Source organism: Eretmochelys imbricata, chromosome 11 (assembly GCF_965152235.1).
Source record: "Eretmochelys imbricata isolate rEreImb1 chromosome 11, rEreImb1.hap1, whole genome shotgun sequence".
NCBI classification, from domain to species: Eukaryota; Metazoa; Chordata; order Testudines; family Cheloniidae; genus Eretmochelys; species Eretmochelys imbricata.
This window is the reverse complement of record NC_135582.1, coordinates 68,921,974-68,991,707: the sequence shown is the minus strand read 5'-3', so window position 1 is coordinate 68,991,707 and position 69,734 is coordinate 68,921,974. Positions and strand designations below refer to the sequence as shown.

General features: G+C 45.6%; 5 protein-coding genes across 5 annotated transcripts; all 5 read right to left on the bottom strand.

The window, feature by feature from the left end:
* Positions 1-12,115: 12,115 nt before the first annotated feature.
* On the bottom strand, positions 12,116-20,974 carry LOC144271869 (interferon lambda-3-like). Its single transcript, XM_077829478.1, has 7 exons — positions 20,849-20,974; positions 18,381-18,669; positions 16,695-16,855; positions 15,549-15,626; positions 14,389-14,532; positions 13,361-13,441; positions 12,116-12,214 (listed from the first exon to the last, which is right to left on the bottom strand). The coding sequence occupies exons 1-7, from the start codon at positions 20,972-20,974 to the stop codon at positions 12,116-12,118; spliced, it is 978 nt and encodes a 325-aa protein (XP_077685604.1).
* Positions 20,975-22,263: 1,289 nt separating this feature from the next.
* Positions 22,264-24,459, bottom strand: LOC144271952 (interferon lambda-3-like). The gene is made up of 5 exons (XM_077829627.1): positions 24,298-24,459; positions 23,778-23,855; positions 23,164-23,307; positions 22,782-22,859; positions 22,264-22,362 (listed from the first exon to the last, which is right to left on the bottom strand). The coding sequence occupies exons 1-5, from the start codon at positions 24,457-24,459 to the stop codon at positions 22,264-22,266; spliced, it is 561 nt and encodes a 186-aa protein (XP_077685753.1).
* Positions 24,460-37,113: 12,654 nt separating this feature from the next.
* LOC144271868 (interferon lambda-3-like) lies at positions 37,114-43,695 on the bottom strand. The gene is made up of 6 exons (XM_077829477.1): positions 43,662-43,695; positions 40,978-41,138; positions 39,846-39,923; positions 39,201-39,344; positions 38,342-38,422; positions 37,114-37,212 (listed from the first exon to the last, which is right to left on the bottom strand). The coding sequence occupies exons 1-6, from the start codon at positions 43,693-43,695 to the stop codon at positions 37,114-37,116; spliced, it is 597 nt and encodes a 198-aa protein (XP_077685603.1).
* A 2,835-nt stretch (positions 43,696-46,530) lies between these two features.
* Positions 46,531-48,727, bottom strand: LOC144271953 (interferon lambda-3-like). The gene is made up of 5 exons (XM_077829628.1): positions 48,566-48,727; positions 48,045-48,122; positions 47,431-47,574; positions 47,049-47,126; positions 46,531-46,629 (listed from the first exon to the last, which is right to left on the bottom strand). Exons 1-5 carry the CDS (start codon positions 48,725-48,727, stop codon positions 46,531-46,533), a joined length of 561 nt encoding a protein of 186 aa, XP_077685754.1.
* Positions 48,728-61,387: 12,660 nt separating this feature from the next.
* Positions 61,388-67,985, bottom strand: LOC144271867 (interferon lambda-3-like). Its single transcript, XM_077829475.1, has 6 exons — positions 67,952-67,985; positions 65,268-65,428; positions 64,136-64,213; positions 63,491-63,634; positions 62,632-62,712; positions 61,388-61,486 (listed from the first exon to the last, which is right to left on the bottom strand). The coding sequence occupies exons 1-6, from the start codon at positions 67,983-67,985 to the stop codon at positions 61,388-61,390; spliced, it is 597 nt and encodes a 198-aa protein (XP_077685601.1).
* Between the last annotated feature and the right edge of the window lie 1,749 nt (positions 67,986-69,734).

Sequence of the window (69,734 nt, the reverse complement as noted above, 5' to 3'; positions counted from 1 at the left end):
TTTGTGAGACAATAATTGTTGTTACTAATTATGGTAGTGCAGGCTCTGTGCCTAGCACTTCCCAAACACTGAAGGACAGTCCCAGCTTTAGAGGCTCACAGACACATACACAGAGGCTAAGGGAAAGGAGAGAATGACAATATGCAAAATGATTTACAATTTGCATTCGGGTCAGCTCAATTCCCTGTAAGCAGCACAGCAGAAGTAGGTCTTTGAATGTAGACTGACTAGGAGCTTTGCAGATAAGCTGAAGGAGGTTGTGCCTAGAGCGGGGTGAAGTTTTTCAGCTGATTAGTTTATTCAATGAAAAATGTAGCTTCAGTCAACCTGACGTTAGTCAGAACAGTTTCGGCCACGCAGAAAACGGAGGCGGAAGATGTCGTTGGGGTGCTCCCACTGCCCCGCCCAGTCACCTTTAGCCAGTCGTTAGGGCATTGACTCCTGGTGTGGGATCCTCACTTTTGAATCCCTGCTCTAGAACAGACATTTTTAAATTCACACACACACACAAAACAGATCTGGTTTGACTTTAGCCAAATATTTTTTTCCTGATTGTTTGGAAGTGCCACTGAACAAAAGTGAGTTATTCACCCAGCTCTAGTCCTACCATGCATAGTGGCTCAACCCAGGAAGGCCCAGAGGTGATTGTGTGAGAAACAGACAATCAGGCAGACAAAGCTGGGAGCTCTGGCAGAACAGAAGGTTTTGGGGGGTGGGGGAGTAAAGCAAAGATCAACAAGGGAGAATATGTAGGAAGAGGCAGAGTTACATGGAGCGTTGATAACGGTGACAAGAAGCTTACAATTTTATGCTATGGTGGATGGGGAGTTGATGCCATAGCCAATGGAGGGATGCAGAGGGGAGTTACATGATCAGATCAACAGGCAAGGAAACTGGCTTTAGTGGCTAAATTTTGTAGGGACTGAAAGACAGTGATGCGATAATCAAATTCCTGAGTGGACAAATTGCAAGGCCAAACTTTAGCGCAGAAGGACTTTGATGTTTGTCCTAGAAAACAGGAACGGCAATGACAGTATTGCTATTATAATACACATTAGGGCTTGTCTACACTTAACCGTACAGCCGCTGCACTGGTGCAGCTGAGGCGCTTAGCGAAGACGCTACCTACACCAACGGGAGACCTTCTTCCATTGGCGTAGGTATTCCGCCCCTCTGAGAGGCAGTGACTACACCAACGGGAGACCTTCTTCCATTGGCGTAGGTATTCCGCCCCTCTGAGAGGCAGTGACTACACCAACGGGAGACCTTCTTCCATTGGTGTAGGTATTCCGCCCCTCTGAGAGGCAGTGACTACACCAACGGGAGACCTTCTTCCATTGGCGTAGGTATTCCGCCCCTCTGAGAGGCAGTGACTACACCAACGGGAGACCTTCTTCCATTGGCGTAGGTATTCCGCCCCTCTGAGAGGCAGTGACTACACCAACGGGAGACCTTCTTCCATTGGCGTAGGTATTCCGCCCCTCTGAGAGGCAGTGACTACACCAACGGGAGACCTTCTTCCATTGGCGTAGGTATTCCGCCCCTCTGAGAGGCAGTGACTACACCAACGGGAGACCTTCTTCCATTGGCGTAGGTATTCCGCCCCTCTGAGAGGCAGTGACTACACCAACGGGAGACCTTCTTCCATTGGCGTAGGTATTCCGCCCCTCTGAGAGGCAGTGACTACATCAACAGGAGAAGCTGTCTTGTCGACATAGCTCTGTCTACACCGGGAGTTCGGTTGGTATAACTGTCGCTCAAGAGTGTGGATTTTCACAGCCCTGAGCAACGTAGTTATACCAACTTAAGATTGTAGTGCAGACCACGGCTTAGTAAGCATTGTTTGTTCTGAACTGTAAAGGCTCAAATCTAGACCAGGCCTGTTCTAACCAACAAGCCCATGAGGTCTAGGCTCAGGGCACAGTGATTTGGGAGGCCATAAGATTTTATTTATTATTGGAAAATAAATGAAAAATGGTAGATAAGAATCCTATGAAAATGCAAACCAATCTCAGACAGACATCAGCAGAGTTATCGGCCCACCACTGCCTGTACGTTGTCTCAGCTTTATGCTGTGCTTTAAGAACATAAAGGATGGAGACCAATTATATTTGAGGGCCTGAGGGGTGCTTTAACTCTGCTCCTGATCTTCCACTGTTATCTGTCCACCCATCAGTCACAACATCCCCAACCAGGTTCCTTTTTCTTATACTTGCCTGCCAGTGGGCTCTTGGCTCTTCTGCTGATCACTTCCTCAAGTCATATAGATCTTCTGTGTCCCTGGGGCCACATCTGCATCTCCATTCTATACTTTTTTACAGTCACTGTTTACTGCTTGAAATGTGAACCTCCCCCCCCCCCCACCTGCTCTCATAAAAGTAGGATCCTGGAGTTAGAACTATGGGATATCGGTGTGTTGCTATGGTCACCTGGGAGAGGGTCAGGAGACTGGTTTTTCCTCCCCATCCACACTAATTTCTGTGGAGGACAGGAAGGGAAGTATCTATAGCCTCCATTTTGAGTTGGTAAGTGTAGCAGTTCAGGCCATCTGGAATTTTCCAGAGCTTGCAGACCTGGCACCACTCAGTCTATTGTGCTAAGTGTCATTTTATCCCAGGAGAAACTGACAGTTACTTTGCATCCAAAAGTATGAAAAGGGCCCATTTGTACTATCATATACCTTTATCAATTTGAGAATATATGCCATTAAAATCCTACTGCTATTTAGGCTTCCTTTGACCTCCTGCAATGTACATTATGCACAAACCATTTGTAGTTATTCCGATAACAGTAAAGACATTTTAAAAGTAATGGTGTCATGTCCATCCAGTCATACTGCTTGAATGGCTCAACATTCCAAGCCCACTAATCGAGAGCTGATGGTGCTTTGTGCAACGGAATGTTAAACCACAATAACGATTTATTCAGAGCCATAGGAAGAGACAGGAAGATGGTCTGCTAGCCAGTCACCTAAAGGCTCTAACCGCACTTCACTGTGGGTTATTCATTATTTATAGAATACACCTTAGAGACGTTAATGGAACACTTTTCTAGAATTTTCTGGTTTTGTCTTGCCCACCAGATACAAATCAAAATTATTCGGATAAATAGGAAATCCTTGACAACAGGAAAAATATCTAACAGCCATGACTCTTATGAAGGCGAACATACCTCTTACTACTCAGGCTGTGGATATTATTAAAGATCTGCAAGGAAAGGAATGTGGATAGCTTTGCTCTTCATTGTGTTGCCTCCATTCACTTTCACGTGCCTTCTTCTGCTTCAATGAAAATTCTCTCTCATCAGGACCTGAAGATTATGCCAAGTGAGGTCAAGAACTTGTAGATCCATGACCCATATAGTACTGTCTTGTAATTCACAATGAAATACAAAAATGCCTTTGAAGATTTAGGCCCACATGTTTGCGATCCAGGAAGTATCATGAACACCTGTGGTCTCAGGGTGCAAGACAGGAAAGTTGAGTGGTTCTTTCATAGACTGACTATGAATGGGATACTCTACAGCTAAACTATTAAAATATTTACTAAATTATTTAAATAAAATATTTTCTATTTAAAATATATATATAAAAGTTGAACAATCTATTATCTCTAAAGCATGAAGCTGGCCTCTTCTATAGACAGAAAAGCATTAGAAATTTACACCAAGATCCAGCCACTGACGGCCAGTTTAGTCAGTGCTATATTAGAAAGTGTTATAATCGGTGCTGTATTATAAAGTACTTTGCTCTCATCTGATGGTCAGATAAGATTCAATATTAGAATTTAACCCTTAAATCTGATCCAAAGTCCAATGAAATCAATTGGAGTCTTCCATTCACTTCATTGTACTTTGGGTCAGGACCTAAGGCAGTTTTGAGGTGAGCAGGGATCACCGCAATAGTTAAACAATATGCTTTTGGGAGGGTACCATTACACTATCATGATGCCCTGATGAGCCGTGTTTGAGCACTTCAGAAGGCTAAGAGTTAGTAGTCACCCTCTGACCAGATACTGTCCATGTGGGCATAGTATGTGCTTGGCTGTTACGATCAAAGAGAGAGAAGAAAATTACACCTCACAGTTTAATATTTCCACTTTTCTTTCTGGAAGACTGCAGGAGTGGGGTGGGTGGGAAGAGAGAGACATTCTTCTTGGCAGGCCAGGAGAGGCCTGAAAGATAGCATGTGATACCAGAGATACCCAACTCATATAATCAATTTGTCCTCCTAATAACCTGCAAGGCCCCTTATATTGACTAACTGCTCAGGCCAAAGCAGCAACAACACGAAAGACTACATAGCATGTAAAATATGAGCAGTTTCATTTCACTGGCTGTACAGCAAGCTCCTGCCTTTTGACAGCTCTCTACCTGCCACGTTTGCCTAAAGACACATTGATACTTCCCTAAAACCTGATATTTCAAAGTATTCAACACTCTTTATGAACTGCTTTGAAACACGTGTCTGCTTGCTGACTTCACTGATCTCTAGATCAGGTTCTAAATGCATTAAAGCAAGGAAAGTCTTAGCTAAGGCTTTCACAATACCTCACTTCCAGCATCGCTTCGTCGGTGTATTTCAGTACATTAAGCATGATTCACCTGCTGGCTGCCTGATGGAAAATAAGAGACTGTGTGTTCTGCAGTGCTAAGCACAACGGTATTTCAAGAGCGGGGACTCTTATTTTCACTGGCCTTTGCCTACCAAGAAGCAACGAGGCAAAGAGTTCTATGAGTTCTGGAGCATAAATAACAGAAAGCTGCCCTGTTGGATTGAGTCACAAACTTTCTGAGCTTAAAATGCAAGCAGAAATTGGGACTGTAAAGAAATAAAATCCAAAGTCCAACCTATTCAGACTCCTCAGAGGGGAAGGAGGGGAAGTAAGATAAGTTGCAACACAGAGATTTAATTCTCCTTAGTAGAATGCCCTCCCTTCCTCATTCCACAAAGCCCTCCCAGGGTGCAAAAGTAACAAGCAGTTTCCAACATGTGGCAGACTTACTTTTTACAGGACAGTCTGTAGGACCCTACAGCCAAACCCAGGGTCTGCCAGTGTAATCAGCTGGTAGTGATGAATAACTGAGTAGACCAGGCAGTTACTGAATTACACAATTCAGTAACCAATGCCCTAGCCCAGGAGTGGCCAACCTGAGCCTGAGAAGGAGCCAGAATTTACCAATGTACATGCCAAAGAGCCACAGTAATAGGTCAGCAGCCTCCCATCTGCTCCTTTGCCCCCAGCACCTCCCACTCACCTGATCAGCCCTTCCCCTCCCTCCCTGGACCGCCTGATCAGCTGTTCCCTGGCATGCAGGAGGCTCTGGAGGGGAGGTGGAGGAGCGAGGGCATGGCAGGCTCAGGGGAGGGGGCAGGAAGGGGTGGAGTGGAGGCAGGGCTTGTGGCAGAGCCAGGGGTTGAGCAGTGAGCACCCCTCAGCACACTGGAAAGTTGGCCCCTGTAGCTCCAGCCCTGGAGTCGGTGCCTATGCAAGGAGCTGCATATTAACTTCTGAAGAGCCGCGTGTGGCTCCGGAGCCATGGGTTGGGCACCCCTGAGCTAGCCAGAAACCAGTGAAGAGCAACCAGCTCACTCATACCATATGCCATATCAATGAAATTAGTGAACAGATGGGGAAAGAGAAAGTGTTAGAGATGCTGAGAATGTGTGAAAGCAGAGGCTGGTTTCATACATCTAGGAAGAGGTGCAAAGCGGAGTAGCTGCAAACGGGGCATACCTTGTACCTTGAATACTACTTGTGACTCCAAATCTTCTCTCTTCCCCCCCACGCCTCCCGCTTTCTGGTGGTGTAGGGGGAGCCCTATGCATTCTGTGGGGGCAAAATCTATGCATTGAAAAAAGAAAACAAAAATGTAGTTTGTTCTAAGATGGTGGGGGCTTATTAACCTCCTCCGTCTTTCCCTGACTGCGGGGGGACCAGCTCTCACAGCTGCTGTACCTCAAAGAGGATCCATTTCCATTTTTCTCATGGCAACAACAGACAGGGATGGCCACGTGCTCAGAGTTCAGCTGATTGCCATATTTGGGGTTGGGAAGGAATTTTCCTCCAGGGCAGATTGGAAGAGGCCCTGGGATTTTTTCGCCTTCCTTTTTAGCATGGGGCATGGGTCACTTGCTGGAGGATCCTCTGCACCTTGAAGTCTTTAAACCACGATTTGAGGACTTCAATAGCTCAGACATAGATGAGAGGTTTATGCAGGAGTGGGTGGGTGAGATTCTGTGGCCTGCATTGTGCAGGAGGTCAGACTAGAAGATAATAATGGTCCCTTCTGACCTTAATGTCTATGAGTCTATGAGGAATTACATGGCTGTACAGGCTGCTACAAGACACTGAACAGGGTGGACAAACCCACCAGGAACTTATGCCCTCCCAAAGACTGGCACCAACTGGGGACAATAGGGCAAACACCCAGGAATCTTCTCTCCAGAGACAGCAATTAAACAGGGATGAATTTGTACTCATCCCCCTCCCACAAGAAATGCAGAGACAGGTGGGGACCAAGCTCAGATCCATCTGTCTGACAGGTGGTCTGTGGAGGAGGGGAGAAAAGGGGGGAGTGAATCTGGGAAGAGCCATGCAGTGTGAGACCACTGATCTTGCTCCTAATCCTCATTACTCAGTCACACAGCTGCCTTTGTACTCCTCATTAAGGCAACCCTTTGATCTGCCATTGGAAGGGGAAAGGGAGGTGGCGATATAAAAGAAGGAAACATATTAAGAGAAAAACAAACTCTCTCAATGTTTAGAGGATGGTGGTAACAAGAGCAAATGAGGCCATGCATCTTTCTTTTGGGCAGAAGTCAAGGATTAGCAAATGTAGCAGGTGCAATAACAGATCTTGATTTTAGTATCTGACGCAACTGTTCACAAATATGTATTTTGCAAAGTTAATTCCGGATGGATCTGATACATGCACTGCCATGTAGATTGTAAACTAGCCAATGGCCATAAAGATAAACGGTAGTGCCTCCATTTAGGAGAAATCGTCTCATGGGGTGTCTTAAGACACTGTCTTAAGCCAGTGCATTGGGGGCACCAAGCAGGAATATTCCCTCCCTCCAACATATTCTAATAATTCAGCAGTTCTCAAACTTCATTGCACCATGACCCCCTTCTGATAAAAAAAATTACTACACAACCTCGGGATGGGGAGTGGGGGAGGAACTGAAGACAGAGCCCGCCCGAGCCTTGCCACCCCGGGCAGGGGGCGGGGAGGTGTCAAAGCTGAAGCCCAAGGGCTTCTGCTCTGGGCAGGGGAACCTGTAACCTTAAACCTGGCCAGTGGGGCTTGGGCTTCAGCCCTGGGTGGTGGGGCTTGGGCTTCGGCCCTGGGCCCCAGCAAGTCTAACACCAGCCTTGGGAGTCCTGACCCACAGTTTGAGAACCCCTGTAATAATTAGTAGGGGTCCCCCTTGAGTTGCTCAGGGCCCTAAGCAATTGCTCAGTCTGCTTATGCCTAGCGTCAGCTCTGTCTTAAGAATCAGTGGAAGATTGAAACCTTGTTTAACATCTTCATTATTGATAGAGAAAAAGGGAGGAAGTAGTATATTAACAAAATCTGCAGCTATTAAACAAAGAAGAGCTGTGAAAACTAGTGAGGACAAAGACATAATACAAATGGCCCTAGAGAGAATAGAGATTTGAGTAGGAAGTAAACTGGGATTCAATTTTTTGAAATGCAAGCTATACACATCTAGGGACAACTCGAGTGAAATACTAATATTCAACTGGAAAAGAGAGACTTGGAAAGAAGCAATCTGAAAAGTGACCCAAGGGTGATAGCAGGCAGCAAACTGGATTCAAGTCTGCAATGCGGTACAGCAGTGAAAGAGAGGCCAATCTGAGTTTGTCCTATTTATATCAAGGTATTACATCACTGAGCAGAGTTGATCACTGGTGAGACTTAACCTGGATTACTGCATTCACTTCCAGGAACCCTGTGGCCAGAAAGGTTGTAGACAAAGGGATGAATGAACACAGAAGAGCAATGAATATTAGTAAGGACCTAAAGGAGACTGATTGACAATCTACCATTAAGAGTTAGAAACATACAGCTTAGCTAAGCAACAGCTTGGGGGAGATATGACAGCCATCTACAAATATATGGAGGCTATAAACCTCCAAGGATGGAGAGGAATTACTGAGCATCATGCAAGTGTGTATGACTGAGCGTTAAGTACCAAGAGGAAATTTAGAAGAGGAATATTTAGGCTAAATATATAGGAAAATATCTGAAAATCAGATGAAATGGAAGCCCCAATCCAAAAGACGTTCAGCTGGTCTGGTTTAAGACCAGAAGATATATTTTAGGATACGGATAGGGAGATGTATTAAGGGGCTGATCCTGCACCCTCTGAAGGCTTTTCTATTTGTAAACTATGAGCTATTTTGTGCTCATGAGATTGCGGGACAAATAGCACTGATAGGGTCAGGCAAAGTTGAGACCTGAGCTGTGCCAGTTACACACAGCTGTGGCAATAAATCTGCATTTGGATCTGTAAACATGTCTGATTTTCCAGTTTTGGGCCTGTCCGAATATGAGACTGACGATTCTGTCATGGTTTGTAACACAAACTTTCTCGTCTGACTAAAATGAGACCACCTTTGCAAACTCATTTGCAGGTACAATCTAGTCAGGCCTGTCAAAAGTGGAAGTTTAGAGCAGTAGACCTTTTTGGTCCTATAATTATATGCAGTAGATATATTTTTGAAGATTCCAGTCTTGAATACTCTCATGGTCCGAGAAGTACACAATTGCCAGAGTTTTTCCCGTGTGTGCAATAAGTCTGCTCCACTTGCCCAAACTTTTCAAGACGCTTCTCCAGGATATTCTTCCTGTTCAGGTTGGTGGGAACATTTTTGCATTTGACCATTGTGATTTTTTCTGCAGATAAGCACCAGGCACTCAGGCCCGATTCAGCAAAGAACGTAGCATGTACTTAAATTCATGGGCTACCCTCAAAAAGGAGGTGGAAAAAACAAAACAAGCAGAGCCATGGTTCTACCCCTAAATGCAGGATATGTTGTATCCCCTTAAGAGGGCTGTAGCAAATTACTTCTTCACCACCTCCCCACATAACCAGCAAAATCCAGGAGAAAATGTGCTTCTTGCAAACCAAATGCCTTTTGACGCCTCCCCTTTAGGGCAAAGTTACTCAGCACGGCCACTAATGCAGGGCTGTGGCTAAATGCCACCGTTTAACTTAATATGCACAGTGGATATGAATTTCCATTATGCTGATGCAATATTGTGATATATTACATCAAAGACGAGTATTGATTATTTTTAAGTCCAGACCCCACTTTTTACATGGCCTTCGAAGACATTTTAATTGTGTGTGTGTGCATGCATGTGGGTGTCTTTCCTAGAGAGAGAGAGAACTGATTTACATAGCGTGTGTCTTTTAGGCTGCACATGGCTATGAATTACAGGATGTTCCTGGGCGATACACAGATTTAATGAATATTATGCTCCAAATTCATAGTGAATCTAGGAAGCTTTAAGGGAATCTAAGCTGGGATGATGTGTGTCCTCCTCTGGCCCCCTCAGTATACAAGATACAGACGAAGCTTAGGGCTTGGCTACACTTGCAAGTTAGAGCGCATTAAAGCAGCCCCAGGCACCCTAACTCACGACCTGTCCACACTGGCAAGGCACTTAGAGTGCCTGGACTCTGCGGCTGGAGCGCTCCTGGTACTCCACCTCCATGAGAAGCATAACGCTTGCTGCACCTTGGCTGAAATGTCCCGGCGTCAGTGTGAACGAGGTGTTGCATGACTGCGCTGTGATCGGCCTGCGGAAACGTCCCATAATCCCCTTAAATCAAGTGGTCACTCTTGTCCTTGTTTTGAACTCAGCTGTAGGAATGTGGCTATGCCCTTTCAAAGCGCCGTTTCTTATCTGCTCCGGGACAAAGCAACGATTCGTGTGGAATGTTGCTGCTGGGAGTGTGCGAGAAAGAGAGGCAGTGGGGAGGGGGAGTCTGCTGCTGTTTGAACTTACAAGACAGCATGCTGACATGTTCTCAGTCCCCCAAAACCCCACTCTCTCTCCCCCCACATACACACAACACACTCCCTGTCACTCCCCACCATTTGAAAAGCACGTTGCAGCCACTTGCATGCTGGGATAGTGACCACAATGCACTGCTCTCTGGGGCGTTGCAAGAGCTGCTCATGTGGCCACGCCAGTGCGTTTGTTCCTGTCAGTGTGGACAGACTGCAGCGCTTTCCCTACTGCGCTCTCCGAGGGCTGGTTTAACTCCCAGTGCTCTACATCTGCAAGTGTAGCCATGCCCTTAGACTCAGACTCCCTGAGACCCAGCTGGATTCACAGTTGGCTAGAAATGTGTAATTTGCATTCCCTTACATATCACCTTGAATTTGGACCACTGTCTCCAGATGGCTCAAAGAGAGTCTATAGCCCAGTCACCATTGCCCTGCACCTTCTGTTGTCATTTACACCAGTGCAACACTACCATTATGATTTGGTAGCATTTACACCCACTTTGCGCAGGTGTAGATCTCTACTCAAGGTATAGGGCAACAGAGTTCAGAGCAGGCGCTGGTATAACACACATGACAAGGGGCCCACAGAGAGTCCATTTATATAATATAATATAAATTTATATAATAGTGTATATAATAATATTAATAATACCCTGCTCTTACATAGTGTTTTTTACTGGTAGTTCTCAAAGCACTTTACAAAGGAATTCGGTATCAGTATTCCCATTTTACAGATGGTACAGAGCAGAGACGTGACTTGCCCAACGTCATCCACCACTCCAGCAGGTCAGTGGCAGAGCTGGGAATAGAATCCAGGTTTCCCGAGTGCCAATCCCCAGTATCTATCCCCCTCAGACAAAAACAGGGCAAATTGCAGCCACGATGTACTCTGCAAGAGCAATTGAATAGTTTGCCCAGACCTGTGTCTTCACACGGATATCAATGCGTACAAATAAAAAGGAAGCAAAAAGCAATACATGTTACAATCAGGCTCCAGTTAAAACAGCAGCAGTTTACTCTAGAAGAGTGTGTCACATATATTGTGATAAGTATAGGATAGTAATTATAGTCCGTGCTTTTTGCCCAATTTAAAGGCCCCATAATATTCAGCCCTGCCACCAAAGGTTCCTGGGATTTGCTATCGTGGGAAGATACCTATAACTTTAGACTTTTCATTATTTTAAGTATCTCTGTTATGTCCCCTCTCACCATCCAGCTAATCAATTTCTCCTCATCGGGAAGTACTTCCCTGCCTTTAATGACTTTTGCTATTTTCTATTTTTTGGAGGTGATGAGATCAGAACATAATGCAGTCAGTAAGTAGAGGGTCAATCATCAATTTATATCATTTCAGTTTTAATTTTACATCTTCCATTTTTACATTAAATATTACAAAAATAGCCCATTTGATAAATATGCACATAAAAATGATAGATACAATAAATAACTTAAATACAAATCAGATTTGTTTAAATAAGGATCGCATCAGATGGCTTAACATTATGTCAGCCAGTAAAACAAAAATAGATTCTCGGAATCTGTCTAATACAGCAACACCTTCCATGCATCAACATTATTGCATTTTCCAGCATCTTTCTAAGACAATAATGAAATAGTCACTAGTCTGTAAATCAAACAAACGGTGGGAAAAACTAGTCCTTTAAATTAAAATAAATAACAGCAACACAACATACTATTGGCAAATATTTTTGCGTAGCAATCAACCAATACAATAAATAATACTATCCTCTAGGGCCAAATTTTAATCCCACTGAAATCAATGGCCAATCTCCCATTGATTTCTGTGGGAACAGGCCATACACTTTAGCTGCACTTAAGGAATTGCCTACAACCAATCAGGTACTGGCAATTGGAGTCGGAGAGATCTCTTCCTGAAGATCAGCTGTATCGGAATCTTTTGTTCAGAGATCATGGGTGATGGGTATCCGTGGTAAGATGCCAAGTCAGAAAGAACATCATGCCTGGTTAAAATACAGTGTCCTGGAGGAAGGATTCAGGGTTCCCATTCGCTGGGTCTCCAGTGTCTGATTAGACGCATGAGGTGAGACAGTGTAAAGACTTTGCGTTTAGGTGCAGAACTCCATGTAGGCTGCGCACTTCAAGTCTTCGTTCAGAAGTCGGAAGAGATTGAAGATCACAGATGCTTCCAGGCACCCCGGAGTTTCCTGGGACAGGAGAGAGGGAGTGAACACATTGTAACAGAGAATGGCTGGCTCACACTGGGCGAGGGAAAGCTACTGCACAAAGGCCTGATGGAAGGGCGTATATATAGATAGGGAGCACAGAGCATGCAGAAAAAGGGTGAACAGAGCAGTGTCTACACAGGGACATCCAGGAAAGCTAATCTGAACAAACTGTGTGAATTTGAAGTGGGTTAGTTAATGGCATTAGATCCCTGTGTGAACACCCTCATTCAAAATTAAAGTGGTCTTAATTTGGTTACTTTACTTCACTTCCAGAGATCGCTTTAACTCTGAATAACAGCATCCATACAGGGATTTAATGCAGTTTAACTAATCCTCTTCAAACTCACATCTTTAGTTAATTCAGATTAGTTTTCCTGGATGTCCCTGCTTAGACAAGACCTTACAAACACTCGAACCTAAGTAAATACTCATTTACACGGTGCTCTAATGTTCTGTAATTCTAAATATTTAACAATGTGTGCTGTAGTCTATTACATTAAGCAGTGAGTCTGAATGAAACAAAAGGCACAAAGATCTGGGGTAACAGTCAACTTGATGGGTATTATCTTTGTCTAGATCCGATTCCTAAGAAGGCCTGGGCATTGGCAGATCTGTAGGAATGAATGATCTCTGGGCCTCTTTTCCCATTGCCCAGCCCAGCATCTCCACCTCTTCAAAGCGAACAGGAAGTTGGTGTAAAGCTCTGCCAGCAGTGTGAGGGAGGGGGGATTTCAGAGTCAGCAGCATTTTGCACAAATATAAATGATTCCACAAGGTACAAGGTAGAGAGCAATGGAGGATCAGATGCCACATGTTTATTCTGCTATTTGCATCCTATGGGAGGACCCAAACTAGGCCACAAGGTAAAGGGTGTTTTCTGGATGCCTGGTCTGTTACTGTCTGACAGCAGATGTAACAACCCTTCCTGATGTGAGAGATTTATCAGCTTTTTTCTGAACTAATTCAGTCTCAGGACACCTAGACAGCAGAAGGCCCTGGACAATATACAGGACACCATCCTGCACTGGCCCCATGGGAACGGAATGGAGCTGGTGATCCTGTATGGATTTGTTCCCACTAACATGTGATGGAAGTTCGTCTTGTGTGTTTGCCAAAGGTATTCACCATTTTCTTGGCGGCATGGAATTTTAGGAGCCAGCTAGTCAGCATCTGGGAGTGTTGATGGCCGTGAGGCTGATGTCTGGCCTGAAAAGAAAATCAATCCATGAAGCAGACTGGCACATGAGTCGAGATTTCAAGAACAGTGGCTGAGCCTCCTTTCTCTCGGTACAAGCCCAAGGCAGATCTTGGTTTGATTGAGTTTATCTAGTTCTCTACACTTGTAGATTCCATGTTAACCTTCCATGTTCTATTAATAATACCAAGCATTTGTATGATATTGTTCTACTTCAGAAGTGTTGGAAGCATTAACTCAGTGGTTTACTGACACTGTGGGAATGGCTCTGTGTAGGGGGAGGTATGCCTTGTGCTCCCCAGAGGAGCTCTGGGAGGAACTCCACCTAATAGAAACTGAATATGCTCTGGAGCTGAGCAGGAGTGCAGCATACTCCCCCAGTGTATGCAGCCATCCATGGGTCTGCCTCCTCCCAGTTCCTCCCCACCTCCACTGCGATGTTCTGGGGGGCACATGGAAACAACAGTAGCTGTGCGAAAGAGAGCACAGTGTCTGTAGTGGAACCAAACTATAGCCCAGGAGCCGACGGTGGGGACATAGCTGCTTGCACAGTAGAGAGCAGCCAGGCATCATCTGTCCCTAACTAGTTAATCAAGATAATTAGCTAATTAGATCATATATATGAGCAAGGCATACAGCAACTAAGTAATCCGGACACTTTCGTTGTTATAAATGGTGGTGGAAACCAAAGTCCACAATTACTGGCAAACAGGACCGGCTCTAGGCACCAGCAAAGCAAGCATGTGCTTGGGGCGGCATTCCAGCCACCCCCTTTTTTTTTTTTTTTTGCTTGGCCAGTTGCGCTCTCGGAACTTGGGGCAGCAAAAAACCTGGAGCTGGCCTGCTGGCTCAAGGATTCCTAGATCCTGGATCCACGTAAGAAATTAGTGCTGTTTGGAGTTCAATACACAACTCCCAGACACACTGTGTCAAGAGACATTTGCAATCCAGTACTCACACAGCTCTTCAAGTCCTCTCTGATGTGCCTCAGGATTTCTAATGGCTTCACAAGCTGCTCAGACAGACTGGGATCCCCAAAGTTCTCCAGCACGTCAATAACAAGGTGCAGCTCCGTCTCTACCAGGATCACTCTGTCGTGCACCTAGGGAGAGAATGTGGAGGTAAAACAGTGTGTCCAGGGGAGTTGCAGACAGGGAGATAAGGAATGTCTGTGTTAGCAGCAGGTAGGAGTAGCCTGCTTCAGGAGACTTTCCAAAGGCGTGGCCATTGGGAAGAGACCTAAGACGCAGGGGAGGTGTGAATCCACTCTGTACACAGAGCCTGCTAATCACGAACCTTTGGACTCTGTTGCTTACACCTTCCTTCCTTGGAATCCAACAACATTTTGTGCTTCAGATCAGTCTCAAACCTTTTTTACGTTACTACAATCTGAAGACATAGTCGGGCAGTGCAAGTATTTTTTCATTTTTATTTTTGCTGGTGATTTGGGGAACGTTTTCTGGATCTTCAGACTGGCTGTACATTGATGTGGATATGGTTTTAGAGAACTAAAACCAAGATACAGAAACTAAGGATTTCCTGCCACATGACCTGGAGCTGCGTATGTGAAGGAGGTTAACCAAGTTCAGTCTGGAAATAATTGGTAAAGACAGGTGTGGATGAGTTGGCGGTGACAAAGCCTTTGGTTTTTGAGCACTGAGGATAAGGTTAGTATCATGCCTTGTATTAACAGGGAACAGTGATTTCAATTTGTCAGGGCTAAACTAGAGATGCTGAGATGTAAATTGTTCCCTGGCTCAATTATTTGATGCCATCTGAAGCCAGGCAATATATTGTTCTGTCTCCTACCCCTGTTTTTCAGTGGCTTGCCTTACCATGTGCTAAATATTCTGCTGCAATATTTAAATTGATCCACAGTCTCAACATTTGTCTGGCTTCCCAGCCCTAAGGATGTACAAAATATAGATATAGAAAAAGGGCCAGATTCCAACCTCAGATGATACCTGTGTCATTTGGGAATAAATTCCCTCTCCATGTTACTCTACAAAAGGATCACGTGAAATCAGCATCCAGCTTAGAAAGAGACAGTACTGCAACTTTGGAAAGAAGCAAGTGCTGTTTTGTAACTTTGTCTCTCTTGGCAGAGGTCTTTCTTACCGACAGCTCTTTGACTTTCCAGTTCCGGTGGAAAATCTTGGTGTTGCATTTTCGGTCTGACAACAGCATGATGGCCTCCTGGAGGCACAAAATAAGAACACAGGGAAATGTGTAAAGGAAACAAAGCAGGGGAGAAAGTGCCAAATTCAGCCCTCAGTTACATCATATAACCCCATTCAGCCATGCAAAGGTACAAAATCCTGGCACAATTTGACTCAACACCTCGATCCCCTAAGAATGCTGCTGTACTAGAGTCCTCGCTCTTCCCGAGAAGGTGCCAAATATGGCACAGAAGTCAACAACACGCGCTTGTCATATTGCTTTGCTGGTTTCAGGTTGTGAACTGCATTTGTGCAGGAGTTTAACTGAGAAGTGGCATCCTTTAACTCTTGACCACTCATCTGAGTGGTGCACTTCCTCTGCTTCAGCATTGATTAGCGTGGAATGTTTGCACGACTGAAAAATGAATGACTTGATCTCTCTAATGCTGCTTGATGGCATGAGATGAATTTGGGTTCCTCAGATTGTCTGTTTAAGGGACTAGACTCAGTTTTGTTTGGAAGGGAAAGATTGCCTATAGTTAAAAACTGGGTCTCATTCTCTAGGTTTGATTGTAACTCAGGACAGAGTTTGAACCCCTTTCACAACTTTCTGAGATTTAAGATTAAGGACGGTTGACTCTGTAAGAAATCCGAGCTGGCCAGGTCCAAGCCTCCTTAGACTGACTCAAATCAGGAACACCCACTTAGACAGGTTGCCCCTTCTTTCTCTCCTAGCTCCTTTCTAATAGTAAGAATGCCATTCTTCCCTTGCTATTGTCTAATCTGTGATTCTGCTTTAGATCAGTTCCCACCTTCCTGCCCTGTCCATGACTCTGCCTCTCTTTGACTCTTGCCGGAGCTGAACATTCTGAGCTTTGCCCTTTCTTAACTAAGACTGGGTGGGGGATCACCAACAAAGAAGATCCAGACAGAGAGACTTCTCTCTATTTTGTCTGCAACCCTACACCCCAAACTTACTGAAACATATTCCTCCCATCTTATTTCATCTGCCCACAGTAATATGCCGAGAAAGCTGCGGTTGAAACTACAGCCTAGCACCCACATTGCCATTATTGCCCTACTTATGTGTCTTCTTTGCACTTACAAATCTGTCCTTGACATTCTTGAAGGTCTCCAGTTCCCGGGGTGGCAGGGACTTGTATTTTGAGAGGTGGCACGTCTTCCTCTGAGCCCCTTTGGGAAAGGCCTCCGTAGACATTGTCCATAGGGTCAGGACGAGGAGCAGTTTGCAAGCCACCATTTTTCCTAATTGAATCAGAAAGGGGAAGTACACACATCACTCCATTTCCAGGTTACAAGGATTATAAACTGTATTTTTGACAGTCTGACAAGGCGGGAAAAGAAGGGGTGCAGGAAAATGAGGGCTACTATACATTGGTGGCTTGACCCCAAAGATCACAGCTGAGTAAACTCAACTCTTCTTTTCACAAATGTTTTCAGATCAGGCCTCTTAATTTACCACCCCCAGCACTAATAATAAAAAATAAACTGGTAAGAGACTTAGAGGGACGGATAATGTTTGATCCTTACTCTTTAGAGTAGATCACAGCAGATCAGACTAGTAAGCCCATGTGCTAGACAGACGCCCCAGACCTCGTGGCACATACCTTGGAGCATGTTTGCTGGGAAATGGCTTTAGTCTCTTCTTCTTCCTCAGGGTTGCTTGGCCTCCCTCTGGTCTGTGAATGTAGCCTCTCTTTTCCATTGCTCTTGCTTTTATACTCTTTAGGAAAAAATAAAATGAAATCTTGTTTTCCTTTTGTCGAAGGAGAAAAACCCACGCTCTAATGCGGCTGGAATCAATGGAAACCGGAAAGTGAAAGTACGGCAGGTGCATCTAGCTCATAACCCTCTGCCCTCCTGAGCTGCGTGTGCCACTACCAGGGATTCCCAGGTGAGGGAAATTCTGCAGGACATCATGACAAAATGATGCAAGGTTTCCCTGCCTAGAGTAGGCGAGTTCTGTTTCTAATCTTAGCATTGCCCAGTTTCCGGATTTGCTGTGTTACCGTAATGATCCACCGAGCAGCCCTTTCATTCATTTTTTCCCCCGCCCTCAGGAGTGACTCTGCGAGTCATCACTGATGAGCGAAGGGCGAAAGGACAGTGGTCTCAGTACTCTCACAATGGGCAGAGAGGGACTGTTCCCAGAAGGGAGCCTTCCCTCACAGTCTTGATAACATCCAGGTTAAGGATCCATGTTTGTGATTTACCTGGGAAGCAAGGGCTGGGGGAAGGAAAATCTGAGAAACACTTTTGGCGATGGTCCAGGGGGGAAGAGCCAGCCACAGGCTGTCTGAGCGCTGGGCCAGGCTGAATGGGAGTGTGGCAGGGGAGCAGGCTGGGGCTGGCAGGAGGTGAGCGGAAGCTGCAGAAATAGTGCGATACAGCCTGGGGGGAACAGCAGAGACTGGAGGGGGGAGGCACGGAGGTAGCAGCCTTCCAAGGTACTCCAGACCCAGGGCACTGGTCTAGAGAAGGACTCCTTTTCGCCACTGGGGAGGGGCTGTGTGCTCTCAGAGGCACCGACATAAATAAGGACCGTGTGTCAAGAGGGGTTTGTAAGCAGGTAGCTTGCAACAGAGGCTCCGACAGGTGGCCAATAGGAAGACAACTCACAGAGCCTCCCAGTTAAAGCACCAGCAACAAGCCTGAACTGTGGCCAGTGGGACTGGGACCTAGAAGCCAATATTAATTTCCCTCCAAAAAGGGATGGCTTACCAAGGGCAGGCCAAGGCCTCGGCCTGACTCGCTCCTAGGGCAAGGATACTCTGGCATTCAGCATGAGGAGTGGCTATAGTTGCAGAGTTAGGAACTAGCACATGTATCTTTGGTTGTAACCGTTCAAACCACTGTGGTGAGGGAACTCGCACCCTTTCCTTCGTCCAGACCTCGTAAGGAATCGTTGCAGCTGAGCTGTGAGTGCTTGGGCCTGTTCGGTAGAGAAGCTGGTTGACGAAGACTCTGCAGAATTCTTCTCTCTTCCGCCTTACAGCCTCTTCTGTTGTTCTTTCATACCAGTCACATCTCTGACTGTTTCTGGCTGCATCTAGTTGGGGCTGTAGATGAAATGGATCAAAGAGAAATCTAGGAGGCCATCAGATCTGATAACTGGAACGGAGGTTAACAATGAGGTGGGCCTGAGATCAACCCTGATGCAACCTACGCTTTGATGGCATATGAGCTCTGAATCCAAGACTCTGTGTGAACATGGGGCTGGTGGAAGAGTTAGTGATCTTTCCTCCTTTTCTGCCTTTGACTTTTTTGTTGTTTTACTAACTCTCCAGCTGTCTCTGCTGCTCAGGTAGGTGACCAGCTGTCCCAGTTCTGAGGGCCAGGCTGAGCTGATTCAACTAATACCAGAATTTATGCTGCTGTGACTAGAACCAGCTCGGCCATCTTGTTAGCTTTTTGCTGCTGTCAGTTCCAGCTGGGCCGGTGGGCATGGGCTCTCCTGGCTGCTTCATGGAACCAGGCCTGTATAAGAGAGTGACTTGCTGGTAGGGTTGCCAACTTTGACTGGACATATTCCTGGAGGATTCATCAGATGACATCATGGTTAATTAAAGATTAATCTTTAATTCCTGGAGACTCCAGGAAAATCCTGGAGGGTTGGCAAAGCTACTTCCTGGCCAGTGCACCCCCCAACACATTAGGCATAGCACAGCAAGCTCACCTTGTGGTCTGCTGCTTCCTGTGACATGGCCTCTGCCCGAGTAACATAGAGCCCCACCCCTTCTGACATAAACCAACGGTCAAACAAACACTTCCCTGTCACCCTTACCTTGGGCCTTCGATCCGACGCCAGACTCGTCCATTCCACCTTCCTGAGAGGGCTGCTAGGGGGGCACAGGCCTTCCCTCGCCCTGGGTTCTGCTATCCCTGGATAGGCAGCCAAGGCCTGACTGCGCAGACTCCTTGTGACCTCCCTGGACCGCTTCCTACCTGGCCCTGTCGTGGGCCTTTGACTCAGCCTCTTGCCAGGCTCCCAGTGTCTCAGCTCTGCTCTCTCTAAGCCTCTTCCCTGGGCTCACTGCAGAGCTTCTAAGCACTTCCTGCCACCCGGCTGGTTCTGCTGCAAGGGAATTTTCTCTGTGCCCCTGGCAGGGCAGTCCCTGACCCAGCTGAGTCTTCCTACCCCTGAACCCCTCCACCAGCATAGAGAATCATGGGTGCACTCACTTCCCCCAGATTTCCTTCACTACTGCCTTGGGTTATCAAATCCTTCATTGAGTTCTTCTACTTTTCTTCACTAGGCCCACATGGCTGCCATGCTGTGGCTGAGGAGGTTACTGGTCTTTGATCCTTTGATCACATGGACTGTGAATGCATAGTTTTGGTCTTTGTAAGTTATTTCTGTGGCGAACTGGCCCATCCAGTTCTGAATACCTCCAGGGCTAGTTGAGAGCTGTGTCTGGTGACTTTAACTACGTGAGGGGTTGAAGGTGCTTGTAGGTCCCCTCTGAGATGATTGCAATGTCAGTTCCTGAGTTAATTTTAAAGTCAACAGTCTTGCCATAAATATTCACTTTCACTGTCCAAGCAGGCTCTATATCATCACAAGTGATAGATCGCAGAAAGAATGGCTCTTAATTGTCTGTAATATTAGTCAGCTCCCTGACTGCTTTGGTGCAGCAAACAGGTGCAAAATGTCTATATTTTGTGCATTTAGTACACCGTGTATCTCTGGTTGGACATGCATCATCTCTTGGACTATGACTTTTTCCACACCTTGTTGACGTAGGCTGAATCTGTCCCTCTTACTCAGGAAGCTCTTTGGGAATAACTTTTAATACTCATGCTGCATCTGTTAACAGCTTCTAAGCTAGTTTTTGGTTTTCAAGTTCGGAGAGTTGCTCTAGGTTTTCCTGTCTCACCAGCTCTGATGGCTTTGTTACTTGAATAGCTGTGGCTAAAATTCAATCTTTCAATGGTAGCTGCTGCGAAAGCTTTTTAATCAGTTACCGCAATAACTAGCCTGTCTATTTTCATGTTTTGCATTCCCATAATCATCGTTTTCAGCCAGAGTATGCAGAACTCTTATGAAACAGTCAACATTTTCCCATGGCTCTTGAATTCTCTAGTTTTCATAAACCACTTATCTCTGATGTATAAAGAATGTATCAAAGCTAGCTAGAACGCTTGCATAGTCATGTTTGTGACTGTCTTCAATAAAAATGAAAAGGATTTAGAGATATGCTCTGCCTGTGTCTCCACAGCATAAATGAAAGAAGATACCTGCTTGTCTCCAGTTTCTTTGTGGACCTTGGTAGCAATGTGAAATCTTGCAAAATATTGTTTCCAGCCTGTCCATTGTGAAGGTTTGTTAAAGTGGATGTTCTCTGGGGCATTGAAGAGTGACATGTTGATGAGATCCTGCAACCTTTCTTGCTGTGTTCCTTCTGTCTGCAACCTTTCTTGCTGTTTTCCTTCTGTTTCTGTTCTTAGTTTACTCCTGACAACAAGTCATGTTCTCCTGTACCAGCTATGTGGTCAGGACTCCCCAGGGAACATTTGTCTAGCTCTAATGGTAATGCCAAAAGGAAGGAGAAAGACAAGATTCACAGCTCTCTTTGGCCTTTAGTTGCCCATTTGGAAATGCAGTGAGGGTGATCCAAAAGCAAGCAGCTTTGCAATGCAAGAGGGAGGCAGTGTGGCCTAGAGGCTAGAGTGTAAGACCGGCTCTCAACATCCTTGGCTCTGCCACTGGCCTCCTGAGTGATCTGGACAAGTCACTTTGCCTCTCTGTGCCTTAGTTCCCCATCTGTAAAATCAGGAATAATGAGAAGGACTTCCTTTGTAAAGCACTGTGGGATCTACTGCTGCACAGCACTCTGCAGGAGCTGGGTATTATTACTACAGTGCACCCAATTTTCTGTTAACAAAATGCTTTTAATTGAAAGACAGGAATGCGAAGGCCTGGGAAAACAATTTTATTGGTTCACAATTATAAATAAAATGGCATAATCTTAGTAATAGATAAATACATAAATAATAAATGGCTGATCCATAATAAAGAACACTTTGGTTCAAGTCTGGAAGTTATACAAATCAATTACCCTTCTTAGTCAGGTTATAATACATAAAGAAGCAGCAAGATAAAAATATACTCTGTATAAATACATCTGCCGAGGATATTTACAGTAAGAATGCATTTCCTGAGGTTGTTTCTAAGAGATCTGAAGCTGTGACTAGTGTGTAAATCCTAGAACTGGAGTGCATTGTTTTGTTGTTTTAAATTAAAGCTTATGAAATGTTTCCAATATTTTTGGATCTGTTCCCTTGGCTAAAATGCATTCATATAGTGACAATACAATTACATTCAATAAATAATATCCCCAGAGGCCAAATCCTATTGAAATCCTAAATTCCAACTGTGATGAAAAATGGTCCTACAATTAATCTTCTGTAAGGAGTCTAGAGTGCTGCACCAGCTGGAAGTTGGAGCAACCTGGAGGCCAACTGTTGTGTAATTCTTTGGTATAAAAGGATGGAATCAGTTTGCTTGGGGATCTATGATCAGAAGCCAGAGGGAGAAGATGAATGTTCCTGGTTGACACATGTCTTCTCCCAATATGTATGCAGTGCTCTCAGGCTAGGGACTCTCCGGTCTCTAAGTAGATGTGGACACGGGCACTGCAGAGACCAGATGGCTACACACAGAGCTCCCTGTAGGCTGCGCATCTCAAGTCTTCGTTCAGCAGTCGGAAGAGATTGAGGATCACAGATGCTTCCAGGCAGCCAGGTGTTTCCTGGGAAATGAGAGACTATTTACAACAGGAAGTGTGAATGGGGCTAAATTAAAGCCACCATTCTTAAAAACGAAGAGATAATAAGGATAGAAATCTCCCTGCTTCACCCCTCCTCCCGCATTTCCTAAAAAGCCTGATTTATTGCAGAGGGTCAATATCCCTGGTGATATAATCTTCTTACAGGCGGTGCTCGGAAGAGACAGTCACTGTAGCAGCAGACACAACAGGGTTTTTTTATTGAGATCTGCTAGATTTGTGCACAGCTACAGTTCTGGGATTATTGAAACAGGCTGGACAAGGCACCAGAGAATAGATTGTAGAAATCCGCCCTGGCCTCTGGGATGGGAACCTAGTAGGCTTGTTCCTTCTCTAATTTGTATGGAAGTTCCCTTTCCTCATTGTCTCGACTGACTACTCACCGTCTCTTTGCTCTCATGGAAATTTTGGAGCCAATTGTTCAGCCTCCTGGAGTGTCGATGAGAATGAGTTTCTCTGGTCTGAAGACAAAATTGATACAGACTGGTTGGTGCCCAGAGATTTCAGCCGACAGTGGACCAAAGCCCTTTCTCTCCAGGCGCAGAGCAGTTGTTGCCCTGACATAGTCTAGGCGGCTACTCTTGTGCATATCATATCAACTACCCTCGCTTTCAATGTCCTATGTAAGGATGGGCCCAAAGCAAGGGCCACATGCGAGTATTTGTGGGTACAAGGTAAAGCAACCCATTTGGGAAATTCCTAAGGGTTCTCCTTGAAGAGATTCACATCTGGCACTGAAAGAGAAATCTGTCACTGAATACTCACGCAGCCCCTCAGGTCCCCTCTGATTTGCGTCAGGATTTCTAGAGGCCTTGAGAGCAGCTTGGACAGACTGGTGTCCTCAATGTTCTCCAGCACGTTAATGGTAAAGTCCAGCTCCTTCTCTACCAGGATGACTCTATCGTGCTCCTGGGGAGAGAAACTTGTAGGTAAGACAGTGTCTGTGGGAGAAATATACACAGCTGTGCAGATACAGGACTAGAAATTCTCATGCGTAGGGGTGGTTAGACTAGGTTGAAACAGGAGATTTTCCGAAGCCACTCAGGGCTTTATTGATTTGTCAGTAAATGAAATATTGAAATCACTCTAGACTGCAAACAGCTTCATCTCCACACGCCTTTCTTGACACCAGTTTATAGCCAGTGAGAAGGCACCTGAACTGAAGGTGAGGGGTGACCCTTATTTACACTGAGAAAGAGCCACAGTCAGATCGGACATGCTCCTGACTCAATCAGTGACTTCCAAGTCAGTGGTCAGAGTGCCACGTGTCAGATTAGCATAGGGCTAAGTGAGATCAGATTCAGAGGGGGCACATGTGAGGAGAGAAGCATCTGCTAGCATGTGACCTTCTTGTACCCCTTGACTGAGATTTTTCGTACCGACAGCTCTTGGACTTCCCAGTTCCGGTGGAATATCCTGGTGCTGCATTTTCGGTCTGACAACAGCATCATGTCCTCCTGGAGGCAGAAGGAAAGAACAGAGACCCATATGTATGTAGGAGCAGGAACAAACCTGTACTAGTTCTTCCCTCAGTTCTATCCATGCAATCCCAGTGGTGATGCAGGGAGAAGAGATGCTGGTATCAGATGTCTCCCTTGTATCTCTCGGGCTGGTATCCTCAAGGGATATGACAGAGATACTTATGACGAACTTTAAACTGTGTTTTGTCGTCCTACTCCAGTGAGGAGAGGACCTGGGTTCAGCAGGCGCTGTGCTAGAGCCCTGGAGCTTGCCAGCAGGGTGCTAGAGCTGGGAGAAATGTAAAACCAAATCCTTCTTGATAATTGGTTTTGAGCTTCTTCCCTGAGTCCAAAGGGACATGCAGAGAGGGCTGCTCTTCAGATTACAGCCCAGGGCTCACAGTGCTGTTATTGCCCAGGGTGTGTTCTTCACACTTACAAATTTGTCCTTGGCTTTCTTGAAGGCCTCCAGTTCCCGAGGTGGCAGGGACTTGTATTTTGTGAGGTGGCATTTTGTCCTCTCAGCGCCTTTGGGAAAGGCCTCTGTAGTCATCGTCCAGATGGCCAGAGCAAAGAGAACTTTGTAGCCTACGTTCACCATTTTCCCTAACGGAGACAGAACGGGAGAGATACATGACTGACATGCCAGGTTGCATGGCTTACCAGCCAGCGGGTTGGATGGTGTCTCATAAGCTAGGCCTGCACTGGAGACAAACCTAGCTCTAAATTATCTTTTTACTGTTTCTTAAAACATTGTTAAAGCTACTGCAGGAGGCAGCTGGGGACACATCAGAATCAGTGAAATGCCCAGCTGAGTTCTGTGGCTTCCTATAGGGGACTGGGAAGTAAAAGAATTGTTACCATTTCTCATGTCTTCCTCAAGCCAACCAGTTCATTTGATTGGCTGTTAAATTAAACAGCTGACAGACGTGACAGTTTTCAGAAAAAGAAGAAAACAATGTATTGAGATTCAGCAGAGTTATCAGTTCTTTTCAGACCACCCTTCAGACGTCAGCTGTTGTAAATACTTGCACATTGTGTAGTCAAACAATGAAGGAGCTAGTTGGTGGAGCAGGATACGTCATCCGATAACATTTGTTACAAATTGATCCTACTTCTTTTAGTACAGCAAAGTGTGAGCTAATCCTAATTTTATGCAAATATATATCTGCCACTTGCCAAATAGTTCTGATCAATAATTTTCAGGCTACTGACCGTTTTTTGTCTTTTTGCAATTTGATAGTCATTGTATATTTTGTTGCTGAGCTCCTAAATCCCATGATATTGTTTCTGTTCCATAATTTGATGACTGAACTATTTTTAATCCATGCACATTTTTGTATGAAATGTCATTTGTCAAAGTTTTGGCGGTAGGCAAACACTTTTCACAAGTACCCAACAATTCTCCAGACACAAAACGAAAACATGCTACAAATCATAGCAACTTGAACTCCCATTTTCTCCAGGAAACTATTCATGAATCAGAGCGGTTTTTGTTTAAATATTCAGCCATTAATAATACATTACAGGTGTAACGCACTTTGCTTGTACAACATTCATTCCTTGCTGTCTACCATAGAGCACAACAGAAGCCCTCAATAAAGAGAAATTGTGTCGTAAGGAGAGGCGGCAGGCGAGTCACCCTTACCTTGCCGTGTATTTGCTGGGACGTTGCTTTAGTTGCCTCTTGTGTCTCCGGGCTGCTTTGCCTCTCTCTTGGCTCTGAATGTGGTTTTTCTTCTCCATTGCTCTTGCTTTTATACCAAAAGGCTCTTTCTGGTTAAGAAAAATTACATGAAACCTCATTTTGCTTTAGTCTAGGGCAGAAAAACCCAGCTCTGCTGTCACCCAGCAAAGAGCAGCTAAGTGTTTGGAAAGGGAAAGCAAAAGTGAGGCAGTTATTACAGGTGAGCTCGAGTACTGAGGGATTTCCAGGTGAAGAAAACACTGTGACGTCACAAGTGAACTATGCAGGAGTTCCCTGCCTAGAGTAGGTGTGTATGTAGACTTGGCCTTTGCTGAATTGCAAAGCCCTTTGGGGTCCAGCGTAGAGAAGAATCTCAGCCCCTTTTGTTTTTAAAGTCCTCTTCCTTGCAGATATAGCCTCGAAAATGTAAAGTGAGCAGGTGGGTTGGAACCTGCTCACCAATCTCCTGCAGATCCTGGTTACTCACAGCAAACCAGGACTGGCCTTTAATGTCTAGACACATCACAGATGTGCACTGAGGACTACAGTAAAGGCCGACATGCAGTAATTTCGGGCTGGGTGGGTATTCGTTTATCCATCCCATCTGTTTTACTTTTCACCACAAAAGCCAAGAACATACCGTCTCTGTGGAGGTCTTCTGTACTCTAGCATTACCAGTTAGCTGCAGTAGCATTTATTCCACTCGTGCACAGAGGCCGCAGTCAGGATCAGGGCCTTTGTACACAAAATAAAGGCAGTCCCCTCGATAAGTTTACAGTCTAAATGGAGCCTTGGCACAATGGGATTGTTGAACACACATGAGGGGGAGAGACAAGGATGGCAGTAATAGGAGCAAAGCTTTGCTTGGATTAATGAAGAGTACATGTTTGAGTGTCTCCTTTCCTAGGCGCAGCTCTTTGCAGTCCTCCGCTTCCCCCACCTGCCATCCCTAGACCTCACGCTGTTCTCGTATGTGTGTTATGATCTGTTTCCAGCCTTTTGTTCTGATCTTTCTGCTGTAGAAAATGCCTGTATTCTACTGTCGTTTCCTTGCCTCGGTCAAGGCTGATCTCCATTATTCAGACATAGTCTGAGGAATAGAGCCAGACAACTTTTAAAGTAACAGATCTCATGCTCCCTTGCCTCATTTAAATGTGACCCAAACATGTCTCTGAAATACAAAGCTACACCACATAAAATAAATATATTTTAAATGTTGTTTCCCCTTTGCTTACCTGCCAGTACATAGAATGGTATGATTTTCAAGTGTTGCCCAGGCCCGACTCTGATGTTTTTAATTGATACAAAAAGAAAAGGAGTACTAGTGGCACCTTATTGATACCATTATACCAGTTCAACAAAGTGTGGGTGCAGTTATGGCAGCATAACAGTGCCTGATACCGGAATAGTTATGTCTCTCCCTGAACAGGCAGAGCTATTGGCGGTATAAGACATCTGCATTCCTTTTAACCATACCTGTATACCACAATAGTCAAAGGAGTACAATGTACTAGTTGTGAAAAGACTTTGATATCAGGGGCTTGCATTTGAGTAGATCAAAGAGCTCTAGTAACACAGGAAGCAGCTCACTCCTTTCTAGGAAACAGACTCTTGAATGACTACACTCAGGTTTTGGAAGGTAGAAAAACCCTTTGATTCACCTTTAAAGGGCCCTGTCTGCCACTACTTACTCAGACAAAACACCCGTTGACTTCAGTGGTATTCAGGCTATGAAAGCACTGCAGACCCAAAGCTAACCAGCTCCACCATGCCTAAGTCTCTGTATACTCTGTCAACTTCCTTTTATTAGCCCTGATTCCTGTTTATCTTTTATGCATTATTCTCTCTCTCTCTCTCTTCTGAGAGAATAAGTGTTAAGCATAACCAGGTAACTGGCAGGCATAGTTATCAGTTATGTCAACACAGGTGTTTAAATTCCTGTTGCTACCTGTGCCATTGTAGGATGTGCATGATCTGCACACAAAGTTTCTAATGAATAAAAGGAAACCGGTGTGTATTTGTGCTGCTTGCCATGTATTAGATCAGGGCTTCTTATTCAGAGTAACAGGAAAATCCACAACTATATGGAAACAATTCTTAGCCCAAATAATTCAAAGATAACTGGGTTCTGCCAGTGGCACCCTTTGAGGTAGCTGACAAAAGAGAAATGTTTCCTGATGTTTGAAAAGCAGCTTTCTGACACCGACGAAAGTAAACTGCATTGGACACTATTAGCAGACCAAACAATACACTGCATCCAGTTCGACTGCATGTATCAACACAGGACTCTGACGTATGCTTTGCCACCATCAGGTTAGGAGCTAATGAAGCAAAAATGAAACTGGTTGAGTTACATCAACATATTGCTTCTGAAGTCCAGCTACGCAGGCAACCTATTCAAGAAGGAGAAATGGATTAATGGTATTCAAGAAGTGAAATGTTCAAAAGAAATTTTCAACCCCTTTGTGTGCAGCTATTATTTCACAAGACATTTTAAAGAACTTTTTGGGGGTGTTGTTTAATAACTCAGGATTGTTAATTGCCTATTGTGGCTATGATAGCTTTAGAAGCAACTAGCAATAATAGTACCTAGCTCTTACCTAGCACTTTAATCTTTGGATCTCAAAGCGCTAGACAGAGGAGGTCAGGATCATCTCTATGTTACAGATGGGGAAACTGAGGCATGGTGAGGGAATTGATGTGGCTAAGGTCACCCAGCAACCCACTGGTGGAGCTGGGAATTAACCCAAACCTCCTGCGTTCTAGTTCAGTTCCCAAGCCAGTAGGTGACACAAAGCAGACGCGTGCAGCTGTATAGCAAAGGAGTGGGGGTGGGAGAAGAACACTTCCATTTTAAGGCCACTATAGAACGCTAATACTTTCCATTAAGGGAAAAATTCTGCTCCTCTTATGCAAGTCACATCAAAGTCTAGTTGCATGAGTCAGGCGAACAGGATCTGAACCTAAGTCTGGAAAGCATGTTTGCGAGAGAGCCTGTCAAGGTTCCCCCCCCAACTCTGAACTCTGGGGTACAGTTGTGGGGACCTGCATGAAAGACCCCCTAAGATTATATTTTACCAGCTTAGGTTAAAACTTCCCCCCAGGTACAAATTCCTTTCCTTGTCCTTGGACAGTACTGCTGCCTCCACCAAGTGATTTACACAAAAATTCAGGGAAGGGTCACTTGGAATCCTTATCCCCCCAAAATATCCCCCCAATTCCCTTCACCCCCTTTCCTGGGGAAGCTTGAGACTAACATACCAACCAATTGCCTTAGCAATGGAAGCACAGACCACACCCTTTGTCTTCAGGAAACTGAAATCATTCAGGTTCTTAAAAGAAGCACTTTATTTATAAAGAAAAAGTAAAAGAATCACACGTGCAAAATCAGGATGGAAGGTAAGTTTACAGGGTGATAAAAAGATTTAAAACACAGAGGATTCCCCCTAATTTCCCCTGCTTTCTCCTCAGCTCGGCCCCACTCTGTCTGACTCAGGCAATTCCAGCTCACACGGAGGATGGGACCTCCCTGGTCTTCTGACTCCCTGATTAGCCTGCTCGCCCTGTCATTCAGGCTGACCTGGAGCATGGGCCTCTCCCCATTGTTTCTGGGGGCTGTCAGTCTCAGGGTCCTGATTCCCCATCGACCCTTCCCCCTTTTAGTACTGGGAGCTAGCAACTAAAACACCCCCACTGAATGTTAGTAAGGGGGCAACAGTCCCCTTATACTAGGATGGATAATTGCTATGGCTGACAGGAAGGGTTACATTAATAGTAGGTGACACACATGTTTTTTGGCTTTAAGATATCTGAAAAGCGGTAACGCTGCCTTAGCCAATGCCATGAGTGGAGCTGATTCTGGAGTGGTGCTTTTTACACATTCCTACTTTCCCTTCAAAAGGGATACAGTGAAGCGCTTTTCATAGTGTTGCAACCCCAGGTGTTTATAAATTATGAGTCAAGCCTTGGAAAATCACCCGATTGTCTTAAAAATCGTGAGATTAAATGTTGGGTTCTTTGTAGTTGCCTTGAAGAATTGGAGCATTTGGGATTCTCAGTTCCATTTCAGCGGCTTTACCTACTTTGGCAGCACAAAGCTTGCTGCAAAGCTGTCATAACTGCTAACCTGGAATTTCCCTAACAGCTTTGGAGGGGGTGCAGATGCGGTAGCGGCTCTGAGTCTCTCTCCTACTTGTTTTGGCCCCTGGTATAGGAAGTATGGCTAGGAGAGAAGAGGCTTTGGAACAGGGCTCATGGGTCTTTGGGGTTTTTTTTGGAGGGGGTGTGTGGGAGGAGCTACTGACAAGGTTACTTAGTGATGTCATTATTAGAAGAAACGTCCTCCAGAGGAAAACAGTAAAAGCCCTTAATTGTTTGCAATGATCTAACACATTGTGGAACAGATCCTGATTTTGCTTCTACCGATGTAAATGAGATCACGATCCATCCCAGTTTCTGTGTTATTAGAGTAGAGAAGAAGTATGGGACTCTCCGATACTGCTGCTTCCACGGACTCAGGGTGAGTTCACTGAGCTGCAGGAGTGGAGAGTATCTTTGGCTGGTTCTGGTGCAGTTAAAGTCTTCGTGAGCCCCAGGCTGCTCAGAGACTAAGCAGAGCCCAGCAGGTTTGTCAGGCTTCTCTAAAGACTCTGGGCCAAATCTAGACCTGAGTTCAAATTCTGCTCCCGGTCACAGATATCCAACGCCATTGACTGCAGAAGGGCTGCCTGGGTGTAAGGGAGCAGAATTTGGCTCTGAGGCGCTATTTCACTGATTCACACCTTGTCTGAATGAAAAAGTTGTCCTGGCTTAGTTTAGCCAGTGATTTTTAAACCCAAGTGGTGAAGTCAGTGCAGAAGGCTACGTAGACACGTGTAGTTTGTTTAAAGCGGGCCTCGTGCAGTTTAGCTTATGGCAATGGGCAAGGCCTTGGAGCAAACAGGCGCGCTCTGGGGAAGTCGGCGAGGTAGAGAGGGAGGGAATCCCTTCCCCGCTGACCCGCGGCTGTGGAACGGCATCATTGCTGCTCCGACTCCTGCCACTGCAACCAGCCACCCAGCCAGCAGAGTCCCTGTGCCCGGCCCTAGCAGCCATAGTCCAGTGTCTTCAGACTCTTGAGAGCTGAGCCCCTCTTCAGACAAATGCAACCTGCTGATGCTCCTTTTAACCCTGTCACATGCTATTGAAGGACCATCTTAATGCATACACCTTCCAGGCCCCTCTATGTCAGGAAAGGCGGTACTAGTGGATCCCCCAGCCATTCCCCTGCTCTGCTGGGCCTCCAACCTTTCTGTGTGACCACCAACCCCATGCCCGGGCCCAGCTGAATAAGAACCATTCCGATCCAAGAGGACTCTCTGCACCTGCGGAGGTGGCCTAAGTTATACCCCAAACCTGGCAATGGAATTGTAAATTGGAGTCTCTATCTGTTTACTCTCACCGAAGTTAGGTATATTCAGAAGAATTCCACATTTAGCAGATAGTTTAAGACTGAGTCTTTGGTTCCCAGCAACGGGAGACCTGGCTGGTGGGAAAGAAACCACAAAAGGTGTAGCTTGGTCATGCCCATATACGCAGGTGTATCTGTATATACATCTGAATACGCAGATGATTGCTCAAAGGTACTGTGCTGGCCAAATCCCCAGCTTTGCCATGCTCCTAACGACTGGGTAAAGCTGGATGACTGTGCAAACTCTGGGTTCTGTGCTGATCTTCCACAGCTCTGTCCAAAGAGGGATTGCTGACAATTTATATGACTTCTGAGCCTGAAACCTTTCTGCAGAATTGCTGCAAAGGATTCTGTCCTTGGAAAGCATTGTTGGGATATATTATCTGAACCAACCATTTATGCACAATGGGTGTCAGCAATGGAAGAGTTGCGCTGACTTTCGAATGATCTGCAGCAATAATATTCATTGTGATTTCTACTCTAAGTTTACAGTAGAGGGTTAGAAATGGTCAGTCAACCAATTTAAAATGGCTGGACACTACTAATTGCTTTATCATTTAAAATAACTCATTCTACTAAAGTGGAGGTGAATATGGGCTCACAGCAACAAGACACATCCCAATATACAGTTAAAACCAATAAAGAGTCAATATTTGCACTCACCAGTCCCTGGACCATTGCTGCTTCTCACCACACTTGGCTGGGGAGGTGGAGTCCATGCACGGAGATCACGTTCCGTACCCATTGCTCTGACCACAACCACCCCTTCATTGAGACCTTCAGCTTGCTTCTCTTCATCAAATATTAAATATCAGCTGTGCTTCGGCCGGTCCACTTCTAAGTATTTCAAGGTATGAGACTTCCACTGCTTCCCTTTCAGATTACATCCTAGTATTATAGATCCCACTGTCTAGATCTGACTCTCCTTTTCTTAATTTTGTCCTTCTGCTCCTAGTTTTGCGGAGTTGTACAATACAAAACAATACGCTTCAACATTCTCTAGAACTATGTCTCCATCACCTAAATTATACACATTTAGCTCTCAGTTGTACTCCTGAGTCAGTCTGTCCGACCCTATAACTGTGCAAGTTGTTTTTTCACACTTTATCTTTCAGTTCTGAGCATGTGAGGTCCAGTCTAGCTCTCATTAAAGTCAATGGAAGGACACCCACTGTTAGAACAGAAATCAATTTTTAAAATGCCAATCAAAACAGCCATTGTGCAAATGCGTTTACACTGGCTGTGTTCACACTCCTGTTGTGTTTGCTTTCCACAAACACTGGTGTAATTGAGAATTAATAGCATAAATGATCAGAGAAAGCAAATGTTAAGCAGGCACACTTGCAGGTATTTGTAATGAGTGAACATTAAATTTACTTTCTGAGAGTGTTTGCAGATGATAGCTGGTTGATGATGTGGGAGGGATAGCTCTGTGGTTTCAGCATTGGCCTACTAAACCCAGGGTTGTGAGCTCAATCCTTGAGGGGGCCATTTAGGGATCTGGGGCAAAAATTGGGGATTGGTCCTGCTTTGAGCAGGGGGTTGGACTAGATGACCTCCTGAGGTTCCTTCCAACCCTGATATTCTAGGATTCATAAATTACACTCATCTACTCAGGGACAGAAGCTATATCATATCATATGACTTATGGCCTGCTGGGTGACCTTGGGCAAGTCACGTCACTGCTCTGTGCCTCAGTTTCCCCATCTGTAAAAAGTGGATAATGATAGTGCTGTCCTTTGTAAAGCATGTTAAGCTTTACTGATGAAAAACACTATAGAACAGTTAGGTATTATTATTAAGAAGCCACTCAGTTTTAGGTCGCATGGCTCAAACGTGATGTTTTGTTGACTAACAAGCCATAGGGTGAACAAAATGATGTTGAATGTTTTCCAGTCACAACGTTCTCAAGTGTCAGAGTAACAGCCGTATTAGTCTGTATTCGCAAAAAGAAAAGGAACCTCATGCTCAAATAAATTGGTTAGTCTCTAAGGTGCCACAAGTACTCCTGTTCTCAAGTGTGTTTGTTATTGGTTTGCAGGAATTTTACGAACAGAAATAGAGGCAAAATTCCCTGGCTGTGATCTAATCACTCAGCTGTAATAGTCAAGAGAAAAAAAAAATCACATTTGTAAACATTGGCTGCTAAAGACTCTGGATGGGGTTTTCACTCCAAAGACCAAAGGAATGTGTTCAGATGCTTTTGATTTCCTCCAACCAGGAGACAGAGGGGGCAGGCTTGTGAGCTACCTACCAATGACCCAGTTCCATAATTCTCCGAATCGTGGTCCCTTTACCATATGCATAGTAGTACTAGGCCTAGAATGCACGGTATTGGATATGGCTCAGCATAAATTCTTATAGCAGAAGGGATGTAAGCCATGCCCCTGCGAGTACAATGCACCTGTGGCCAATGTCGGGGGGGGCCTCCCTGCTCCCAGGGGATCGAGCTGAATTGCAACAAGGAGCTGGTGGGTTGTGCTGGGGCCAGAGCAAGTTTGGGCAGGCCCAGTCAGCTCCAAGGACCACACTCTCAGCCCATCTAGGCTGATGTGGCTTCATCCCAGCAGCAGGATACGCATGTTTTGGGGAGTGGGTGTGGGGGCATTCCTCTCCCAAATCCTCAGCACTTGATGCAGCAGCTTCCTCCACTGCACTCAGGAGTCCCCTGCCTTACAGCCCAGCTCCCTTCCCTACCCCAGAGCCAGACTTCACCCCTCTTCCCTGCTCCCTTTAACATCCTGAGTCCCTCTCCCATCCCCCTCAACTTAGCTTCTCATAAGCCAAGATGGCCACCATTTTCAAGCTCCACATTCCCTTCCAGGCTCCAGAACCTGCCTCTGTGACCCACCCCCCACTCCCGGCTCCACCCCCACTGCCCCCGGGGCCCCATACCATTGCCTCTGTGACCCCCCCCCCCGGCTCTACCCCCACACTGCCCCCAGGACCCCACACCCCCTGCCTCTGTGACACTCTCATTTCCAACTCCCTTCCCCCCAGGGCCCCACTTCCTTTCTTCAACCCCCATACTGCCCCCAGGGCCTCACACAGCCTGCCACTGTGATTACCCCCTCCGCCAACTCTCACAGATCCTTCACCAGGTTGCCATTTATCACCCCTAAGGAAAAGTGCATCAACCAATTCCTTACGTGAAGTCTCCCGATCTGTTCCCTGCTGGCCTGTAGGCTGTTTATGTTCAGCAAATAGCTCGCCCCAGCCAGGGGACCAGGGCCTCTCCCGTCCCTCCTCATCCAGCCCCATGGCAAAGCCATTCTCTGCACCTACCTCCTTTGTCTCCTGGGCTGCTGTTGCCAACTGGGTCTTACTCCTCCCGGCCTGGGAGATGCTTGTACGAATCACCCGTGAAACATGGGACTATCCCGGGAAAAAAGCAGGATGTCTTGCAGTCTTTTCTGAATTTTGTCATATTTGGTGTTATTCTTAAAACCACAGCTCCTGGAGTCAAGTCATTCTGTGTGACTCTTAGCTTTGATTTAAAATATAAAAGTACATTTCTAGGCCTCATGATTGGGGGAAAAGGTTTATAAATGTGACTCCCCAAAGTCTCAATAACCTCAGGCAATTACAAAAGAACCCATAATATATTATTTTAAAAACAATCTCATGACTTTAAAGGCAATCTTGTGATTTGGTGGCAACCTGACTCATGATTTTTGAATTCTTGTCATTGGCAATAGTGTCACTTTAAATCAAATTGGGAATATGTACTTCAGAGCCAAAATACTTTTTGCTTTTAATTCCAGAACTTCACCCTAGTGGGGAAGATGATGATACTTCACCAACATTTAAAGAGTCCAGGCTTGATTCTTTGCTTTCCTGAACCATTTATAAATATAGTCATTTGCACATATGAAAAGTGATGCAGAATAGGTATAAAAAGTGATCACTGTTGATTTGGTACCATTTTGCAGTAGTGTAAATGACAAATCCAAGTGCAAGGTTGCAATATTGCCCATCCCCAAAGATCCACAAATCATGTCAAAATCTAAATCTCATGCAATAAGACAAACAATCATGAGATTTTATTAATAAAGATTCTCCTGTAGTTTTTTGGGTTGGTCTTTTGGATTCCCCTGTCCCCCCCAGTGCGTTTGTGAGATAGTGTTGCTAACACTTCCATATTTATTCTGTAAGGTGATTGTGCCCCTCCACTGCCCATCCCGTACCCAGCAAGTCATTCGGCACCCTCTCCCCAACTCAATCCTCTCTCCACATCAACTCTGCTCGTCCCCCTGTGTCCCCATCATTTCTGCCCCTCCTTCCTTCACCGCAGCTCCTCCTGAAGCTGCTGTGTCCCTTCCCCGGCCCTCTCCCAGGGATGGGTGTTGCAGGGAGTGGAGGAGGGAGTGGAGCCTCTCTGAGCTCCTCTCTCCTCCACTCCTGTGACAATGGTGTTGGCACCTAAGGGGCAGAGACCTCTGACTGCTTCCTGCAGCAGCCTTGATTGGCTGCTCTTCCCCACGACCGGAGACAGTGGGAAAGACAGCCAATCAGAAGCCAGGCTGCAATTCCCAAGAGGGTTGGAGATTCTCACATCATCACCAGACAGACTCCAGCCCTGGCTAAAATCCTGCAACCTGTGAAAAAGTCACGAGCGGTAACAGCACTGGGGCAGCGGAGAATCAGGCTTTTTATATAGTGCATATAATAATATGAAAAATACCCAGCTCTTATAGAGTGTTTTTACGGGAAGATCTCAAAGCACTTTACCAAGGAATTCGGTATCAGTATTCCCATTTTACAGATGGTACAGAGCAGAGACGTGACTTGCCCAACGTCATCCACCACTCCAGCAGGTCAGTGGCAGAGCTGGGAATAGAATCCAGGTTTCCCGAGTGCCAGTCCCCAGTATCTATCCCCCCCAGACAAAAACAGGGCAAATTGCAGCCACGATGTACTCTGCAAGAGCAGTTGAATAGTTTGCCCAGACCTGTGTCTTCACACGGATATCAATGCGTACAAATAAAAAGGAAGCAAAAAGCAATACATGTTACAATCAGGCTCCAGTTAAAACAGCAGCAGTTTACTCTAGAAGAGTGTGTCACATATATTGTGATAAGTATAGGATAGTAATTATAGTCCGTGCTTTTTGCCCAATTTAAAGGCCCCATAATATTCAGCCCTGCCACCAAAGGTTCCTGGGATTTGCTATCGTGGGAAGATACCTATAACTTTAGACTTTTCATTATTTTAAGTATCTCTGTTATGTCCCCTCTCACCATCCAGCTAATCAATTTCTCCTCATCGGGAAGTACTTCCCTGCCTTTAATGACTTTTGCTATTTTCTATTTTTTGGAGGTGATGAGATCAGAACATAATGCAGTCAGTAAGTAGAGGGTCAATCATCAATTTATATCATTTCAGTTTTAATTTTACATCTTCCATTTTTACATTAAATATTACAAAAATAGCCCATTTGATAAATATGCACATAAAAATGATAGATACAATAAATAACTTAAATACAAATCAGATTTGTTTAAATAAGGATCGCATCAGATGGCTTAACATTATGTCAGCCAGTAAAACAAAAATAGATTCTCGGAATCTGTCTAATACAGCAACACCTTCCATGCATCAACATTATTGCATTTTCCAGCATCTTTCTAAGACAATAATGAAATAGTCACTAGTCTGTAAATCAAACAAACGGTGGGAAAAACTAGTCCTTTAAATTAAAATAAATAACAGCAACACAACATACTATTGGCAAATATTTTTGCGTAGCAATCAACCAATACAATAAATAATACTATCCTTTAGGGCCAAATTTTAATCCCACTGAAATCAATGGCCAATCTCCCATTGATTTCTGTGGGAACAGGCCTTACACTTTAGCTGCACTTAAGGAATTGCCTACAACCAATCAGCTACTGGCAATTGGAGTCGGAGAGATCTCTTCCTGAAGATCAGCTGTATCGGAATCTTTTGTTCAGAGATCATGGGTGATGGGTATCCGTGGTAAGATGCCAAGTCAGAAAGAACATCATGCCTGGTTAAAATACAGTGTCCTGGAGGAAGGATTCAGGGTTCCCGTTCGCTGGGCTCTCCAGTGTCTGATTAGACGCATGAGGTGAGACAGTGTAAAGACTTTGCGTTTAGGTGCAGAACTCCATGTAGGCTGCGCACTTCAAGTCTTCGTTCAGGAGTCGGAAGAGATTGAAGATCACAGATGCTTCCAGGCACCCCGGAGTTTCCTGGGACAGGAGAGAGGGAGTGAACACATTGTAACAGAGAATGGCTGGCTCACACTGGGCGAGGGAAAGCTACTGCACAAAGGCCTGATGGAAGGGGGTGTATATAGATAGGGAGCACAGAGCATGCAGAAAAAGGGTGAACAGAGCAGTGTCTACACAGGGACATCCAGGAAAGCTAATCTGAACAAACTGTGTGAATTTGAAGTGGGTTAGTTAATGGCATTAGATCCCTGTGTGAACACCCTCATTCAAAATTAAAGTGGTCTTAATTGGGTTACTTCACTTCCAGAGATCGCTTTAACTCTGAATAACAGCATCCATACAGGGATTTAATGCAGTTTAACTAATCCCCTTCAAACTCACATCTTTAGTTAATTCGGATTAGTTTTCCTGGATGTCCCTGCGTAGACAAGACCTTACAAACACTCGAACCTAAGTAAATACTCATTTACACGGTGCTCTAATGTTCTGTAATTCTAAATATATAACAATGTGTGCTGTAGTCTATTACATTAAGCAGTGAGTCTGAATGAAGCAAAAGGCACAAAGATCTGGGGTAACAGTCAACTTGATGGGTATTATCTTTGTCTCGATCCGATTCCTAAGAAGGCCTGGGCATTGGCAGATCTGTACGAATGAATGATCTCTGGGCCTCTTTTCCCATTGCCCAGCCCAGCATCTCCACCTCTTTAAAGCGAATAGCAAGTTGGTGTAAAGCTCTGCCAGCAGTGTGAGGGAGGGGGGATTTCAGAGTCAGCAGCATTTTGCACAAATATAAATGATTCCACAAGGTACAGAGCAATGGAGGATCAGATGCCTCGTGTTTATCTGAAATTCTGCTATTTGCATCCTATGGGAGGACCCAAACTAGGCCACAAGGTATAGGGTGTTTTCTGGATGCCTGGTCTGTTACAGTCTGACAGCAGATGTGCGAGATGCGAGAGATTTACCAGCTTTCTGAACTAATTCAGTCTCACGACACCTAGACCGCTGAAGGTCCTGGACAATATACAGGGCACCATCCTGCACTGGCCCCATGGGAACGGAATGGAGCTGATGATCCTGTATGGATTTGTTCCCACTAACATGTGATGGAAGTTCGTCTTGTGTGTTTGCCAAATGTACTCACCATTTTCTTGGCAGCATGGAATTTTAGGAGCCAGTTAGTCAGTGTCCGGGAGCGTTGATGGCCGTGAGGCTGATGTCTGGCCTGAAAAGAAAATCAATCCATGAAGGAGACTGGCACATGAGTCGAGATTTCAGGAACAGTGGCTGAGCCTCCTTCCTCTTGGTACAAGCCCAAGGCAGATCTTGGTTTGATTAAGTTTATCTAGTTCTTTAGACGTGTGGATTCCATGTTAACCTTCCATGTTCTATTAATAATACCAAGCATTTGTATTACATTGTTCAACTTCAGAAGTGTTTGAAGCATTAACTCAGGGCTTTACCGAGGCCTGTGGGAATGGCCCTGTGCAGGGGGAGGTATGCCTTGTGCTCCCCAGAGGAGCTCTGGGAGGAACTCCACCTAGTAGAAACGGAATATGCCCTGGAGCTGAGCAGGAGTGCAGCATACTCCCTCAGTGTATGCAGCCATCCATGGGTCTGCCTCCTCCCAGTTCCTCCCCACCTCCACTGCGATGTTCTGGGGGGCACATGGAAACAACAGTAGCTGTGCGAAAGAGATCACAATGTCTACAGTGGAACCAAACTACAGCCCAGAAGCCGACGATGGGGACATAGCTGCTTGCACAGTAGCAGAGCAGCCAAGCATCATCTGTCCCTAACTAGTTAATCAAGTTAATTAGCTAATTAGATGATGTATCTGAGCAAGGCATACAGCAACTATGTTATGTGCAAACCAAAGTCCACGATTACTGGCACAAGGATAAGTAGATTCTGGATCCACTTAAGGAATTAGTGCTGTTCGGAGTTCAATACACAATTCCCAGACCCACTGTGGCACGAAACATTTGCAATCCAATACTCACCCAGCTCTTCAAGTCCTCTCTGATGTGCCTCAGGATTTCTAATGGCCTCACGAGCTGCTTGGACAAACTGGAATCCCCAAAGTTCTCCAGCACGTCAATAACGAGGTGCAGCTCCGTCTCTACCAGGATCACTCTGTCGTGCACCTAGGGAGAGAATGTGCAGGTAAAACAGTGTGTCCAGGGGACTTGCAGACAGGGAGATAAGGAATGTTTGTGTTAGCAGCAGGTAGGAGTGGCCTGCTTAAGGAGACTTTCCAAAGCCGTGGCCAATGGGAAACGACCTATGACGCAAGGGAGGTGTGAATCCACTCAGTACACAGAGCCTGCTAGTCATGACCCTTTGGACTCTGTTGCTTACACCTTCCTTCCTTGGAATCCAACAACATTTTGTGCTTCAGATCAATCTCAATCTCAATATCTGACTTCCCAGCCCTAAGGGTATACAATATATAGATACAGAAAAAGGGCCGGATTCCAACCTCAGATGACGCCTGTGTCATCTGGGAATAAATTCCTTCTCCATGTTACTCTACAAAAGGATCACGTGAAATCAGCATCCAGCTTAGAAAGAGACAGTATTGCAACCTTGGAAAGAAGCAAGTGCTGTTTTGTAACTTTGTCTCTCTTGGCAGAAGTCTTTCTTACCGACAGCTCTTTGACTTCCCAGTTCCGGTGGAAAATATTGGTGTTGCATTTTCGGTCTGACAAAAGCATGATGTCCTCCTGGAGGCACAAAATAAGAACACAGGGAAATGTGTAAAGGAAACAAAGCAGGGGAGAAAGTGCCAAATTCGGTCCTCAGTTACATCATATAACCCCATTCAGCCATGCAAAGGTACAAAATCCTGGCACAATTTGACTCAACACCTCGATCCCCTAAGAATGCTGCTGTACTAGAGTCCTGGCTCTTCCCGAGAAGGTGCCAAATATGGCACAGAAGTCAACAACACGCGCTTGTCATATTGCTTTGCTGGTTTCAGGTTGTGAACTGCATTTGTGCAGGAGTTTAACTGAGAAGCGGCATCCTTTAACTCTTGACCACTCATCTGAGTGGTGCACTTCCTCCGCTTCAGCATTGGTTAACGTGGAATGTTTGCACGACTGAAAAATAAATGACTTGATCTCTCTAATGCTGCTTGATGGCATGAGATGAATTTGGGTTCCTCAGATTGTCTGTTTAAAGGACTAGACTCAGTTTTCTTTGGAAGGGAAAGATCGCCTATAGTTAAAAACTGGGTCTCATTCTCTAGGTTTGATTGTAACTCAGGACAGAGTTTGAACCCCTGTTAAAACTTTCTGAGATTTAAGATTAAGAACGGTTGACTCTGTAAGAAATCCGAGCTGGCCAGGCCCTAACCTCCTTAGACTGACTCGAATCAGGAACATCCACTTAGACAGGTTGCCCCTTCTTTCTCTCCTAGCTCCTTTCTAATAGTAAGAATGCCATTCTCCCCTTGCTATTGTCTAATCTGTGATTCTGCTTTAGATCAGTTCCCACCTTCCTGCCCTGTCCATGACTCTGCCTCTCTCTGACTCTTGCCGGAGCTGAACATTCTGAGCTTTGCCCTTTCTTAACTAAGACTGGGTGGGGGATCACCAACAAAGAAGATCCAGAAAGAGAGACTTCTCTCTATTTCGTCTGCAACCCTACACCCCAAACTTACCGAAGCATTTTTCATCTGCCCACAGTAATATGCCGAGAAGGCTGCGGTTGAAACTACAGCCTAGCACCCACATTGCCATTATTGCCCTACTTATGTGTCTTTTTTGCACTTACAAATCTGTCCTTGACATTCTTGAAGGTCTCCAGTTCCCAAGGTGGCAGGGACTTGTATTTTAAGAGGTGGCACGTCTTCCTCTGAGCCCCTTTGGGAAAGGCCTCCGTAGACATTGTCCATAGGGTCAGGACAAGGAGCAATTTGCAAGCCATCATTTTTTCTAATTGAATCAGAAAGGGGAAATACACACATCACTCCATTTCCAGGTTACAAGGATTATAAACTGTATTTTTGACAGTCTGACAAGGCGGGGAAAAAAGGGGTGCAGGAAGATGAGGGCTACAATCAAATATATACATTGGTGGCTTGACCCCAAAGATCACAACTGAGCAAACTCAACTCTTCTTTTCACAAATGTTTTCAGATCAGGCCCCTTAATTTACGGCCCCCAGCACTAATAATAAAAAATAAACTGGTAAGAGACTTAGAGGGACGGATAATGTTTGATCCTTACTCTTTAGAGTAGATCACAGCAGATCAGACTAGTAAGCCCATGTGCTAGACAGACGCCCCAGACCTCGTGGCACATACCTTGGAGCATGTTTGCTGGGAAATGGCTTTAGTCTCTTCTTCTTCCTCAGGGTTGCTTGGCCTCCCTCTGGTCTGTGAATGTAGCCTCTCTTTTCCATTGCTCTTGCTTTTATACTCTTTAGGAAAAAATAAAATGAAATCTTGTTTTCCTTTTGTCGAAGGAGAAAAACCCACGCTCTAATGCGGCTGGAATCAATGGAAACCGGAAAGTGAAAGTACGGCAGGTGCATCTAGCTCATAACCCTCTGCCCTCCTGAGCTGCGTGTGCCACTACCAGGGATTCCCAGGTGAGGGAAATTCTGCAGGACATCATGACAAAATGATGCAAGGTTTCCCTGCCTAGAGTAGGCGAGTTCTGTTTCTAATCTTAGCATTGCCCAGTTTCCGGATTTGCTGTGTTACCGTAATGATCCACCGAGCAGCCCTTTCATTCATTTTTTCCCCCGCCCTCAGGAGTGACTCTGCGAGTCATCACTGATGAGCAAAGGGCGAAAGGACAGTGGTCTCAGTACTCTCACAATGGGCAGAGAGGGACTGTTCCCAGAAGGGAGCCTTTCCTCGCAGTCTTGATAACATCCAGGTTAACGATCCACGTTTGTGATTTACCTGGGAAGCAAGGGCTGGGGGAAGGAAAATCTGAGAAACACTTTTGGCGATGGTCCAGGGGGGAAGAGCCAGCCACAGGCTGTCTGAGCACTGGGCCAGGCTGAATGGGAGTGTGGCAGGGGAGCAGGCTGGGGCTGGCAGGAGGTGAGCGGAAGCTGCAGAAATAGTGCGATACAGCCTGGGGGGAACAGCAGAGACTGGAGCGGGAAGGCACGGAGGTAGCAGCCTTCCAAGGTACTCCAGACCCAGGGCACTGGTCTAGAGAAGGACTCCTTTTCGCCACTGGGGAGGGGCTGTGTGCTCTCAGAGGCACCGACATAAATAAGGACCGTGTGTCAAGAGGGGTTTGTAAGCAGGTAGCTTGCAACAGAGGCTCCGACAGGTGGCCAATAGGAAGACAACTCACAGAGCCTCCCAGTTAAAGCACCAGCAACAAGCCTGAACTGTGGCCAGTGGGACTGGGACCTAGAAGCCAATATTAATTTCCCTCCAAAAAGGGATGGCTTACCAAGGGCAGGCCAAGGCCTCGGCCTGACTCGCTCCTAGGGCAAGGATACTCTGGCATTCAGCATGAGGAGTGGCTATAGTTGCAGAGTTAGGAACTAGCACATGTATCTTTGGTTGTAACCGTTCAAACCACTGTGGTGAGGGAACTCGCACCCTTTCCTTCGTCCAGACCTCGTAAGGAATCGTTGCAGCTGAGCTGTGAGTGCTTGGGCCTGTTCGGTAGAGAAGCTGGTTGACGAAGACTCTGCAGAATTCTTCTCTCTTCCGCCTTACAGCCTCTTCTGTTGTTCTTTCATACCAGTCACATCTCTGACTGTTTCTGGCTGCATCTAGTTGGGGCTGTAGATGAAATGGATCAAAGAGAAATCTAGGAGGCCATCAGATCTGATAACTGGAACGGAGGTTAACAATGAGGTGGGCCTGAGATCAACCCTGATGCAACCTACGCTTTGATGGCATATGAGCTCTGAATCCAAGACTCTGTGTGAACATGGGGCTGGTGGAAGAGTTAGTGATCTTTCCTCCTTTTCTGCCTTTGACTTTTTGTTGTTTTACCAACTCTCCAGCTGTCTCTGCTGCTCAGGTAGGTGACCAGCTGTCCCAGTTCTGAGGGCCAGGCTGAGCTGATTCAACTAATACCAGAATTTATGCTGCTGTGACTAGAACCAGCTCGGCCATCTTGTTAGCTTTTTGCTGCTGTCAGTTCCAGCTGGGCCGGTGGGCATGGGCTCTCCTGGCTGCTTCATGGAACCAGGCCTGTATAAGAGAGTGACTTGCTGGTAGGGTTGCCAACTTTGACTGGACATATTCCTGGAGGATTCATCAGATGACATCATGGTTAATTAAAGATGGAAAATCCTGGAGGGTTGGCAACGCTACTTCCTGGCCAGTGCACCCCCCCAAGACATTAGGCATAGCACAGCAAGCTCACCTCGTGGTCTGCTGCTTCCTGTGACATGGCCTCTGCCCGGGTAACATAGAGCCCCACCCCTTCTGGCATAAACCAACGGTCAAACAAACACTTCCCTGTCACCCTTACCTTGGGCCTTCGATCCGACGCCAGACTCGTCCATTCCACCTTCCTGAGAGGGCTGCTAGGGGGGCACAGGCCTTCCCTCGCCCTGGGTTCTGCTATCCCTGGATAGGCAGCCAAGGCCTGACTGCGCAGACTCGTTGTGACCTCCCTGGACCGCTTCCTACCTGGCCCTGTCGTGGGCCTTTGACTCAGCCTCTTGCCAGGCTCCCAGTGTCTCAGCTCTGCTCTCTCTTAGCCTCTTCCCTGGGCTCACTGCAGAACTTCTAAGCACTTCCTGCCACCCGGCTGGTTCTGCTGCAAGGGAATTTTCTCTGTGCCCCTGGCAGGGCAGTCCCTGACCCAGCTGAGTCTTCCTACCCCTGAACCCCTCCACCAGCATAGAGAATCATGGGTGCACTCACTTCCCCCAGATTTCCTTCACTACTGCCTTGGGTTATCAAATCCTTCATTGAGTTCTTCTACTTTTCTTCACTAGGCCCACATGGCTGCCATGCTGTGGCTGAGGAGGTTACTGGTCTTTGATCCTTTGATCACATGGACTGTGAATGCATAGCTTTGGTCTTTGTAAGTTATTTCTGTGGCGAACTGGCCCATCCAGTTCTGAATACCTCCAGGGCTAGTTGAGAGCTGTGTCTGGTGACTTTAACTCCGTGAGGGGTTGAAGGTGCTCGTAGGTCCCCTCTGAGATGATTGCAATGTCAGTTCCTGAGTTAATTTTAAAGTCAACAGTCTTGCCATAAATATTCACTTTCACTGTCCAAGCAGGCTCTATATCATCACAAGTGATAGATCCCAGAAAGAATGGCTCTTAATTGTCTGTAATATGAGTCAGCTCCCTGACTGCTTTGGTGCAGCAAACAGGTGCAAAATGTCTATATTTTGTGCATTTAGTACACCGTGTATCTCTGGTTGGACATGCATCATCTCTTGGACTATGACTTTTTCCACACCTTGTTGACGTAGGCTGAATCTGTCCCTCTTACTCAGGAAGCTCTTTGGGAATAACTTTTAATACTCATGCTGCATCTGTTAACAGCTTCTAAGCTAGTTTTTGGTTTTCAAGTTTGGAGAGTTGCTCTTGGTTTCCCTGTCTCACCAGCTCTGATGGCTTTGTTACTTGAATAGCTGTGGCTAAAATTCAATCTTTCAATGATAGCTGCTGCGAAAGCTTTTTAATCAGTTACTGCAATAACTAGCCTGTCTATTTTCATGTTTTGCATTCCCATAATCATTGTTTTCAGCCAGAGTATGCAGAACTCTTATGAAACAGTCAACATTTTCCCATGGCTCTTGAATTCTCTAGTTTTCATAAACCACTTATCTCTGATGTATAAAGAATGTATCAAAGCTAGCTAGAACGCTTGCATAGTCATGTTTGTGACTGTGTTCAGTAAAAATGAAAAGGATTTAGAGATAGGCTCTGCCTGTGTCTCCACAGCATACATGAAAGAAGATACCTGCATATCTCCAGTTTCTTTATGGACCTTGGTAGCAATGTGAAATCTTGCAAAATATTGTTTCCAGCCTGTCCATTGTGAAGGTTTGTCAAAGCGGATGTTCTCTGGGGCATTGAAGAGTGGCATGTTGATGAGATCCTGCAACCTTTCTTGCTGTGTTCCTTCTGTCTGCAACCTTTCTTGCTGTTTTCCTTCTGTTCCTGTTTTTAGTTTACTCCTGACAACAAGTCATGTTCTCCTGTACCAGCTATGTGGTCAGGACTCCCCAGGGAACATTTGTCTAGCTCTAATGGTAATGCCAAAAGGAAGGAGAAAGACAAGATTCACAGCTCTCTTTGGCCTTTAGTTGCCCGTTTGGAAATGCAGTGAGGGTGATCTAAAAGCAAGCAGCTTTGCAATGCAAGAGGGAGGCAGTGTGGCCTAGAGGCTAGAGTGTAAGACCAGCTCTCAACATCCTTGGCTCTGCCACTGGCCTGCTGAGTGATCTGGACAAGTCACTTTGCCTCTCTGTGCCTTAGTTCCCCATCTGTAAAATCAGAAATAATGAGAAGGACTTCCTTTGTAAAGCACTGTGGGATCTACTGCTGCACAGCACTCTGCAGGAGCTGGGTATTATTACTACAGTGCACCCAATTTTCTGTTAACAAAATGCTTTTAATTGAAAGACAGGAATGCCAAGGCCTGGGAAAACAATTTTATTGGTTCACAATTATAAATAAAACGGCATAATCTTAGTAATAGATAAATACATAAATAATAAATGGCTGATCCATAATAAAGAACACTTTGGTTCAAGTCTGGAAGTTATACAAATCAATTACCCTTCTTAGTCAGGTTGTAATACATAAAGAAGCAGCAAGATAAAAATATACTCTGTATAAATACATCTGCCGAGGATATTTACAGTAAGAATGCATTTCCTGAGGTTGTTTCTAAGAGATCTGAGGCTGTGACTAGTGTGTAAATCCTAGAACTGGAGTGCGTTGTTTTGTTGTTTTAAATTAAAGCTTATGAAATGTTTCCAATATTTTTGGATCTGTTCCCTTGGCTAAAATGCATTCATATAGTGACAATACAATTACATTCAATAAATAATATCCCCAGAGGCCAAATCCTATTGAAATCCTAAATTCCAACTGTGATGAAAAATGGTCCTACAATTAATCTTCTGTAAGGAGTCTAGAGTGCTGCACCAGCTGGAAGTTGGAGCAACCTGGAGGCCAACTGTTGTGTAATTCTTTGGTATAAAAGGATGGAATCAGTTTGCTTGGGGATCTATGATCAGAAGCCAGAGGGAGAAGATGAATGTTCCTGGTTGACACATGTCTTCTCCCAATATGTATGCAGTGCTCTCAGGCTAGGGACTCTCCGGTCTCTAAGTAGATGTGGACACGGGCACTGCAGAGACCAGATGGCTACACACAGAGCTCCCTGTAGGCTGCGCATCTCAAGTCTTCGTTCAGCAGTCGGAAGAGATTGAGGATCACAGATGCTTCCAGGCAGCCAGGTGTTTCCTGGGAAATGAGAGACTATTTACAACAGGAAGTGTGAATGGGGCTAAATTAAAGCCACCATTCTTAAAAACGAAGAGATAATAAGGATAGAAATCTCCCTGCTTCACCCCTCCTCCCGCATTTCCTAAAAAGCCTGATTTATTGCAGAGGGTCAATATCCCTGGTGGTATAATCTTCTTACAGGCGGTGCTCGGAAGAGACAGTCACTGTAGCAGCAGACACAACAGGGTTTTTTTATTGAGATCTGCTAGATTTGTGCACAGCTACAGTTCTGGGATTATTGAAACAGGCTGGACAAGGCACCAGAGAATAGATTGTAGAAATCCGCCCTGGCCTCTGGGATGGGAACCTAGTAGGCTTGTTCCTTCTCTAATTTGTATGGAAGTTCCCTTTCCTCATTGTCTCGACTGACTACTCACCGTCTCTTTGCTCTCATGGAAATTTTGGAGCCAATTGTTCAGCCTCCTGGAGTGTCGATGAGAATGAGTTTCTCTGGTCTGAAGACAAAATTGATACAGACTGGTTGGTGCCCAGAGATTTCAGCCGACAGTGGACCAAAGCCCTTTCTCTCCAGGCGCAGAGCAGTTGTTGCCCTGACATAGTCTAGGCGGCTACTCTTGTGCATATCATATCAACTACCCCCGCTTTCAATGTCCTATGTAAGGATGGGCCCAAAGCAAGGGCCACATGCGAGTATTTGTGGGTACAAGGTAAAGCAACCCATTTGGGAAATTCCTAAGGGTTCTCCTTGAAGAGATTCACATCTGGCACTGAAAGAGAAATCTGTCACTGAATACTCACGCAGCCCCTCAGGTCCCCTCTGATTTGCGTCAGGATTTCTAGAGGCCTTGAGAGCAGCTTGGACAGACTGGTGTCCTCAATGTTCTCCAGCACGTTAATGGTAAAGTCCAGCTCCTTCTCTACCAGGATGACTCTATCGTGCTCCTGGGGAGAGAAACTTGTAGGTAAGACAGTGTCTGTGGGAGAAATATACACAGCTGTGCAGATACAGGACTAGAAATTCTCATGCGTAGGGGTGGTTAGACTAGGTTGAAACAGGAGATTTTCCGAAGCCACTCAGGGCTTTATTGATTTGTCAGTAAATGAAATATTGAAATCACTCTAGACTGCAAACAGCTTCATCTCCACACGCCTTTCTTGACACCAGTTTATAGCCAGTGAGAAGGCACCTGAACTGAAGGTGAGGGGTGACCCTTATTTACACTGAGAAAGAGCCACAGTCAGATCGGACATGCTCCTGACTCAATCAGTGACTTCCAAGTCAGTGGTCAGAGTGCCACGTGTCAGATTAGCATAGGGCTAAGTGAGATCAGATTCAGAGGGGGCACATGTGAGGAGAGAAGCATCTGCTAGCATGTGACCTTCTTGTACCCCTTGACTGAGATTTTTCGTACCGACAGCTCTTGGACTTCCCAGTTCCGGTGGAAAATCCTGGTGCTGCATTTTCGGTCTGACAACAGCATCATGTCCTCCTGGAGGCAGAAGGAAAGAACAGAGACCCATATGTATGTAGGAGCAGGAACAAACCTGTACTAGTTCTTCCCTCAGTTCTATCCATGCAATCCCAGTGGTGATGCAGGGAGAAGAGATGCTGGTATCAGATGTCTCCCTTGTATCTCTCGGGCTGGTATCCTCAAGGGATATGACAGAGATACTTATGACGAACTTTAAACTGTGTTTTGTCGTCCTACTCCAGTGAGGAGAGGACCTGGGTTCAGCAGGCGCTGTGCTAGAGCCCTGGAGCTTGCCAGCAGGGTGCTAGAGCTGGGAGAAATGTAAAAACCAAATCCTTCTTGATAATTGGTTTTGAGCTTCTTCCCTGAGTCCAAAGGGACATGCAGAGAGGGCTGCTCTTCAGATTACAGCCCAGGGCTCACAGTGCTGTTATTGCCCAGGGTGTGTTCTTCACACTTACAAATTTGTCCTTGGCTTTCTTGAAGGCCTCCAGTTCCCGAGGTGGCAGGGACTTGTATTTTGTGAGGTGGCATTTTGTCCTCTCAGCGCCTTTGGGAAAGGCCTCTGTAGTCATCATCCAGATGGCCAGAGCAAAGAGAACTTTGTAGCCTACGTTCACCATTTTCCCTAACGGAGACAGAACGGGAGAGATACATGACTGACATGCCAGGTTGCATGGCTTACCAGCCAGCGGGTTGGATGGTGTCTCATAAGCTAGGCCTGCACTGGAGACAAACCTAGCTCTAAATTATCTTTTTACTGTTTCTTAAAACATTGTTAAAGCTACTGCAGGAGGCAGCTGGGGACACATCAGAATCAGTGAAATGCCCAGCTGAGTTCTGTGGCTTCCTATAGGGGACTGGGAAGTAAAAGAATTGTTACCATTTCTCATGTCTTCCTCAAGCCAACCAGTTCATTTGATTGGCTGTTAAATTAAACAGCTGACAGACGTGACAGTTTTCAGAAAAAGAAGAAAACAATGTATTGAGATTCAGCAGAGTTATCAGTTCTTTTCAGACCACCCTTCAGACGTCAGCTGTTGTAAATACTTGCACATTGTGTAGTCAAACAATGAAGGAGCTAGTTGGTGGAGCAGGATACGTCATCCGATAACATTTGTTACAAATTGATCCTACTTCTTTTAGTACAGCAAAGTGTGAGCTAATCCTAATTTTATGCAAATATATATCTGCCACTTGCCAAATAGTTCTGATCAATAATTTTCAGGCTACTGACCGTTTTTTGTCTTTTTGCAATTTGATAGTCATTGTATATTTTGTTGCTGAGCTCCTAAATCCCATGATATTGTTTCTGCTCCATAATTTGATGACTGAACTATTTTTAATCCATGCACATTTTTGTATGAAATGTCATTTGTCAAAGTTTTGGCGGTAGGCAAACACTTTTCACAAGTACCCAACAATTCTCCAGACACAAAACGAAAACATGCTACAAATCATAGCAACTTGAACTCCCATTTTCTCCAGGAAACTATTCATGAATCAGAGCGGTTTTTGTTTAAATATTCAGCCATTAATAATACATTACAGGTGTAACGCACTTTGCTTGTACAACATTCATTCCTTGCTGTCTACCATAGAGCACAACAGAAGCCCTCAATAAAGAGAAATTGTGTCGTAAGGAGAGGCGGCAGGCGAGTCACCCTTACCTTGCCGTGTATTTGCTGGGACGTTGCTTTAGTTGCCTCTTGTGTCTCCGGGCTGCTTTGCCTCTCTCTTGGCTCTGAATGTGGTTTTTCTTCTCCATTGCTCTTGCTTTTATACCAAAAGGCTCTTTCTGGTTAAGAAAAATTACATGAAACCTCATTTTGCTTTAGTCTAGGGCAGAAAAACCCAGCTCTGCTGTCACCCAGCAAAGAGCAGCTAAGTGTTTGGAAAGGGAAAGCAAAAGTGAGGCAGTTATTACAGGTGAGCTCGAGTACTGAGGGATTTCCAGGTGAAGAAAACACTGTGACGTCACAAGTGAACTATGCAGGAGTTCCCTGCCTAGAGTAGGTGTGTATGTAGACTTGGCCTTTGCTGAATTGCAAAGCCCTTTGGGGTCCAGCGTAGAGAAGAATCTCAGCCCCTTTTGTTTTTAAAGTCCTCTTCCTTGCAGATATAGCCTCGAAAATGTAAAGTGAGCAGGTGGGTTGGAACCTGCTCACCAATCTCCTGCAGATCCTGGTTACTCACAGCAAACCAGGACTGGCCTTTAATGTCTAGACACATCACAGATGTGCACTGAGGACTACAGTAAAGGCCGACATGCAGTAATTTCGGGCTGGGTGGGTATTCGTTTATCCATCCCATCTGTTTTACTTTTCACCACAAAAGCCAAGAACATACCGTCTCTGTGGAGGTCTTCTGTACTCTAGCATTACCAGTTAGCTGCAGTAGCATTTATTCCACTCGTGCACAGAGGCCCCAGTCAGGATCAGGGCCTTTGTACACAAAATAAAGGCAGTCCCCTCGATAAGTTTACAGTCTAAATGGAGCCTTGGCACAATGGGATTGTTGAACACACGTGAGGGGGAGAGACAAGGATGGCAGTAATAGGAGCAAAGCTTTGCTTGGATTAATGAAGAGTACATGTTTGAGTGTCTCCTTTCCTAGGCGCAGCTCTTTGCAGTCCTCCGCTTCCCCCACCTGCCATCCCTAGACCTCACGCTGTTCTCGTATGTGTGTTATGATCTGTTTCCAGCCTTTTGTTCTGATCTTTCTGCTGTAGAAAATGCCTGTATTCTACTGTCGTTTCCTTGCCTCGGTCAAGGCTGATCTCCATTATTCAGACATAGTCTGAGGAATAGAGCCAGACAACTTTTAAAGTAACAGATCTCATGCTCCCTTGCCTCATTTAAATGTGACCCAAACATGTCTCTGAAATACAAAGCTACACCACATAAAATAAATATATTTTAAATGTTGTTTCCCCTTTGCTTACCTGCCAGTACGTAGAATGGTATGATTTTCAAGTGTTGCCCAGGCCCGACTCTGATTTTTTTAATTGATACAAAAAGAAAAGGAGTACTAGTGGCACCTTATTGATACCATTATACCAGTTCAACAAAGTGTGGGTGCAGTTATGGCAGCATAACAGTGCCTGATACCGGAATAGTTATGTCTCTCCCTGAACAGGCAGAGCTATTGGCGGTATAAGACATCTGCATTCCTTTTAACCATACCTGTATACCACAATAGTCAAAGGAGTACAACGTGCTAGTTGTGAAAAGACTTTGATATCAGGGGCTTGCATTTGAGTAGATCAAAGAGCTCTAGTAACACAGGAAGCAGCTCACTCCTTTCTAGGAAACAGACTCTTGAATGACTACACTCAGGTTTTGGAAGGTAGAAAAACCCTTTGATTCACCTTTAAAGGGCCCTGTCTGCCACTACTTACTCAGACAAAACACCCGTTGACTTCAGTGGTATTCAGGCTATGAAAGCACTGCAGACCCAAAGCTAACCAGCTCCACCATGCCTAAGTCTCTGTATACTCTGTCAACTTCCTTTTATTAGCCCTGATTCCTGTTTATCTTTTATGCATTATTCTCTCTCTCTCTCTCTCTCTCTCTTCTGAGAGAATAAGTGTTAAGCATAACCAGGTAACTGGCAGGCATAGTTATCAGTTATGTCAACACAGGTGTTTAAATTCCTGTTGCTACCTGTGCCATTGTAGGATGTGCATGATCTGCACACAAAGTTTCTAATGAATAAAAGGAAACCTGTGTGTATTTGTGCTGCTTGCCATGTATTAGATCAGGGCTTCTTATTCAGAGTAACAGGAAAATCCACAACTATATGGAAACAATTCTTAGCCCAAATAATTCAAAGATAACTGGGTTCTGCCAGTGGCACCCTTTGAGGTAGCTGACAAAAGAGAAATGTTTCCTGATGTTTGAAAAGCAGCTTTCTGACACCGACGAAAGTAAACTGCATTGGACACTATTAGCAGACCAAACAATACACTGCATCCAGTTCGACTGCATGTATCAACAGAGGACTCTGATGTATGCCTTGCCACCATCAGGTTAGGAGCTAATGAAGCAAAAATGAAACTGGTTGAGTTACATCAACATATTGCTTCTGAAGTCCAGCTACGCAGGCAACCTATTCAAGAAGGAGAAATGGATTAATGGTATTCAAGAAGTGAAATGTTCAAAAGAAATTTTCAACCCCTTTGTGTGCAGCTATTATTTCACAAGACATTTTAAAGAACTTTTTGGGGGTGTTGTTTAATAACTCAGGATTGTTAATTGCCTATTGTGGCTATGATAGCTTTAGAAGCAACTAGCAATAATAGTACCTAGCTCTTACCTAGCACTTTCATCTTTGGATCTCAAAGCGCTAGACAGAGGAGGTCAGGATCATCTCTATGTTACAGATGGGGAAACTGAGGCATGGTGAGGGAATTGATGTGGCTAAGGTCACCCAGCAACCCACTGGTGGAGCTGGGAATTAACCCAAACCTCCTGCGTTCTAGTTCAGTTCCCAAGCCAGTAGGTGACACAAAGCAGACGCGTGCAGCTGTATAGCAAAGGAGTGGGGGTGGGAGAAGAACACTTCCATTTTAAGGCCACTATAGAACGCTAATACTTTCCATTAAGGGAAAATTCTGCTCCTCTTATGCAAGTCACATCAAAGTCTAGTTGCATGAGTCAGGCGAACAGGATCTGAACCTAAGTCTGGAAAGCATGTTTGCGAGAGAGCCTGTCAAGGTTCCCCCCCCAACTCTGAACTCTGGGGTACAGTTGTGGGGACCTGCATGAAAGACCCCCTAAGATTATATTTTACCAGCTTAGGTTAAAACTTCCCCCCAGGTACAAATTCCTTTCCTTGTCCTTGGACGGTACTGCTGCCTCCACCAAGTGATTTACACAAAAATTCAGGGAAGGGTCACTTGGAATCCTTATCCCCCCAAAATATCCCCCCAATTCCCTTCACCCCCTTTCCTGGGGAAGCTTGAGACTAACATACCAACCAATTGCCTTAGCAATGGAAGCACAGACCACACCCTTTGTCTTCAGGGAACTGAAATCATTCAGGTTCTTAAAAGAAGCACTTTATTTATAAAGAAAAAGTAAAAGAATCACACGTGCAAAATCAGGATGGAAGGTAAGTTTACAGGGTGATAAAAAGATTTCAAACACAGAGGATTCCCCCTAACTTCCCCTGCTTTCTCCTCAGCTCGGCCCCACTCTGTCTGACTCAGGCAATTCCAGCTCACACGGAGGATGGGACCTCCCTGGTCTTCTGACTCCCTGATTAGCCTGCTCGCCCTGTCATTCAGGCTGACCTGGAGCATGGGCCTCTCCCCATTGTTCCTGGGGGCTATCAGTCTCAGGGTCCTGATTCCCCATCGACCCTAACCCCTTTTAGTACTGGGAGCTAGCAACTAAAACACCCCCACTGAATGTTAGTAAGGGGGCAACAGTCCCCTTATACTAGGATGGATAATTGCTATGGCTGACAGGAAGGGTTACATTAATAGTAGGTGACACACATGTTTTTTGGCTTTAAGATATCTGAAAAGCGGTAACGCTGCCTTAGCCAATGCCATGAGTGGAACTGATTCTGGAGTGGTGCTTTTTACACATTCCCACTTTCCCTTCAAAAGGGATACAGTGAAGCGCTTTTCATAGTGTTGCAACCCCAGGTGTTTATAAATTATGAGTCAAGCCTTGGAAAATCACCCGATTGTCTTAAAAATCATGAGATTAAATGTTGGGTTCTTTGTAGTTGCCTTGAAGAATTGGAGCATTTGGGATTCTCAGTTCCATTTCAGCGGCTTTACCTACTTTGGCAGCACAAAGCTTGCTGCAAAGCTGTCATAACTGCTAACCTGGAATTTCCCTAACAGCTTTGGAGGGGGTGCAGATGCGGTAGCGGCTCTGAGTCTCTCTCCTACTCGTTTTGGCCCCTGGTATAGGAAGTATGGCTAGGAGAGAAGAGGCTTTGGAACAGGGCTCATGGGTCTTTGGGGTTTTTTTTGGAGGGGGTGTGTGGGAGGAGCTACTGACAAGGTTACTTAGTGATGTCATTATTAGAAGAAACGTCCTCCAGAGGAAAACAGTAAAAGCCCTTAATTGTTTGCAATGATCTAACACATTGTGGAACAGATCCTGATTTTGCTTCTACCGATGTAAATGAGATCACGATCCATCCCAGTTTCTGTGTTATTAGAGTAGAGAAGAAGTATGGGACTTTCCGATACTGCTGCTTCCACGGACTCAGGGTGAGTTCACTGAGCTGTAGGAGTGGAGAGTATCTTTGGCCGGTTCTGGTGCAGTTAAAGTCTTCGTGAGCCCCAGGCTGCTCAGAGACTAAGCAGAGCCCAGCAGGTTTGTCAGGCTTCTCTAAAGACTCTGGGCCAAATCTAGACCTGAGTTCAAATTCTGCTCCCGGTCACAGATATCCAACGCCATTGACTGCAGAAGGGCTGCCTGGGTGTAAGGGAGCAGACTTTGGCTCTGAGGCGCTATTTCACTGATTCACACCTTGTCTGCATGAAAAAGTTGTCCTGGCTTAGTTTAGCCAGTGATTTTTAAACCCAAGTGGTGAAGTCAGTGCAGAAGGCTACGTAGACACGTGTAGTTTGTTTAAAGCAGGCCTCGTGCAGTTTAGCTTATGGCAATGGGCAAGGCCTTGGAGCAAACAGGCGCGCTCTGGGGAAGTCGGTGAGGTAGAGAGGGAGGGAATCCCTTCCCCGCTGACCCACGGCTGTGGAACGGCATCATTGCTGCTCCGACTCCTGCCACTGCAACCAGCCACCCAGCCAGCAGAGCCCCTGTGCCCGGCCCTAGCAGCCATAGTCCAGTGTCTTCAGACTCTTGAGAGCTGAGCCCCTCTTCAGACAAATGCAACCTGCTGATGCTCCTTTTAACCCTGTCACATGCTATTGAAGGACCATCTTAATGCATACACCTTCCAGGCCCCTCTATGTCGGGAAAGGCGGCACTAGTGGATCCCCCAGCCATTCCCCTGCTCTGCTGGGCCTCCAACCTTTCTGTGTGACCACCAACCCCATGCCCGGGCCCAGCTGAATAAGAACCATTCCGATCCAAGAGGACTCTCTGCACCTGCGGAGGTGGCCTAAGTTATACCCCAAACCTGGCAATGGAATTGTAAATTGGAGTCTCTATCTGTTTACTCTCACCGAAGTTAGGTATATTCAGAAGAATTCCACATTTAGCAGATAGTTTAAGACTGAGTCTTTGGGTCCCAGCAACGGGAGACCTGGCTGGTGGGAAAGAAACCACAAAAGGTGTAGCTTGGTCATGCCCATATACGCAGGTGTATCTGTATATACATCTGAATACGCAGATGATTGCTCAAAGGTACTGTGCTGGCCAAATCCCCAGCTTTGCCATACTCCTAACGACTGGGTAAAGCTGGATGACTGTGCAAACTCTGGGTTCTGTGCTGATCTTCCACAGCTCTGTCCAAAGAGGGATTGCTGACAATTTATATGACTTCTGAGCCTGAAACCTTTCTGCAGAATTGCTGCAAAGGATTCTGTCCTTGGAAAGCATTGTTGGGATATATTATCTGAACCAACCATTTATGCACAATGGGTGTCAGCAATGGAAGAGTTGCGCTGACTTTCGAATGATCTGCAGCAATAATATTCATTGTGATTTCTACTCTAAGTTTACAGTAGAGGGTTAGAAATGGTCAGTCAACCAATTTAAAATGGCTGGACACTACTAATTGCTTTATCATTTAAAATAACTCATTCTACTAAAGTGGAGGTGAATATGGGCTCACAGCAACAAGACACATCCCAATATACAGTTAAAACCAATAAAGAGTCAATATTTGCACTCACCAGTCCCTGGACCATTGCTGCTTCTCACCACACTTGGCTGGGGAGGTGGAGTCCATGCACGGAGATCACGTTCCGTACCCATTGCTCTGACCACAACCACCCCTTCATTGAGACCTTCAGCTTGCTTCTCTTCATCAAATATTAAATATCAGCTGTGCTTCGGCCGGTCCACTTCTAAGTATTTCAAGGTATGAGACTTCCACTGCTTCCCTTTCAGATTACATCCTAGTATTATAGATCCCACTGTCTAGATCTGACTCTCCTTTTCTTAATTTTGTCCTTCTGCTCCTAGTTTTGCGGAGTTGTACAATACAAAACAATACGCTTCAACATTCTCTAGAGCTATGTCTCCATCACCTAAATTATACACATTTAGCTCTCAGTTGTACTCCTGAGTCAGTCTGTCCGACCCTATAACTGTGCAAGTTGTTTTTTCACACTTTATCTTTCAGTTCTGAGCATGTGAGGTCCAGTCTAGCTCTCATTAAAGTCAATGGAAGGACACCCACTGTTAGAACAGAAATCAATTTTTAAAATGCCAATCAAAACAGCCATTGTGCAAATGCGTTTACACTGGCTGTGTTCACACTCCTGTTGTGTTTGCTTTCCACAAACACTGGTGTAATTGAGAATTAATAGCATAAATGATCAGAGAAAGCAAATGTTAAGCAGGCACACTTGCAGGTATTTGTAATGAGTGAACATTAAATTTACTTTCTGAGAGTGTTTGCAGATGATAGCTGGTTGATGATGTGGGAGGGCTAGCTCAGTGGTTTCAGCATTGGCCTACTAAACCCAGGGTTGTGAGCTCAATCCTTGAGGGGGCCATTTAGGGATCTGGGGCAAAAATTGGGGATTGGTCCTGCTTTGAGCAGGGGGTTGGACTAGATGACCGCCTGAGGTCCATTCCAACCCTGATATTCTAGGATTCATAAATTATGCTCATCTACTCAGGGACAGAAGCTATATCATATCATATGACTTATGGCCTGCTGGGTGACCTTGGGCAAGTCACGTCACTGCTCTGTGCCTCAGTTTCCCCATCTGTAAAAAGTGGATAATGATAGTGCTGTCCTTTGTAAAGCATGTTAAGCTTTACTGATGAAAAACACTATAGAACAGTTAGGTATTATTATTAAGAAGCCACTCAGTTTTAGGTCGCATGGCTCAAACGTGATGTTTTGTTGACTAACAAGCCATAGGGTGAACAAAATGATGTTGAATGTTTTCCAGTCACAATGTTCTCAAGTGTCAGAGTAACAGCCGTATTAGTCTGTATTCGCAAAAAGAAAAGGAACCTCATGCTCAAATAAATTGGTTAGTCTCTAAGGTGCCACAAGTACTCCTGTTCTCAAGTGTGTTTGTTATTGGTTTGCAGGAATTTTACGAACAGAAATAGAGGCAAAATTCCCTGGCTGTGATCTAATCACTCAGTTGTAATAGTCAAGAGAAAAAAAAAATCACATTTGTAAACATTGGCTGCTAAAGACTCTGGATGGGGTTTTCACTCCAAAGACCAAAGGAATGTGTTCAGATGCTTTTGATTTCCTCCAACCAGGAGACAGAGGGGGCAGGCTTGTGAGCTACCTACCAATGACCCAGTTCCATAATTCTCCGAATCGTGGTCCCTTTACCATATGCATAGTAGTACTAGGCCTAGAATGCACGGTATTGGATATGGCTCAGCATAAATTCTTATAGCAGAAGGGATGTAAGCCATGCCCCTGTGAGTACAATGCACCTGTGGCCAATGTCGGGGGGGGCCTCCCTGCTCCCAGGGGATCGAGCTGAATTGCAACAAGGAGCTGGTGGGTTGTGCTGGGGCCAGAGCAAGTTTGGGCAGGCCCAGTCAGCTCCAAGGACCACACTCTCAGCCCATCTAGGCTGATGTGGCTTCATCCCAGCAGCAGGATACGCATGTTTTGGGGAGTGGGTGTGGGGGCATTCCTCTCCCAAATCCTCAGCACTTGATGCAGCAGCTTCCTCCACTGCACTCAGGAGTCCCCTGCCTTACAGCCCAGCTCCCTTCCCTACCCCAGAGCCAGACTTCACCCCTCTTCCCTGCTCCCTTTAACATCCTGAGTCCCTCTCCCATCCCCCTCAACTTAGCTTCTCATAAGCCAAGATGGCCACCATTTTCAAGCTCCACATTCCCTTCCAGGCTCCAGAACCTGCCTCTGTGACCCACCCCCCACTCCCGGCTCCACCCCCACTGCCCCCGGGGCCCCATACCATTGCCTCTGTGACCCCCCCCCCCGGCTCTACCCCCACACTGCCCCCAGGACCCCACACCCCCTGCCTCTGTGACACTCTCATTTCCAACTCCCTTCCCCCCAGGGCCCCACTTCCTTTCTTCAACCCCCATACTGCCCCCAGGGCCTCACACAGCCTGCCACTGTGATTACCCCCTCCGCCAACTCTCACAGATCCTTCACCAGGTTGCCATTTATCACCCCTAAGGAAAAGTGCATCAACCAATTCCTTACGTGAAGTCTCCCGATCTGTTCCCTGCTGGCCTGTAGGCTGTTTATGTTCAGCAAATAGCTCGCCCCAGCCAGGGGACCAGGGCCTCTCCCGTCCCTCCTCATCCAGCCCCATGGCAAAGCCATTCTCTGCACCTACCTCCTTTGTCTCCTGGGCTGCTGTTGCCAACTGGGTCTTACTCCTCCCGGCCTGGGAGATGCTTGTACGAATCACCCGTGAAACATGGGACTATCCCGGGAAAAAAGCAGGATGTCTTGCAGTCTTTTCTGAATTTTGTCATATTTGGTGTTATTCTTAAAACCACAGCTCCTGGAGTCAAGTCATTCTGTGTGACTCTTAGCTTTGATTTAAAATATAAAAGTACATTTCTAGGCCTCATGATTGGGGGAAAAGGTTTATAAATGTGACTCCCCAAAGTCTCAATAACCTCAGGCAATTACAAAAGAACCCATAATGTATTATTTTAAAAACAATCTCATGACTTTAAAGGCAATCTTGTGATTTGGTGGCAACCTGACTCATGATTTTTGAATTCTTGTCATTGGCAATAGTGTCACTTTAAATCAAATTGGGAATATGTCCTTCAGAGCCAAAATACTTTTTGCTTTTAATTCCAGAACTTCACCCTAGTGGGGAAGATGATGATACTTCACCAACATTTAAAGAGTCCAGGCTTGATTCTTTGCTTTCCTGAACCATTTATAAATATAGTCATTTGCACATATGCAAAGTGATGCAGAATAGGTATAAAAAGTGATCACTGTTGATTTGGTACCATTTTGCAGTAGTGTAAATGACAAATCCAAGTGCAAGGTTGCAATATTGCCCATCCCCAAAGATCCACAAATCATGTCAAAATCTAAATCTCATGCAATTAGACAAACAATCATGAGATTTTATTAATAAAGAGTCTCCTGTAGTTTTTTGGGTTGGTCTTTTGGATTCCCCTGTCCCCCCAGTGCGTTTGTGAGATAGTGTTGCTAACACTTCCATATTTATTCTGTAAGGTGATTGTGCCCCTCCACTGCCCATCCCGTACCCAGCAAGTCATTCGGCACCCTCTCCCCAACTCAATCCTCTCTCCACATCAACTCTGCTTGTCCCCCTGTGTCCCCATCATTTCTGCCCCTCCTTCCTTCACCGCAGCTCCTCCTGAAGCTGCTGTGTCCCTTCCCCGGCCCTCTCCCAGGGATGGGTGTTGCAGGGAGTGGAGGAGGGAGTGGAGCCTCTCTGAGCTCCTCTCTCCTCCACTCCTGTGACAATGGTGTTGGCACCTAAGGGGCAGAGACCTCTGACTGCTTCCTGCAGCAGCCTTGATTGGCTGCTCTTCCCCACGACCGGAGACAGTGGGAAAGACAGCCAATCAGAAGCCAGGCTGCAATTCCCAAGAGGGTTGGAGATTCTCACATCATCACCAGACAGACTCCAGCCCTGGCTAAAATCCTGCAACCTGTGAAAAAGTCACGAGCGGTAACAGCACTGGGGCAGTGGAGAATCAGGCTTTTTATATAGTGCATATAATAATATGAAAAATACCCAGCTCTTATAGAGTGTTTTTACGGGAAGATCTCAAAGCACTTTACCAAGGAATTCGGTATCAGTATTCCCATTTTACAGATGGTACAGAGCAGAGACGTGACTTGCCCAACGTCATCCACCACTCCAGCAGGTCAGTGGCAGAGCTGGGAATAGAATCCAGGTTTCCCGAGTGCCAGTCCCCAGTATCTATCCCCCCCAGACAAAAACAGGGCAAATTGCAGCCACGATGTACTCTGCAAGAGCAGTTGAATAGTTTGCCCAGACCTGTGTCTTCACACGGATATCAATGCGTACAAATAAAAAGGAAGCAAAAAGCAATACATGTTACAATCAGGCTCCAGTTAAAACAGCAGCATTTTACTCTAGAAGAGTGTGTCACATATATTGTGATAAGTATAGGATAGTAATTATAGTCCGTGCTTTTTGCCCAATTTAAAGGCCCCATAATAGTCAGTCCTGCCACCAAGAGTTCCCCGGGATTTGCTATCGTGGGAAGATACCTATAACTTTAGACTTTTCATTATTTTAAGTATCTCTGTTATGTCCCCTCTCACCATCCAGCTAATCAATTTCTCCTCATCGGGAAGTACTTCCCTGCCTTTAATGACTTTTGCTATTTTCTATTTTTTGGAAGTGATGAGATCAGAACATAATGCAGTCAGCAAGTAGAGGGTCAATCATCAATTTATATCATTTCAGTTTTAATTTTACATCTTCCATTTTTACATTAAATATTACAAAAATAGCCCATTTGATAAATATGCACATAAAAATGATAGATACAATAAATAACTTAAATACAAATCAGATTTGTTTAAATAAGGATCGCATCAGATGGCTTAACATTATGTCAGCCAGTAAAACAAAAATAGATTCTCAGAATCTGTCTAATACAGCAACACCTTCCATGCATCAACATTATTGCATTTTCCAGCATCTTTCTAAGACAATAATGAAATAGTCACTAGTCTGTAAATCAAACAAACGGTGGGAAAAACTAGTCCTTTAAATTAAAATAAATAACAGCAACACAACATACTATTGGCAAATATTTTTGCGTAGCAATCAACCAATACAATAAATAATACTATCCTCTAGGGCCAAATTTTAATCCCACTGAAATCAATGGCCAATCTCCCATTGATTTCTGTGGGAACAGGCCTTACACTTTAGCTGCACTTAAGGAATTGCCTACAACCAGTCAGGTACTGGCAACTGGAGTCGAAGAGATCTCTTCCTGAAGATCAGCTGTATCGGAATCTTTTGTTCAGAGATCATGGGTGATGGGTATCCGTGGTAAGATGCCAAGTCAGAAAGAGCATCGTGCCTGGTTAAAATATAGTAACCTGTAGGAAGGATTCAGGGTTCCCATTCGCTGGGTCTCCAGTGTCTGATTAGACGCATGAGGTGAGACAGTGTAAAGACTTTGCGTTTAGGTGCAGAACTCCATGTAGGCTGCGCACTTCAAGTCTTCGTTCAGGAGTCGGAAGAGATTGAAGATCACAGATGCTTCCAGGCACCCCGGAGTTTCCTGGGACAGGAGAGAGGGAGTGAACACATTGTAACAGAGAATGGCTGGCTCACACTGGGCGAGGGAAAGCTACTGCACAAAGGCCTGATGGAAGGTGGTGTATATAGATAGGGAGCACAGAGCATGCAGAAAAAGGGTGAGCAGAGCAGTGTCTACACAGGGACATCCAGGAAAGCTAATCTGAACAAACTGTGTGAATTTGAAGTGGGTTAGTTAATGGCATTAGATCCCTGTGTGAACACCCTCATTCAAAATTAAAGTGGTCTTAATTGGGTTACTTCACTTCCAGAGATCGCTTTAACTCTGAATAACAGCATCCATACAGGGATTTAATGCAGTTTAACTAATCCCCTTCAAACTCACATCTTTAGTTAATTCAGATTAGTTTTCCTGGATGTCCCTGCGTAGACAAGACCTTACAAACACTCGAACCTAAGTAAATACTCATTTACACGGTGCTCTAATGTTCTGTAATTCTAAATATATAACAATGTGTGCTGTAGTCTGTTACATTAAGCAGTGAGTCTGAATGAAGCAAAAGGCACAAAGATCTGGGGTAACAGTCAACTTGACAGGTATTATCTTTGTCTCGATCCGATTCCTAAGAAGGCCTGGGCATTGGCAGATCTGTACGAATGAATGATCTCTGGGCCTCTTTTCCCATTGCCCAGCCCAGCATCTCCACCTCTTTAAAGAGAATAGCAAGTTGGTGTAAAGCTCTGCCAGCAGTGTGAGGGAGGGGGGATTTCAGAGTCAGCAGCATTTTGCACAAATATAAATGATTCCACAAGGTACAAGGTACAGAGCAATGGAGGATCAGATGCCTCGTGTTTATCTGAAATTCTGCTATTTGCATCCTATGGGAGGACCCAAACTAGGCCACAAGGTATAGGGTGTTTTCTGGATGCCTGGTCTGTTACAGTCTGACAGCAGATGTAACAACCCTTCCTGATGTGAGAGATTTACCAGCTTTCTGAACTAATTCAGTCTCACGGCACCTAGACTGCTGAAGGTCCTGGACAATATACAGGGCACCATCCTGCACTGGCCCCATGGGAACGGAATGGAGCTGATGATCCTGTATGGATTTGTTCCCACTAACATGTGATGGAAGTTCGTCTTGTGTGTTTGCCAAATGTACTCACCATTTTCTTGGCAGCATGGAATTTTAGGAGCCAGTTAGTCAGTGTCTGGGAGCGTTGATGGCCGTGAGGCTGATGTCTGGCCTGAAAAGAAAATCAATCCATGAAGGAGACTGGCACATGAGTCGAGATTTCAGGAACAGTGGCTGAGCCTCCTTCCTCTCGGTACAAGCCCAAGGCAGATCTTGGTTTGATTAAGTTTATCTAGTTCTTTAGACGTGTGGATTCCATGTTAACCTTCCATGTTCTATTAATAATACCAAGCATTTGTATTACATTGTTCAACTTCAGAAGTGTTTGAAGCATTAACTCAGGGCTTTACTGAGGCCTGTGGGAATGGCCCTGTGCAGGGGGAGGTATGCCTTGTGCTCCCCAGAGGAGCTCTGGGAGGAACTCCACCTAGTAGAAACGGAATATGCCCTGGAGCTGAGCAGGAGTGCAGCATACTCCCTCAGTGTATGCAGCCATCCATGGGTCTGCCTCCTCCCAGTTCCTCCCCACCTCCACTGCGATGTTCTGGGGGGCACATGGAAACAACAGTAGCTGTGCGAAAGAGATCACAATGTCTGCAGTGGAACCAAACTACAGCCCAGAAGCCGACGGTGGGGACATAGCTGCTTGCACAGTAGCAGAGCAGCCAAGCATCATCTGTCCCTAACTAGTTAATCAAGTTAATTAGCTAATTAGATGATGTATCTGAGCAAGGCATACAGCAACTATGTTATGTGCAAACCAAAGTCCACGATTACTGGCACAAGGATTAGTAGATTCTGGATCCACTTAAGGAATTAGTGCTGTTCGGAGTTCAATACACAATTCCCAGACCCACTGTGGCACGAAACATTTGCAATCCAATACTCACCCAGCTCTTCAAGTCCTCTCTGATGTGCCTCAGGATTTCTAATGGCCTCACGAGCTGCTTGGACAGACTGGAATCCCCAAAGTTCTCCAGCACGTCAATAACGAGGTGCAGCTCCGTCTCTACCAGGATCACTCTGTCGTGCACCTAGGGAGAGAATGTGCAGGTAAAACAGTGTGTCCAGGGGACTTGCAGACAGGGAGATAAGGAATGTTTGTGTTAGCAGCAGGTAGGAGTGGCCTGCTTAAGGAGACTTTCCAAAGCCGTGGCCAATGGGAAATGACCTATGACGCAAGGGAGGTGTGAATCCACTCAGTACACAGAGCCTGCTAGTCATGACCCTTTGGACTCTGTTGCTTACACCTTCCTTCCTTGGAATCCAACAACATTTTGTGCTTCAGATCAATCTCAATCTCAATATCTGACTTCCCAGCCCTAAGGGTATACAATATATAGATACAGAAAAAGGGCCGGATTCCAACCTCAGATGACGCCTGTGTCATCTGGGAATAAATTCCTTCTCCATGTTACTCTACAAAAGGATCACGTGAAATCAGCATCCAGCTTAGAAAGAGACAGTATTGCAACCTTGGAAAGAAGCAAGTGCTGTTTTGTAACTTTGTCTCTCTTGGCAGAAGTCTTTCTTACCGACAGCTCTTTGACTTCCCAGTTCCGGTGGAAAATATTGGTGTTGCATTTTCGGTCTGACAAAAGCATGATGTCCTCCTGGAGGCACAAAATAAGAACACAGGGAAATGTGTAAAGGAAACAAAGCAGGGGAGAAAGTGCCAAATTCGGTCCTCAGTTACATCATATAACCCCATTCAGCCATGCAAAGGTACAAAATCCTGGCACAATTTGACTCAACACCTCGATCCCCTAAGAATGCTGCTGTACTAGAGTCCTGGCTCTTCCCGAGAAGGTGCCAAATATGGCACAGAAGTCAACAACACGCGCTTGTCATATTGCTTTGCTGGTTTCAGGTTGTGAACTGCATTTGTGCAGGAGTTTAACTGAGAAGCGGCATCCTTTAACTCTTGACCACTCATCTGAGTGGTGCACTTCCTCCGCTTCAGCATTGGTTAACGTGGAATGTTTGCACGACTGAAAAATAAATGACTTGATCTCTCTAATGCTGCTTGATGGCATGAGATGAATTTGGGTTCCTCAGATTGTCTGTTTAAAGGACTAGACTCAGTTTTCTTTGGAAGGGAAAGATCGCCTATAGTTAAAAACTGGGTCTCATTCTCTAGGTTTGATTGTAACTCAGGACAGAGTTTGAACCCCTGTTAAAACTTTCTGAGATTTAAGATTAAGAACGGTTGACTCTGTAAGAAATCCGAGCTGGCCAGGCCCTAACCTCCTTAGACTGACTCGAATCAGGAACATCCACTTAGACAGGTTGCCCCTTCTTTCTCTCCTAGCTCCTTTCTAATAGTAAGAATGCCATTCTCCCCTTGCTATTGTCTAATCTGTGATTCTGCTTTAGATCAGTTCCCACCTTCCTGCCCTGTCCATGACTCTGCCTCTCTCTGACTCTTGCCGGAGCTGAACATTCTGAGCTTTGCCCTTTCTTAACTAAGACTGGGTGGGGGATCACCAACAAAGAAGATCCAGAAAGAGAGACTTCTCTCTATTTCGTCTGCAACCCTACACCCCAAACTTACCGAAGCATTTTTCATCTGCCCACAGTAATATGCCGAGAAGGCTGCGGTTGAAACTACAGCCTAGCACCCACATTGCCATTATTGCCCTACTTATGTGTCTTTTTTGCACTTACAAATCTGTCCTTGACATTCTTGAAGGTCTCCAGTTCCCAAGGTGGCAGGGACTTGTATTTTAAGAGGTGGCACGTCTTCCTCTGAGCCCCTTTGGGAAAGGCCTCCGTAGACATTGTCCATAGGGTCAGGACAAGGAGCAATTTGCAAGCCATCATTTTTTCTAATTGAATCAGAAAGGGGAAATACACACATCACTCCATTTCCAGGTTACAAGGATTATAAACTGTATTTTTGACAGTCTGACAAGGCGGGGAAAAAAGGGGTGCAGGAAGATGAGGGCTACAATCAAATATATACATTGGTGGCTTGACCCCAAAGATCACAACTGAGCAAACTCAACTCTTCTTTTCACAAATGTTTTCAGATCAGGCCCCTTAATTTACGGCCCCCAGCACTAATAATAAAAAATAAACTGGTAAGAGACTTAGAGGGACGGATAATGTTTGATCCTTACTCTTTAGAGTAGATCACAGCAGATCAGACTAGTAAGCCCATGTGCTAGACAGACGCCCCAGACCTCGTGGCACATACCTTGGAGCATGTTTGCTGGGAAATGGCTTTAGTCTCTTCTTCTTCCTCAGGGTTGCTTGGCCTCCCTCTGGTCTGTGAATGTAGCCTCTCTTTTCCATTGCTCTTGCTTTTATACTCTTTAGGAAAAAATAAAATGAAATCTTGTTTTCCTTTTGTCGAAGGAGAAAAACCCACGCTCTAATGCGGCTGGAATCAATGGAAACCGGAAAGTGAAAGTACGGCAGGTGCATCTAGCTCATAACCCTCTGCCCTCCTGAGCTGCGTGTGCCACTACCAGGGATTCCCAGGTGAGGGAAATTCTGCAGGACATCATGACAAAATGATGCAAGGTTTCCCTGCCTAGAGTAGGCGAGTTCTGTTTCTAATCTTAGCACTGCCCAGTTTCCGGATTTGCTGTGTTACCGTAATGATCCACCGAGCAGCCCTTTCATTCATTTTTTCCCCCGCCCTCAGGAGTGACTCTGCGAGTCATCACTGATGAGCGAAGGGCGAAAGGACAGTGGTCTCAGTACTCTCACAATGGGCAGAGAGGGACTGTTCCCAGAAGGGAGCCTTCCCTCGCAGTCTTGATAACATCCAGGTTAACGATCCACGTTTGTGATTTACCTGGGAAGCAAGGGCTGGGGGAAGGAAAATCTGAGAAACACTTTTGGCGATGGTCCAGGGGGGAAGAGCCAGCCACAGGCTGTCTGAGCGCTGGGCCAGGCTGAATGGGAGTGTGGCAGGGGAGCAGGCTGGGGCTGGCAGGAGGTGAGCGGAAGCTGCAGAAATAGTGCGATACAGCCTGGGGGGAACAGCAGAGACTGGAGGGGGGAGGCACGGAGGTAGCAGCCTTCCAAGGTACTCCAGACCCAGGGCACTGGTCTAGAGAAGGACTCCTTTTCGCCACTGGGGAGGGGCTGTGTGCTCTCAGAGGCACCGACATAAATAAGGACCGTGTGTCAAGAGGGGTTTGTAAGCAGGTAGCTTGCAACAGAGGCTCCGACAGGTGGCCAATAGGAAGACAACTCACAGAGACTCCCAGTTAAAGCACCAGCAACAAGCCTGAACTGTGGCCAGTGGGACTGGGACCTAGAAGCCAATATTAATTTCCCTCCAAAAAGGGATGGCTTACCAAGGGCAGGCCAAGGCCTCGGCCTGACTCGCTCCTAGGGCAAGGATACTCTGGCATTCAGCATGAGGAGTGGCTATAGTTGCAGAGTTAGGAACTAGCACATGTATCTTTGGTTGTAACCGTTCAAACCACTGTGGTGAGGGAACTCGCACCCTTTCCTTCGTCCAGACCTCGTAAGGAATCGTTGCAGCTGAGCTGTGAGTGCTTGGGCCTGTTCGGTAGAGAAGCTGGTTGACGAAGACTCTGCAGAATTCTTCTCTCTTCCGCCTTACAGCCTCTTCTGTTGTTCTTTCATACCAGTCACATCTCTGACTGTTTCTGGCTGCATCTAGTTGGGGCTGTAGATGAAATGGATCAAAGAGAAATCTAGGAGGCCATCAGATCTGATAACTGGAACGGAGGTTAACAATGAGGTGGGCCTGAGATCAACCCTGATGCAACCTACGCTTTGATGGCATGTGAGCTCTGAATCCAAGACTCTGTGTGAACATGGGGCTGGTGGAAGAGTTAGTGATCTTTCCTCCTTTTCTGCCTTTGACTTTTTGTTGTTTTACTAACTCTCCAGCTGTCTCTGCTGCTCAGGTAGGTGACCAGCTGTCCCAGTTCTGAGGGCCAGGCTGAGCTGATTCAACTAATACCAGAATTTATGCTGCTGTGACTAGAACCAGCTCGGCCATCTTGTTAGCTTTTTGCTGCTGTCAGTTCCAGCTGGGCCGGTGGGCATGGGCTCTCCTGGCTGCTTCATGGAACCAGGCCTGTATAAGAGAGTGACTTGCTGGTAGGGTTGCCAACTTTGACTGGACATATTCCTGGAGGATTCATCAGATGACATCATGGTTAATTAAAGATGGAAAATCCTGGAGGGTTGGCAACGCTACTTCCTGGCCAGTGCACCCCCCCAACACATTAGGCATAGCACAGCAAGCTCACCTCGTGGTCTGCTGCTTCCTGTGACATGGCCTCTGCCCGGGTAACATAGAGCCCCACCCCTTCTGGCATAAACCAACGGTCAAACAAACACTTCCCTGTCACCCTTACCTTGGGCCTTCGATCCGACGCCAGACTCGTCCATTCCACCTTCCTGAGAGGGCTGCTAGGGGGGCACAGGCCTTCCCTCGCCCTGGGTTCTGCTATCCCTGGATAGGCAGCCAAGGCCTGACTGCGCAGACTCCTTGTGACCTCCCTGGACCGCTTCCTACCTGGCCCTGTCATGGGCCTTTGACTCAGCCTCTTGCCAGGCTCCCAGTGTCTCAGCTCTGCTCTCTCTTAGCCTCTTCCCTGGGCTCACTGCAGAGCTTCTAAGCACTTCCTGCCACCCGGCTGGTTCTGCTGCAAGGGAATTTTCTCTGTGCCCCTGGCAGGGCAGTCCCTGACCCAGCTGAGTCTTCCTACCCCTGAACCCCTCCACCAGCATAGAGAATCATGGGTGCACTCACTTCCCCCAGATTTCCTTCACTACTGCCTTGGGTTACCAAATCCTTCATTGAGTTCTTCTACTTTTCTTCACTAGGCCCACATGGCTGCCATGCTGTGGCTGAGGAGGTTACTGGTCTTTGATCCTTTGATCACATGGACTGTGAATGCATAGCTTTGGTCTTTGTAAGTTATTTCTGTGGCGAACTGGCCCATCCAGTTCTGAATACCTCCAGGGCTAGTTGAGAGCTGTGTCTGGTGACTTTAACTCCGTGAGGGGTTGAAGGTGCTCGTAGGTCCCCTCTGAGATGATTGCAATGTCAGTTCCTGAGTTAATTTTAAAGTCAACAGTCTTGCCATAAATATTCACTTTCACTGTCCAAGCAGGCTCTATATCATCACAAGTGATAGATCCCAGAAAGAATGGCTCTTAATTGTCTGTAATATGAGTCAGCTCCCTGACTGCTTTGGTGCAGCAAACAGGTGCAAAATGTCTATATTTTGTGCATTTAGTACACCGTGTATCTCTGGTTGGACATGCATCATCTCTTGGACTATGACTTTTTCCACACCTTGTTGACGTAGGCTGAATCTGTCCCTCTTACTCAGGAAGCTCTTTGGGAATAACTTTTAATACTCATGCTGCATCTGTTAACAGCTTCTAAGCTAGTTTTTGGTTTTCAAGTTCGGAGAGTTGCTCTAGGTTTCCCTGTCTCACCAGCTCTGATGGCTTTGTTACTTGAATAGCTGTGGCTAAAATTCAATCTTTCAATTATAGCTGCTGCGAAAGCTTTTTAATCAGTTACTGCAATAACTAGCCTGTCTATTTTCATGTTTTGCATTCCCATAATCATTGTTTTCAGCCAGAGTATGCAGAACTCTTATGAAACAGTCAACATTTTCCCATGGCTCTTGAATTCTCTAGTTTTCATAAACCACTTATCTCTGATGTATAAAGAATGTATCAAAGCTAGCTAGAACGCTTGCATAGTCATGTTTGTGACTGTGTTCAGTAAAAATGAAAAGGATTTAGAGATATGCTCTGCCTGTGTCTCCACAGCATACATGAAAGAAGATACCTGCATATCTCCAGTTTCTTTATGGACCTTGGTAGCAATGTGAAATCTTGCAAAATATTGTTTCCAGCCTGTCCATTGTGAAGGTTTGTCAAAGCGGATGTTCTCTGGGGCATTGAAGAGTGGCATGTTGATGAGATCCTGCAACCTTTCTTGCTGTGTTCCTTCTGTCTGCAACCTTTCTTGCTGTTTTCCTTCTGTTCCTGTTTTTAGTTTACTCCTGACAACAAGTCATGTTCTCCTGTACCAGCTATGTGGTCAGGACTCCCCAGGGAACATTTGTCTAGCTCTAATGGTAATGCCAAAAGGAAGGAGAAAGACAAGATTCACAG

Excerpts from the sequence above, each read along its gene's own strand:
- LOC144271868 (XM_077829477.1), bottom strand. The coding sequence starts at position 43,695 with ATGGACGAGTCTGGCGTCGGATCGAAGGCCCAAG. Across the intron at positions 41,139-43,661 it reads CGTCGGATCGAAGGCCCAAG|AAAAAATGATGGCTTGCAAA; the intron begins GTAAGGGTGACA and ends TGATTCAATTAG. Across the intron at positions 39,924-40,977 it reads AGAATGTCAAGGACAGATTT|GAGGACATCATGCTTTTGTC; the intron begins GTAAGTGCAAAA and ends TTGTGCCTCCAG.
- LOC144271953 (XM_077829628.1), bottom strand. The coding sequence starts at position 48,727 with ATGGTGAACGTAGGCTACAAAGTTCTCTTTGCTCTGGCCATCTGGATG. Across the intron at positions 47,575-48,044 it reads GGGAAGTCCAAGAGCTGTCG|GAGCACGATAGAGTCATCCT; the intron begins GTACGAAAAATC and ends TTCTCTCCCCAG. Across the intron at positions 46,630-47,048 it reads TCCATGAGAGCAAAGAGACG|GAAACACCTGGCTGCCTGGA; the intron begins GTGAGTAGTCAG and ends CTCATTTCCCAG.
- LOC144271869 (XM_077829478.1), bottom strand. The coding sequence starts at position 20,974 with ATGTCACTCTTCAATGCCCCAGAGAACATCCACTTTAACAAACCTTCA. Across the intron at positions 14,533-15,548 it reads GGAAAGTCAAAGAGCTGTCG|GTGCACGACAGAGTGATCCT; the intron begins GTAAGAAAGACC and ends TTCTCTCCCTAG. Across the intron at positions 12,215-13,360 it reads TCCATGCCGCCAAGAAAATG|GAAACTCCGGGGTGCCTGGA; the intron begins GTGAATACCTTT and ends CTCCTGTCCCAG.
- LOC144271867 (XM_077829475.1), bottom strand. The coding sequence starts at position 67,985 with ATGGACGAGTCTGGCGTCGGATCGAAGGCCCAAG. Across the intron at positions 64,214-65,267 it reads AGAATGTCAAGGACAGATTT|GAGGACATCATGCTTTTGTC; the intron begins GTAAGTGCAAAA and ends TTGTGCCTCCAG. Across the intron at positions 61,487-62,631 it reads TCCATGCTGCCAAGAAAATG|GAAACTCCGGGGTGCCTGGA; the intron begins GTGAGTACATTT and ends CTCCTGTCCCAG.
- LOC144271952 (XM_077829627.1), bottom strand. The coding sequence starts at position 24,459 with ATGGTGAACGTAGGCTACAAAGTTCTCTTTGCTCTGGCCATCTGGACG. Across the intron at positions 22,860-23,163 it reads GAGGGGACCTGAGGGGCTGC|ACCAGAGAAACTCATTCTCA; the intron begins GTGAGTATTCAG and ends TTTTGTCTTCAG. Across the intron at positions 22,363-22,781 it reads TCCATGAGAGCAAAGAGACG|GAAACACCTGGCTGCCTGGA; the intron begins GTGAGTAGTCAG and ends CTCATTTCCCAG.